This window comes from Pinus tabuliformis, chromosome J (assembly GCF_031772625.1).
Source record: "Pinus tabuliformis cultivar Carrire ecotype Pingquan chromosome J, CPIR1, whole genome shotgun sequence".
Lineage (NCBI taxonomy): Eukaryota > Viridiplantae > Streptophyta > Pinopsida > Pinales > Pinaceae > Pinus > Pinus tabuliformis.
The window spans coordinates 626,532,731-626,604,819 of NC_142295.1; positions in this window are offsets into that span (position 1 = coordinate 626,532,731).

A 72,089-nucleotide genomic window follows, 5' to 3' on the forward strand; every position below is an offset into this window, starting at 1 on the left:
TGAATATTTTTAAAACCTGTTTCTAACCTAGGTATCCCTTGATGTATACTGTCTAACCCAATTTGAATCACTCAATTTTGATTTGAAACGAAAAAGTTAGAAACAAAACATTGACAGGGTGTCTAGTGGGCAACTCAGGAACAGAGTTGGGACAGTCAGTTTCTGGAGGCATAAATGTTTGAATTTTTAAAACCTATTACTATGGTAGATTCCCCTATGAATCTAGTTTACAATACAATTCGAATCACTCATTTTTGATATCGTATGGGGAAGTTATGATAAAAATACTGACTGTCTATCGTAAATCAGCACCCTTAAAACTATGTCTTTCCGGCTGTTCCTTACAGTATTTGACCTATCAATTCTTCTTTTCTTCAAAACCTGTTTCTATTGGAGATAAAAAAATGAATCTACTTTCATTTCCAATTTGAATCATTTGAATCCGACATCAAACGAAAAAATTATGCTTGAAATATCAACCGTTGGTCTAAGTGGGGTAATCGAAAATGACTCTGTAATGCAGGTTGTTCTAACTAAAATTGACATATCATATCATTGAATTTTTAAAACCTGTTTCTATTGGAGATATAACTTTGAATTATCTCTCATTTAGCTCTGGAATCAATCAATTTGGACAAAAAACAAAGAAGTTGTGATTAAAACACTGCTGGTTAGTATGGTCGACCACTGCTCTCCCGCAGGTGACAAATAAATTTTACTTTGTTATTTTCTCCATGGATTTGTTCTACAGAGTAACTACTTGTTAGTTTTTTTGCATAATTCTTGGATTAGGGGAGCCGTGCACCTCTCTTTCTCCATGATTTAATGTTTTATTGCAGGTAGACACTCGTTTTTTGCAGGTCCTAGGAGCAAAAGAATGTCAATTTATGGATGGGTGATTCTTGAAAGAAATTTTAAATGAAACAAAGGAATTTCATCCAACTCATTACCCAACGGATTCATAATAGAAGAAATGAAGAATTGATTTCCATTTGAAAATTCATGTCATGTCTTTGCTGCTAAAACATTTTTCAAATAAATCATTTTTTATTTTACATAACATCATAGCTGTTGTAACTTAATTTATTTATTTACATACTGTTTTTTGTTGTTTCTTTTCTAATTTTTCTTATATTTTGTGTTTCAGGTGTTGCTTCACTCAAAGTATAACTCATCCTCAGCATCAATACAGTGAACAGCGAATTCCTTCTTTGCATGCTTGCATTTTATGCTTGTGCATTTTGTTGTTCCTTTTCTGAAGGGACAGCATTTGTGTGCACTTTTGTTGTTTCTGTTGTTCCTTTTCCAAAGGGACAACATTTTCATTTTGCTGTTCCTTTTCCAAAAGAATAGCACCTTTTGGGTCCACCTTTCATTTTGTTGTTCCTTTTCCATGGTTCATTTTGCCGTTCCTTTTCCACGGTTCATTTTTGCTGTTCATTTTCCAAAGGAACGGCACTTTCATTTTTGTTGTTCATTTTCCAAAGGAACAACACTTTTCATTTTTGTTGTTCATTTTCCAAAGGAACGGCACTTGCGTTTTTGCTGTTCCTTTTCCAAATGAACGGCACTTTTCATTTTTGTTGTTCCTTTTCCAAATGAACGGCACTTGTGTTTTTGTTGTTCCTTTTCCAAAGGAACGGCACTTTTCATTTTTGCTGTTCCTTTTCCAAAGGAACGGCACTTGCGTTTTTGATGTTCCTTTTCCAAAGGAACGGCACTTTTCATTTTTGTTGTTCCTTTTCCAAAGGAACAGTACTTGTGTTTTTGCTGTTCGTTTTCCAAAGGAACGGCACTTTTCATTTTTGTTGTTCCTTTTTCAAAAGAACGACACTTACGTTTTTGCTGTTCCTTTTCCAAAGGAATGGCACTTTCATTTTTGTTGTTCCTTTTCCAAAGGAACGACACTTGCTTTTTTGCTGTTCCTTTTCCAAAGGAACAACACTTTTCATTTTTGTTGTTCCTTTTCCAAATGAACGGCACTTGCGTTTTTGTTGTTCCTTTTCCAAAGGAACGGCACTTTTCATTTTTGTTGTTCCTTTTCCAAAGGAACGGCACTTGCGTTTTTGCTGTTCCTTTTCTAAAGGAACAACACTTTTAGTTTTTGTTGTTCCTTCTTCCAAAGGAACGACATTTCCATTTTCACACTTTTTGGTGTGTATTTTTGTTTTTTTTTGTGTGCATTTCCTTTGTTGTTCCCTACAAGGAATAACACTTTTTTTGAGTGTTTTTGCTGTTCATTCAAAAGAGCAACACTTTGGGAATATTTTTGAGAGCAACCATTTCCTTCCTCTTGTAGGATTACTCCTAATTCATCTCAACCACATTTTACTGATTCCCTTTCATGGCATGAAGTACACTACTTTTATAAGGACAAGAATTATGGATTCTATTGAAGCAAGTTAATATCATTCACGTTATGATCTTTAACAGGACAACTCCTTGATGATAGCTTATTTTCAAAAGGGACACAATTATTTATATACTACTTTACTGCATTGTTTCTGTTGAACATGATATTGATTGATCATCTTAATACCATGTTGGTTCCACCCTTCCTGGTTATAATCTTCTATGTCCGTAATAAATGAGATTATGGGTATATTTTTCTATTGACATGTTCAACTTCTTCCACCATCTCTACTCTTAAGGAGTACTGAGCCTCCCTCATTTTATCATAAAAATATGTAATAACAACAAAATTTTGTTCGCAGATGGAGGATAGGGGGTCTCATTACGAGCCAGCCTACCATGTTCATAAGGTTGTAACAAAGTGACATTCCTATTATGGCCACCACACCAGGGTTATAATCCATTGGATAGCCAAATTATCCTTGGAACAGGAGGTCTCATCACGAGTCGGCCTGATCACTTTTGCTACATCCCAGTGAATGGAAGTGTGATTATCTGGTTACCACGCCAGCACACTGATCTCTTCTGTAGAACAGCACTGTAACTCTCCATTTATAAATTGAGGATCCTGGCTCATATGGGTTAAAAAAGCAACCCTGCCGAGGCTATGGACGCCTGCTGGCAGCAGCGGCTCTGCTTATGGTATTGAAGTTATATCTTATTGTCAATCATTATTATGATACCCTTTTCTTATTTTTTCTTTTTATCAGAGAAGTTATTTCCTTAACTTTTTCCCTGTTTTAAACCTTTATGCATGAGAAATTGTTTTATGATCAATCACATCATTTTCAGCTAGAATACCGTCAGCAAAGCATCTTTTTAGCATATTGTTGTCCTTTTTCGTTTTGCATAAACTATCATCAATCCAAAAGCGTCCTATCTCTTATTCATAACTATCTTTACACACTTTGCTCTCAATATAACCATAACTTTCACCGTCCTATGATTGATAAGTGTACTCTGCTTCATTTACTGATATATTGTTCATTCCATTGCCTTGCCGTCAGCACCACCCCTTTCATATGCTTTATGGTTATGGAACCCATTTTCCAATTGGAGGGGGGAATGTATGCATTATGGGATTGCATGCGATATGATTACTGCACTTTGCCATACTTTGTTGATTTGACAACATATTAGTATTGCATGTATACATAAGTTTTTCTAATTGAAATTTTGCATGCATCTTATCTGTTGCTATTCAACACTATGGATTCAAGAACATTGTATGCAAAATAGTGCTTTGTTTACAGGAGGACAACAATTATGGGCAGAATTCTATTCGTAGCATGACCACACTATTGCACTTAACATAAGAGGCTCGCGAACGTGAACAATTCTTCAGACATGATGTGCTTACCTAGATTCCACCTTTTGCATTACTCTCCGCACCAACTCAGCTTCAACAACTGCCAATCCATATATGTCATTTCACATTTTTCTTTTTGGAGGTAAAACTCAAGGTAAAATAGCATAATTTTCTAATTTATTACGAATTTAGGAGAATTTAATAAAAATCCATTTTGAGCATTATTTCTCATCCTTCATTCCACATCTTTACCACTTCCCCTTTTTCAGCAGCATATCATTTTCGAGTGTGGGGGAGTGTTCCTTCATTTCTTTCTTATGACCACGTCATTCATATTCTTTATCATCCATTGCTATTCTTATTCATTCTCAACACCTCCCTTATTCCATGTTGTTTTACACCAAGCATAGAATTCAACAGCTAGTAGCAACCACCTCTATTTGTTTTCTAGCATCGCATGAGGACATGCTAATTTTTCAAAGAGGGGGGGGAATTGCTACGCATGATGGATGTTTTCTATTTTCTTTCTCATTTAAGGCATACAATTTCAGTGTAGAAATTGATTTCCATAATATTTTTAAAACTATGAACTCAATTCTTGTGATCTCTAGGAAACACAGACATACTATTAAAATACACATACCTAGATAATTTCAAGATAAATTGGTTCATAGAATTTCGGAAATCATGCACTCTCACCTACAGCCATTTTGTTTATATCTCATGATCCATGCATCAAAACGATCTGATTTTTGGATCATAGAGACATTCATATATTATAAATTTACTTGCAACATTTCAACAAAATCTGGTTTGTAGTTTTTGAGAAAATGGTTAATGAAGTTCGCTGTTATCTATATCATATTTTGCTGCAACTTCATACATATAGTTGAATTTCAATGTAAAAATTGTTATGCCTTCATCAAGATTGCTAAAATTGAATATTCATTAATTAAGGAAGCATTCATTTGTTCTCAAATTTTTATTGCTTGGTTAACACATGGGTTTTGTCTTGGGGTTGCATGAAGACATGCAATATATTCAGGTTTTCGTTGCATGAGGACATGCAACATATTGAGTGTGGGGGTATGTTGGGCCGTTAATATGCCATTATTATTATCACTTGTGAATGCTTATTCCACCCATTTCTACCATTCTTCATCACGTCATTTATTATAATTTATTATTTAAATCCATTTTATAATGATTTATGCTCTTATGGATGAATATTATTTATTCTCCTTTATTTCTAATAAATTGATGATTATGCGTGATTTTATCAATGATAGTTTTAATAAATCAGTTGTAACATTATTCACCACTTTTAGCCTCCAAGATAATTTCCAGATTGAAGACTTGATCATTAAAAGTGCCAACTCAGAAATTCGCTGGAATAAGAAGTGACGGTTTTGCGGTTGAGATTCTGAGCAAATGAAGTAGAATCTGGAAAATCTGGAACATGGGTTTTGTCCAGAACGGACCCAATTAACTTTATAAAAGAACAGTTTGCCCAAATTCGGCTTGTACTGAGAGAAACGTAGGGTTCTTTGAGCATGATTTTCTCAGATTTGTTGTTGCGGCCGTCCTCCAAATCTCAGCTGCAAAGCCAAATTCGTCTTGCTCTTGTTGAAAGCTGGATGGAAATATATCTTCTTGTTTATCAATTGGTTGGAAACAATCTAATTTTGTAATAGAAATCATGTTGTACTTATCTTGATTGTAACTGCTCTCTGATCTCTCTTTATTTAAATCACAACAGAGATCAGAGAGGGTGGTGATTTCAGAGGGATTCGAATGATGGAATTGAGGATGAATTAGAGATTCAGAATTGAGGATGGAAGAGAGAATGGATAATGGCTGAGAGATTGAGAGATTTCTTGTTGTAATCCACTGTAACTCTGCTTTGATATTTTAATATAAATCTAGTTGCCATTTCATCTTTGATCCTGAAGTAACCCAGCAGCATCCACTGGCGGCTAAGGGCCCAGCCTCCGGTGGAGTACGCTGCTGCTGTATTATATCTTTATGCTTCATGTGTGGTTTGATTTCTTTCTTTTACTCTGTTCAGTTTTCTGATGCACTTTATTGTTTTACATATCAGCGCTATTAGATATACTTGATTGGATACTATCGTTATCTGCAACAGGAATGTTATGTTATCATTTTAACTTTGTATCGCATTGTTGTTCCTTTTGATAATTGATATAACATTGTTGTTCCTTACAGATTGTCATTCGATTACAGATTAACCACGTTGTATGTTCCTAAATCGGTACAATTGTATGATGTATTCTTAAATTGTGACTGTTGTTTATTCGGGATTGTTGTTCCGTTACAATTGTTGTTACTTTATAACTGTGATTCATGCATATTGTATCGAAGCTCGGATTACTGTCCCTTTTAATGATAAGTGTGTTGCGTGCTTGATTTGGATTGTTGTACATTCATATTTAGTTGTTGTTCCATTTCTGAATTGTTGTTTCATTTCAATTGTTGGTCTATTTCAAGATTGTTGATTTGTTGTTTCATTTACTTGCCATTTCTTAAGGACAGACTCAGGCTGTAGTGAGTGTCAGCTTCTGCTATTTGGCTCCCAGACCTCTGATCTGCTCCCATCAGTTATGAAAGGGATAGGTTATTGCCACCAAACCCTTGGCTGATGTGTTGTTCTATTTCATTGTTATTTCCTTTACTTGCCATTTCATTTACATTCATCAAGGACGATCTCAGGCTGTAGTGAGCCCCAGCATCTGCTACCTAGCTCCCAGACCTCGGATTTGTTCTCATCAGTTATGAAAAGGATGGGTTATTGCTACCGAACCTTCGACTGATGCAATGCTTGGTGTGATTTAGCCTTTTGAAGTAGTTAAGTTGTAGACATGCACCCATTTACTTTGTTGTTCATTTCTATTGATTAATTGCACTAGTTTGCTTTTAAAGAGTTTTCCTAGTTTACTTTCAATAGCAGCTTTAGTTCAAGTTCGGTTTCCTTTTGATTGCTTTAAAGCAAGACTGTCAACTGTAGAGAACATTGGTTATTGCTTCCTCGTTCCCAGATTGATTGTCTTGTTCCGGTTTGATTTCAATTGCATCAATCTCTAGAGGAATGAGTTATTGCTACTGTATCCTCAATTGATGTTTGCTGAGTGAATAGTTGGATTTCAGAGCATTAGAGTTTATGTTATTGTTAGATTTCTTTTTCAAGCATTCATTTACTTTTGTAGCTTTTAAGCACTATACTACAAAAATTTACTCTTGAGTAAATAGCCGCCTCAGACTGAGTACACTCTTGAAATAAAAAGTCGTCCCTGGGTTGATAATTAATGTGAAGTTAATTAGGAGTTTAAAAGACACCTTTTTATCGCTCCACAATTGGTACTTGAAATGTTATTTATAGCAATGCTATTTTTAGCATTTATTGTTGCTATTTCCAACACTCCCTCTCAACAAGAAAGGCATTCAACTCAAACCCGATCCTAAACCTTTGGAATGTTCTGAATGCAACACTTCTCCCAAGTTTTGTTGCTCCAGAAACTCTAGAAACAAAAAAAAATCTCCCAACTAACCTCCCTGTTGGGTTGGAAACACCCTATGATGTTGAAGCTCCCTCTGCTGCTGACAAATGCTCCCTCTGTGAGCTCTGAGCTGCTGCAACACTCCATGCATCTCGCATCGTTGCACACCTACTAGCTTTGCACTATCTTGGGATTCCTGCATTGTAGCTCTCTCTGCCTCTCCATCTGCATCTGTCTCTACCCACTCAGCCAATCCTACTACTCCTCCTCGGGGCTCCTGTAGAAAGGTCTAATCAAAGAGGTTGGGTACCTCAATGATCCTGCCCCTATTCCAGCCTTCTTGGGATTGTCACTCCACATCGCCCCACCTCCTACCTGGAGGTCTGTATGCATGTGCTCCCTCTGCCCACTTGGCTCGAAATTTCCCCCTACTGGAGGTCTCTGCATGAGTGGATGCCTCCACTCGATCTCCTCTCAGCTTCTCCAGTTGTGGCTGCTCCACAACCTCCTAAAGTTGCTTCACCAATTGTGGCTCCTCCACAATTGTCTGAGACTTCTTCTGGCACTGCATGTTGAGAGGTAATGTACTCTCCCTCTCAACCACCAAGTCTCCAACAGTTGCCTTGCTCCTCAAGGCTTTGCATGCATAGTTAACCTCAATAGCATACAGGTTCTTGACTCATGAATCGATCTGCTTCACCTATCTCGTGGTGACGTGTATAAGGAAAGCCTTTCCCTTACTGAAGACTACATCATAGCCTTTGTCTTCCAACATTGCGATCGATACCAAGTTTTTCTTCAGTCCTGGCACATACTTCACATCAGTCAAGGTAATGCGAGCTCGATGCTCCCTATGAAAAACAACTGTGCCTACTCCTGAGACACTATACTTTTCTTCATTACCCATTGCTATGAGTATCTGGATATCTTTCTCCTCCAAGGTACTGAACAAAATCTTATCGCCGGTCATGTGGAATGAAGCTCCACTGTCAAGAAACCAACCACATCCCACCATGGATAAAACCATGCATGCGAAGAGGGTGAAATCCAACTCGAACTGTGAGGCCAATGCCTCACCTTCAAATCCTTCCTTGGATCCCATCTTGGATTTATTCAATGGACAATTTGTTGCAAAATGGCCCACCTCATGACAATGAAAGCATCACACTTTCAATTTGTCAAACTTCTTCCCACCATGGGAAGAACTCAATTTGGGATGAGAAAAATTCTCCTTCCCTTTCTTTGCCTTACTCGCTAAGGCACAATTTTATTCATCCTCCTTGGATGAAGAACCATCTCTGGTGCTTCTTCTTATCTCCTCCTGCATCAGATCCAACCAAAGTTGTTCCCAATCCGGTAGTTTCTCTCTTCCATTTACCGAGTCTTGGTAGCTATGCCAGCTCTTAGGAAGACCGAGGGGAGCAAGACTCACCATGTCATCATCGGCTGTCGTGATCCATACACTTCAAAGCTCACCCCTACAAGTGGTGAGCTTGTTTGGATATGTAGAGATCGTTTCGCCCTTTTCACACTTGATTTTCCAAAGCTTGTCTTTCAGCACCAACTTCCTCTGATCGATGTTGTTCTGATATAGATCTTTCAATGTTTTCCACAATGAAAACGGTGTCTCCTTCCCATGGAGGCTCGAGACAATGTGGTCTCGAACTCCCTCCAGGAGGATTCTCCTCGCTCTAGCCACACATTTCTTCCATTCCGCCAATTCTGTAGCATTAGCCACTGCTGGCTTTAGGAATTCTTGATCAATGAAGTCCTTCAAACCGTTGTCCTCTAATACTACTTCCATGCGATCCTTCCAGGCTATATAATTCGAGCTGCCATCAAGGGCATACTCGAGTCTTAAACCATTGAACACCATTGGTGAAATTTGAGATGTGATAAGAATTTTAATTCTATAATCATGAACTTCAAACTTCGAACTTCTCCCTTCTTTGCATACTGTTCTTCACTTTGATCACCTTTGCTCTGATACCATGTAGAAATTTCACCGTAGGTCAACAAATTATGCAATATACTAAAGAAAAATACAATATCTACTTCTACAACAAACTTGCGGAAGCTTAATCGATTATGAGCAAGATCAAATAGAACACATATAACTGAGAATGAGAAATCAATAACACATGAACACAGAAGAATACTCTAGGGAAAGCCTCAACTAAAAACCTTGATCTTTGTATTATCATACAAGTGGAAATATGTCTAGATTACACAAAGCACTAGCTCATAAGTTATCCTTCTCCCAGTACAATCCCTGTGCTACTCATAGACAGTCAAAGGCTTCTCACAAACCTTCTCCTCTGCCCTCCAAGCCTCCTATTTCCTTGTGCAGTTTCTCCTGGGGTCCAATGTTGTCACCTATGTGTAATTACTTCACACACTGCTCACTAAACTCAGAAGTAACTGCGCAATCCTGAAGGAGATAATTCCTTCTGCATGAATGAGTTTCCTATATAGGAAAAATCCTCCAACTGATAGTACATTGTCCCATCCTCTGATCTCAACTGGGTCTCTGATTGAACTGACATGCATGAGTTATTTATGAGAGAATATTCAGTTATCTAAAGTGCAGCAGTTACATGCATGCATGCATTAACAAACCGAACTCACAATTAGTTCAACAAACTATTTGTACTAATCTAACTGGACTTAACTCAGTTAACTGAGCTAACAAATTACAACTCAAAGTACAACTCATCCTGATCTCCTTTAATCAAGGGATAACTTCCTCAATCAATGGAGAAACTATTGCATGTCTTCATATAGACTTCATGTTTGATTTCCTACAACTAATTAACTCAAGATGAATTAATTAATTATTTTACAAACAGCTGCTAAGATCAATTCGAATTTTACTTCTCAATTTTAGTTCAGGGACTAACTCAAATTGGAATCTATCCCGAAATACTATTTATAGCAATGTTATTTTTATCACTTCCATTTTTCCTTCCTTGTTGCTATGTCCAACACTGGTACCTGAAATGCTATTTATAGCAATGCTATTTTTAGCATTTCTATTTTTAGCATTTCTTGTTGTTATTTCCAACAGAGAGATCCCTCTCTGAAGCTGGAAGGGCTAGATCCTAGCTTTGTAAGTGGTTTTGTGGTTACCTCTGGGTTTCTCTCCACAACCTAGGGAAATTATGGAGTGATAACATTTTGGCGACCATAGTAGGGGAAAACCTTAAATAAACTATATCTATCCCTTGTAAATATTCCTTTCAAAGTTCCAAAGCTATTTCCTATGGGTGACAGTGAAGTAAGTGTTATTAAAGTTGTTTTTTCACCGAGATTTTGTACATATAACTATCTGTAAATAATCTATTGAAGATATGGCTCCTAAGAAGATCTACACCATATCCCACCTAGATCCTAACCCACCTGAAATTGTAAATAATCGTGAGAAGTTGATTAGGAAGAAGAGTTACACTAAGAGCCAAGCAAGCAATAATCCTTTGCCCAAAATTAATTCTCTCGCTAAAAGTTTCATAACTTTTGACTATATTGAATTTGACTTACCTTTTGAGAACAGTCTTTTCCGAACCAAGTCAGAGAGCTTTGTCCCTTGGACAGTTTTTGATGAAAATATTTTGAAACCTTATATCTCAACACATCAACCTGTCATTTCAGATTCTGATGAAGATGTTATAAAACAATTTAACAAACTTGAAGACTTTAAGATTTGGTGACTGAATTGAATCAGGCTACTCATAAATCATTTATTGATCAATCAACTGCTTTTTCTTATTTTGCCTCATCACCAACCCCTCTAGTGATTTCTCTTATTACCACTATCCCCATTTCATCTACCATCCTGACTACTTATATACCAACCCAACAGTTCATAATCCCACCTTATTTACCACCCTTAACATCCACCACAACTGTTGTTTCATCCTCTTCTCATATTTCAATCATGGCAGCACGTTGTGTCCCTCTTGTTTTACTAGCGCAGCTGAATGCCATGCCACATAATTATGGCTAGTGTATACCCCAATTTGATAATACTCGGGCTATGACAGCACAACAACACATAGACAAGATGAATGACTTCTCAAATTTGGAAGAAGTAGATAATGATGATGTAAAAATGAGGCTCTTTGCACAAAGTTTGGCACAGGAAGTTAGAAATGGTTCAAGGGATTGCCAGCACGAAGTATTGCAGATTTAGAACAATTTCATCAAAGTTTCCTCACAAGATGGGAAGTAAAAAAAACCTTTCCGGATACTAGCATAAAATGGACCTAAAGTTGAAGGGAAGGCTCAGGATGGTAATGTGCCACCCTTCTATGTCAATCTAAACATTCATGACTATATTTTACACAATGTTATGCTTGATTATGGTGTTTCTTGTAACCTCATACCTAGGATCATCATGGAAAAGCTAGGATTAGATATAACAAGACCCTATAAAGACCTCTACTCTTTTGATTCTATTAAAGTAAGATGATTAGGTCACATAAAGGATTTATGTGTTATTCTGGCCCAAATCCCAACGAAGAGTGTGGTTATGGATATTGTAGTGGCCAACATACCTCCCAAATATGGAATGTTATTATCAAGATCATGGGGAGCAAAGTTACAGGGTACCTTGCAGATGGACATGACATATGCTATTATTCTTGTCTTTGGTCAACATGGGAGATTGTATCAAGAAGCATTGGTGAAATATATGTTAAGTAGCCAAGAGTAACCAAATAAATACCCCTTTTATTTTTTCCATTCAGATATGGATTCGTCCATTCTATACAATGATATATGTGTAGAAGAAGAAGTGTCACATATAGAAAGGGAATCAAGTAAAGTAGAAGATATGAACGGAGATGCTAGAAGGGAAGATGAAGAAGATGAATCCTTGTGGAATATGGATTTTGATGGGATAGTTAGTAAGGAAGGAGCAGGGGTAGGTGTTTGGGTTTTGAACTCAAAAACAAGTATAGCAAAGGGATATTATTACAAGCTTAATTTTCAATGCACCAATAATATAGTTGAGTATGAAGCATTGATTTTAGGATTGCGGCTTTTGAAGAGGTCAGGAGCTAAAAGGATTTGTGTACATGGTGATTCAGAACTCATCATTAGTCAGGTCAAAGAAGAGTACTCAGCTAAACACCGTGGGTTAAGGGCCTACAAAAATGTTGTCGTAGATTTTCTGCATTGTTTTCGAGAATACCAATTATCTCTTATTCCTGGGGGTCAAAATGTATTTGCTGATGCACTGGCTAGATTAGCCAGCACTTGTAAGATTATGTTCCATCCCAACAGGAAATATGAGATTGAAGTCAAACGTAGACCTGATGTCCCTAATAATGTTAGATATTGGCAGGTTTTTGGTAGTGATAAATAGATAGAAATTTTTTTGCAGTGAAAAGAAGAACTTGAGAATGTACATATTGATACAGATAACAATGTAGATGATGATATAAATGAAATAGTGTTGAACCAGATCAGTGAGGAACCAGAAGAAATTTAGGTCCTACATCTGAAAGATAATGTGTTACCAAGGGGTTTATTGCCACTAGAATAACTTTTTTATTTTAATGATGTGGCTAAAAAGACCAAGATAGAACCTATAGGAGCCAAAGTTGAAGACTGTAATATAGGTACAGAGGAGAATCCAAAGATTGTAAAGTTTTCCAAGTCTTTACCTCCTAAATAAAAATAGAAGTACATTGATCTACTAAAATAATATTCTGATGTGTTTTCATGGGGATATGAAGATCTAAAGGCATATGATACCAGCGTTATACAACATACCATTCCTATCAAGGAGGACCAAAAACATTTCAAACACAAATTAAGGAGGGTAAATCCGGTTACGTTACCCTTAATAGAAAAAGAGGTTAGAAAAAATTTTGATGGTAAATTCATTGTGCCTTTGAGGTTTTCAAAATGGTTGTCTAATCTGGTGCCAACAAGGAAAAAGACATGGGAAATTAGATTATGTGTGGATTTCAAAAACCTAAACAAAGTTTCTCTCAAGGATAACTACACTTTACCCAAAATGGATCATATTTTATAGAAGGTAGCTGGTTCCAGCAGAATTTCTTTACTTGAAAGTTTTTCGGGATTGTTAGCCTCCTGTTGCGACAGGTGTTCATATTTCATGATTGACAGTGGAAGTGCCAAATATGTTCATCTTTTCATGCTGCAAAGGTTCCATATTTTGTAAAAAGGCATTAGGGAAAAGTTTAAAAATGTGAATAGGGTATGCCCTAAAAGAAGTATCAAAGGGAAAAAAGAGTAAATTGGTCAGAAAGAATGATAAAAATGAACCCCAAGGAAAGACCGGGAAAGTGGCTAGCCAAAATGCCACTGCTAGCTTGATGGATGGCCCAACAGTTCAATCTGGACCATGCCATGTTTAAATTGCTTGTTTTAGACTAGAGAAGGAATACCTGTCCAAACAGTTCAAGCTGGGCAGAAGAGTAGATAGGCAGATAAATGAAGGAGCCCAACTGCTTAATCTGGGTCCTTGGAAGAGATAAGGGTTGATTTAGGTAGGAGGGCAGCCAAAAGAAAAGAGGATAATCAGGGTTTGCAAGTCTAAGTGCACCCATTCAAAAGGAAGAAAAAATGCTAGGTGTATTAGGCTGGGTAGGTAGTTTGAGGTTGCAGAAGCAAGGTTTGGATCACATTTTGTATTATCAATCAGAACTAGTCTCATCAATGACAGAAATGTCAAAGCAGTGGTTCAATGGAAGAACTATGCAAGCATGTCTAACTTCCTTTCACCTCCCCCTCAAAGTTTCTTACTAACACCCCCTTGAGGACTTTGGGATCTTCCCAACAAGTCCTGTTATCACTTCATTTTTGTAAAAATATCAAGTCAAGTTTTGGCTTTCTCAATGAAAAGAAGCCACATTTCTTGTGTAAAATCATTTCTCCATATCCCTTTCAAATCTCATGTCTAAGTTTCAGATCATAAACTTGGCATCATTCCCCTTACATTTCCATTTCACAAACTCATATTAACTTCTAATCCTATTATATAGCTCCCTAACTAAATTTTCCCATCCCTATTGTTACAAAAAACTATATAAAATTCCAAAAAATATTAAAATCCCACCCTATAGCATTATAGCTATGTATATACAGTTTAGGGAAATAATAGTCCATCTGGGACTACTATTAACCCTTTCGCGTTCTAACCCGAGGTTGTTTTAACCTCTGGTTAGAATAATAACCATGGTCTTCCCCTTTTGTATATAAACCTAACCCATTTTATCGCTCATTATTAATGTTTGGCGTTTAAACGTTTAATTTAACATTAAACGCTGCCGGCGCACATAACCCACCAACCCGCATTTTCCAAAGTTTTTGAGCCCCCCGCGGCATAATATTATTTCGTAAATCGGGCGGGTCCCGCACCTAACTACACAACACCCTGATCGTCCCGCCAGCCGTCTGATGCCCAACACTTCAAATCCAACGGTGGGCGGTTATTTTCAGCCCCCGATCCGCCGGAGGTTAACGTCTGGGGGATGGGCAGTTTCCCTGTCGTACCCCCGCCACATGTCGGCCTCCCGGCGTGTTCGAAGGCCCCTTCCCCAATACCGCCTGTGCCGAAAGGTGGTGCGGGGAAAACCGGATACCACCTTCCGCCCTCCTACGTCAGCCCCTCGTAGCTCCTGACGTCATGCCTTTGTATCCCCACCGGTGCCCTGTGTCATTGCCACCTCACCTGCTCATGTCATCACCCCGCCAGAGTGTCCTATGCCACGTCTTCATCCGAGTCAGCGTCCATGTCACCCGTCCGTACCCGGGACCCGCCGATGACGTCATCCCGAAAAAGCGCCAAGAGCGCTAATATGCCAAATTTTTCATAAAAACATGCCTTTTCGACCGTTTTGTTTCATTTTCATTGGTTGTGTGCGGGAGCTGTTTGTGCCGTTTTTTCTCCCGTTGGTGTCAAAATTCGAAATTCGACCAAATTGCGCTGTTGCTGCCTGCAAATATGCCACCATTGTTCACCATTGCACCAGCTCGACCACCCTCGGCACCATTTTTACCAGGTATTTGCCAATTTCACCAGTTTCACCCTGTTCTTACCATTTTTCTCCATTTTTCATGCTGAAACCGGCAAATTGCTGAATTGAAATCACTCATACGCCTAAAAAACCTACCCAGATTCGCTCACTACTCCCCACTGTTAAAAGAAAACCCTGCCAATCCCCGGCAATTCGCGAAATCACCGTAGGAAGCTGTTTTAAAGCTCGGGTTTCCATCAAAATTCTGCAATAAGCTCAGCATTATCCTTTCTGCCACATTCCACTCATAAACCTCTGCAATTTCACTGTAATACTCCCCGTTCCCTTGTAAAAATTTGCCCTCATAGTCTTCTATCCAAGGAATTTGCCAAAGAAACTAAAGCCTTATCCGAACTCTGCAAAATTTTCCTTTTCATCGTAATTACAGATATTGAAGGCCATTCCCTCACTTGAACTCATTTTGCAACTCCTTTTCAAATCCTCAAAGTCAGTTGTCAGCAATATGTTACTGTTGTAAAACTTCATTCCAAATATAACATCAAAAAGTTTTATAATGGCCACTCCAACAGCTCTCGGTGTCACTCCTATGAATCCACCAAACAGAGAACTTGAAGCCATGCCTCTGGCTGATAAGGATTACCTCATTCAAGATCTAGTTGGGGACAAAAATCACTTGAAGACCTTCTGCCAACTAAGCAACAGCTTTATAAACAACTATGACACGTATGGCATATGGGAGTCCAATTGCCTTATCATTTCCTTCCCTCTGTTAATATCTTTCCTAAGATCATCCATTTGTGTGCTGAGAACTATGAACCAAATCAGAGAGTTGTCAAGTCTCCATCTGGGAGCATACTCTTTCATATTACTCCTGACTCCATCAACCAGATGCTCAACTTCAAACAGACTCAGCTATTGATTCGTTTCTCCATGAACTATTTTCTGGATGAAGGCTCCAAGCTTTCCAGCTCTGAAATTGCAAGAATTACCAAGACATTCATGAGGACAGACTGCCAGCCTACAGGCCCGCCTCCTTTCTTATATGACAATTTCAATGAGGTGGGAAAGCTGCTTATAGATATGATTTCCTCTGTGCTGGGTTTTAAAACAAGTGAGCACATTGATGAAACAGTGTTGATTTTTCTATCTGCATACAGCCTAGGACAGCCCCCTGTTGTCAAGTATAATTATGCCAAGTTCATAGCCAACAAAATACATGACCAGCTAGTGAAGCTGGATAGGGAGGGAGTCTTTAAATATTCATCATATATCTATCATTTGTTCATGTACTACCAGTCTGAATGCTTCCAATGCCCCATTAAAAAGTTGGATTCTAAGGGGGAAAGAAGGTCTGTCATCTTTTGGTCATCAGTTTTCCATGAGGTTCAAAATTCTCCATTTTCCTACTGTGAGTTCATTGACCAGTTTGTATACCCAGTCTCTTGTCTCCTAAAAAGGTCCCCTCCTCCTAGATTGTCATATGACATACAGAAGACCTTGCAGCTGTCTAAGAGTTACAAAATAGGTGATTGGTATCTCTACCAAAATCACACTGTCATTAGAATCTATGGCTGTGAGCTCTGTCCTTACAGGCTCCCAAGATATGTACCAATGAGACTGTTTGCATTGGAGTACTATAGGCAGCTCATCAATGCTGATCTTACTCATTTTCATAGTGCCAAGAAGAAAGCTCATCTGAAATTCAAAGACCATCTAGGCCCCTTCATTATGAACAAGAAAGAAGGTTGGCAAGATGTTGATCAAATACTGAGGGACAAATACAAGTTAAAGAGGAGCTTCTGGTGGGTCCCTTATGACCCGGAGGGTTTTATCAGTGCCAGAAGAGTTAAATACAGGCTGATGGCCTATGACCATTGTAAATTCCCACAAATTGAACAATATGCCAACCAAGATGAGTGGCTGCAAGACACATTAGTTGAGGAATTGACCCAAGAAGAAATTATGGAAAGAAATGTCAAAGATTTAGAAAAAACTCTTGACTTGGATTCTGCTGACCAGGTAACTTTCAAACTGCCGCACCAAGTCGGAGAAGGCACATCCACTGCTGCAGCTTCACAAGCTGCCCAAGGAGCATCTACATCAGCAACAGGTACAGCTAAAGGAAAAGAGCCAATGGATACAGAACAAGGAATTGTCACAGAACAGCCTGCCACTTCAATGGAACAATCTCAAGGACAGGCTCCTCCACAGCAAACAGAGGCACCACAGGTGCCTGCTTTACAGACTCCTGCCCATGAGGAAAGAGGCAGAAAACGAGATCGAGAAGACTCCACACCTGCTAGTGGGTCTACACAGCAGCCTGAAGCCAAGAGGCAAAAGGTTGACTCTCCAATTGAGGAGGAAGTCAGTGAGGAAATCCTTGGAAGTCCAAGGAGAGACAGAGAAGGGAGCCAACAAACAGCTACAAGCTCCTTCCAACAAGAGCAAGACAGACAACATGGCATGGAGGTATCTTCCTCTACACAGCAAAGTAAGAAGCCAGCTAGCATCAAAGCCACCTTTAAAGAAATTAAGGCTCAAAATGAGCTATTAAGAGTACAATTGTATGACCAATTTCTTAAGGCAACACCTGCCAAGCAGGAAAGATTGATGGCGGCATATGACATTAAAGAAGAAAGGATGATTCTCGCCCACTTCAAGCCCAAGGTTCAACAGCCACAGTCAGCTGCAAACTATGTCAAAACAAGATTAGAGATCCTGGCCAAGGACATTCACCCCATGGATCAAATAGAGTTACATAAGCAAACAGGGGAAATGGTCTATGCCACACTGGCAGATAAGGCCACGCTGGCTCATGAGTTGAAGGAATCTTTAAAGAATACAAATGCTCAGCTTGATTTGGAAAGAATGTCCTCCACAGCCAAAGACAACAGAATTAAAACATTGGAGGACATTATTGTGGACCTAGGGCATGATCCTAAGAATCCCAAAGCCATCAAGGCCCTAATGAAGAAAAAGGAGGACGATATTGCTGCTCTGAAAAAGAAAATGAGGCTCACCTCGACTATGCACCCACAAACAGGAGAACTGGTGAAAGAGAAAGAAGTTGAGGATATAATGGACCTGCTAATGCAAATGAGCCAGAGAATAATTGAGATGGAGGGAGAGTTGGAGAAATCACTACAAGGCAAGCAAGGAGAGTCAACCTCCCAGTCACCTCAAACGGTTCCAACTATTGTTATTGTTCCTCCTACACAAGCAGCAGTGACCCCTCCTATTATTCCAGCAACTACAACAGCTACAGATGCTACAACAGCAACAACAACACCCCCTGAGTCTAGCATGAGCATGGATGAATTGACCAAAGTTGTCAAGGAACTAGAGCTTTAGGCAACAGAGATAAAAGAGGCCAAGGAAAAGTTGGCCAATCTAGAAGGAAAATATGATAAGTCCAAAATGACAGTGGCAGAAAAAACAAGGGAAATTAAGGCCTTAAGTGACAAAATAAAGGTCTTGGAGGAAGAGCTAACTTTGGATAAGACACTAGCTGAAATAAAGAAGATCATGTGGGCCAAGATTAATCAATCAATCACTGACCAGTGGCGGTCAATTCAGGCCATACATGAACAAATGGATTTAATTGGCCTAGCTCAGTTTGAAAATCAGAGAGCCAGAGCAGCATTGGGAACCATGCCTGAACAGGCCAACAGAATGATTAATTTTTTGAACCATCAAACTAAGGAAGAGCTAGCAGCAATGCAAATTATGAATAGGACGGAGGCCATACTCACAGCAAAGAAGGTGCTGACTCTGAGAGGTTTTGTGCAGACACTGGACAGAAAGTGTCAAGAGATGCAAAGGGACATAGATGATTTTAAGTGGAAACTTGCAGCATTACAAAGCAAAGGTTTGCCCAGCTTGCTGACCAGTACTGGAAGGCTGTTAACACATGAGCAATATGCCACCAGAGTGAACAACTATGTCACAAATCAACTTACTGCATCCTCAGGCTCTACAACAGAGGCGGGGCCACCTTTTGGGCAGAATCTCTATGATAAGTTGGAAAACTTATTTTTTATTGAACATGAAATTAATCATTTGTTTGAGATGCCACCCAACTATTATAGGTATACAGAGGCCGATGAAACACTCATCAAAATACAAAAGCATCAGTTACCTCCCGAGGATTGGTGGCAGGCAATGCTGGCCATTTTGCCCAGGTAATTTCAGTTTTTGCCCCTTTTTATTATTTCAAATCTCGGTCAGCTATGAGTCAACAAAAGGAGGCACGAAAGCACCGGACAGAGCGGTTAAGGAACACACAGAGCAGGTTGGAGCAGTGACAAAGCAAAGAGCTGGGACGGCAAGCCTAAAAGACCGCGGATTTTAAAAGCGCAACCGAGCCGACTCAATTGGACTCAAAAGTCAATTTTCTCTGACAGAATGAACAACTGTTATATTCATGTTTACTATAGCATTTACTCTTTCAGCTACTATCCCTTAAGAGTTGGCGAAGAAGCTATGAGCTATTAACTCATCATCTAGATATTTTTGTATCTTGTTTTTGTATATATACCTCCCCACAGAACGTATTTGGGGTTGGTTGGTTGATTCGCTCCACTAGAGACTCGCTCTGTATACTTGATGTTTTCCTTAATCAAAGACTGCTGAAAAGCTTGGAGGATGGACTGTTTACTGTTTGTTTAATGGTTGAAGAGTGAATTTTGGAATTCTCGTGCTGCAACATGACTCAATAAGTGTTTTCTACCTCTGTTTTCCATTGATATATGCTCATATCATACATATGTCACCATCTAAAATAGCAGGAAAAATGAATAGCTTAGACTTTGTTTAACTGCACTCTATGCTCAATTTCTGTTGTTTCTTTATGTTTTCCTCTGAATTGGTAATGAATATGAATTCCCTTTGGCTCATATTTCCCCTGATTCACTCATGTTTGACAGTTATCTAGGGATTCTTTACTGCTCCTAGATAGAGCTCATTCACCTTCCCTCTGTTAAGCTGAAAGAGAGATTCTTAATTGCCTCTCATTCCTTAGCCTTCAATCCATCTCCATTTAGCTTGAAAGTTGTTTCATATGTAGCTATCTTGCTCCATTTTCCTCTTGTGACCAAGAAAACGCACCAGCAGTCCTACTCCTTGACTCCATGCCCAATGGTTTGAAACTCTCATATTATACCTACCTCTCTACTTAGAAGCATCATCCTTCCCACCAAGACTTAAACAAAACCCCTTAAACTCAATAACTAGCCTAAAATCATCATCAACAAAGCTAAATCAGAAAGAGAGAGCCCTCTCTGATTGTAGGCGGGCTAGCACCTGCAGTCCAAAGATTGGTTTGTGGTTACTGTTAGAATCGGTCTTGAGCCCTCCATCAGCGATCAAAACTCTTTGCATTTGCATAGGTAGGTGTCTCATCAGTGTCAATTTTTGCATCCCGTTAGGCATGCCATAACCCTGATGGAGGAGCTGGTGTATTTGTACCCCTCTTGGCATTGCTGGATCAGGTCATTTCAGTCATTAAGCTCTTTCAAGATTGTCTTGTCTTGTCTTGAGGTCAAATTCCTAGGTCTAGGGTTTTGGTCAAGTATGTTTACAAGGTCATGTTTCTGAAGGTCAATAAGTGCTCAGCAAGCCAGAGGGATGATTGTAAAGATGTTTCTTCGAAATTTTTTATCTGGTACAGTTAATTTTCACCTTGGATTTAAAAACTCTGTTTTTAAAGCCAAGGTCATTTTTCAAATTTTTGTAAAAAGTGATGAAATTTCAAAGGACTTCAGCGGACAGCATGTAACCCTGGTCCCCTTGCCAAGATCCCTCAGATGATCTCCCTGCAAAAAGAATCAAGCCAAAGCACTAAATGAGTCAATTTCAGGACAAAGGAAACCAAAAAGTCAGTTTTATAAAGTGTCAAAGAGAAACATTAGAAAGTGGGTTTGAGCATGAAATTTATTCAAATGAAACTTATAAAGACCCAATCTCCCTCCTTTTACTCTCATTGTGCATCCAAGACACTTGCAAGAGAGTTTGGGCGAGTGATTGAGTGAAAGGAGTGAAAGTTGAGCAAATTCGGGCATTTGACAGGCGCGCGACCCGTCAGAGGCGCGCGACCCGTCAGAGGCGCGCGACCCGTCAGAGGCGCGCGACCCGTCAGAGGGGTTCCCGCAGTTCAGTTTTTTAACGGGCGCGACCCGTTGGGTGAGGCGCGCGACCCGTCAGCGACCTCCCTTCCAAACTTCTTGCAAATTTGTTCAAGCACCCGCCAAATCATCAAATTGCTTGAGGTAGGTTCTCCAAACTTGGAAATGATTGCTGGTTATGTTTGAAGGACATCATGAATGTGTTTTTAATGATCAAATTGTGCAAGAGAAAACGCTCCATATGGCTGTATATTAAATTTGTAAAAATTTGCTAGGGTTTATTGTTGTTTCAATGGTTTTTTCCCTTGTAATCATTTTTCCTCATTCCCATTTCATTTTCCCTGTATGTCCATGTAAATTTCCCTTTTAAATTTGTAAAGAAAATAAACCCTACCCCTTTTCCCTAAAAAATAAAAATCAAGCCCTAACCCTACCCCTCATAATACCCATGTAAACACATGAATTTGATGATGCATATGCAATGATATTTGCAGTGTTTTTCCCTAAATTCCCTGTTGTATACATGTATTCCCATTTTCCTTGTAAAAAATTTCCCTCCCCTAACATTTTCCTCATGCTCCTTGTCCCCTTGAAACAGCATATAAATCAGCTTTTTACAGGCAGAAACAGCAGCACAGTTTGTCCACTTTGCTCCTTAAACAATGTCAGAAACCGAAACCTATGAGCAAAGTGATGACCAGTCATCAGCTTCAGAGATTGAGGTACAGAGGAGGCCTCATAAGGGTGGAAAAGGTGGTCATCATAGGCGAGAGGAGCCCACCTCTTTAGCAGAGTTACAGGCTTGTCCTATGGCAGTCACATGTTTCCAGTATATGTCTTGCTATGAGTTTTGTGAGAGGATCTCTCGGATTCAGCACCACCGAGAGTTGGCTCGCCTTTTTGTTTTGCACTTGCATGATGGACATGTCAACCTTGCCGAGGTGGACTTCACTTTGACACCCGAGGTGATCTCACATGCCACAGGGATACCTAATGTTGGGGAGGTGTGGAATAAGCGCAAGGTGTTGGATAGTGTTCACTTTGAGCCTTTTGTCCGGCCACCATTCATGAGACATTTGGCAGGTGTGTTTCCATTCAGGTTTCTCAGGAGCGAGTATGCTCCCATGATGACGCTCATCATGCACTATTTTACCTGTGAGGGCAGATTTTCATAGGTATATTCATATCATATTCGCCTCTTGATGCACTTCACCCGAGTGAGGATGATGAACATCCCTGTTTTCTTCTATCAGAACATTCAGAGGATGGTGCCCATGTTGCAGAGGAAGAGCCCGGCACAGCAGTATAGGAGCCTGTACCATTATGGTTTGATTCAGCTTGTAGTATTGCATTAGTTGGCTCAGCAGGGCATCTCATGGGAGGAGTTCATCTCTCGTGAGTTTTTCACAGCACCACCCTCGCCACATCCTGAGGTTGTTCACGAGGAGGGAGGACCATCACAGCAGCATGACATCCCTGTCACTAGACATGTCAGCTCCTCACCTTTGGTTACCTATCAGAAAGGCCCGAGGGCCTTATTTGCAGCAGCTCGGCGAGTACTTTCTCCACAGCATGTGGAAGGGGTCTCGCCTTCTTCATCGGCTCAGCGAGTGTTATCTCCACATCAGGTGGAAGGGGCCTCGCTTTCTTCACCAGCACAGGTACCAGGGAGGGGCAAACAGCCCATGATTGATGAGGGGCCATCAGGAGTTCCAGATATTGAGCTTGTTGATCTTGAGGCCAGTTCTCCTAGCCGAGAGGCAAAGGAGATCATTCAGCATCTCAGAGCTGAAAATGATGCCTTGCAGAGGAGATTAGAGGGGGCACAATGGACCATCACATACCTCGAGCAGTGCAACAAACAGTTGGAAGATGAGCAAGCTCTTGATGAGTTGTGGAGGATTCGTAGTGACCGAATCTTGAACCGAAGAAGACCCGGTGATCCATTGCCCGCTGACCGAGAGTCCATGCTCATCCGGGTAAATGCACACTTGGAGACGTTGTTGGCTAAGGCCAACCAAGAGAAGAAATTGCTGAGGAACATGAAGAACCATTACTGGGCAAGAATGCATGTGTGCAAGGCAAAGATGAAGATGTTTCAAAGGTGGTTGACCGAGGCACTAAAACGGAGAAAGAGGCCCAATCCCCTCCGTATCTTGGCTGAGGCCTCACTCAAGGATCAAGGCACTAAATAGCCTAGCCACAGCACAAATCCCAAGAAATTTTGAGAATTTTGGGTGAATTTTGGCATTTTCAGGCAATTTGCAGGTTTTTCCCATTAACGGGTCTCACCCCCCGCGCGACCCTTCATCATGGCAACTCCATTTGACAAAAACTCAGCATTTCCAGATTTTTCATGCAAAGTTACACATGCTCATGGATGGACTGGAGATTTGGTGAAGTTTTGGGCCTCCAGAAAGTCAAAAAACTAGCAAAAATTGACTTTCTGCCACTTTTTTGAATTGCAAAAAGCAGTCTTGGGAGATTTCATTTTTGACAAGGCAAATGAACTCCAAATTCAAAAATTCCAGTTGGGTTGGAAAGTAGACTCACCGACCTTTCCAACAAGCCTACTCTTGCCCAATTTTGACACCTGCAAGTGCCCCAAATGTGGTCCCAAAGGCGCGCGACCCGTCAGGCAGGGGCGCGTGACCCGTCAGGCAGATTTTTCCAAAATGCACTGTACAGCTCAGAAAAGAGCAGTTTGACTCAGTTTGACTTTTTGGGGTGAATTATGATTCTCTTTGATGTAATTATTGTACTTTTATGATACTTTTACTCTTATGTACCTCTTCTAGAAGATTCATTCATGAAAAGGGTGAAAATTAAATGAATGAATTGGTTTCCAAGTTTATAGAGGCAAGTTGTTTTGACTGCCTAGTTTGTAGTGCTTAGTTTAGAAGTGGTTGAAACAGCTCCTAGGATAGTGAGCTCGACCCATGGAGGCAGGGAAAGAGGTTAGATCATCTATATTATGTACTTTCTTGCTCATTTTCATGGTTGGACTCTTGAGGGAGAAGCTATCATTGTATTATTCACTGTATCTCTGCAATTTTTGGCTAAGGAAGACCAGGGTTTTGCAGTCCTCTTTGGGATTCTTGTGGACTCATGTGTTGATGGTGTGTTTCTCAATGTACTTGTAAGCTTTTTATGTGACTCATTTCCTTTCTTTTACTTCTGCACATTAAACAAATGAAGTGTTAAAGTAAGAATTCATGCCTGCCATGCTCTGCTTTTAAGTTTGTTTAATTTCAATGTTTTCTACTGTCTAAAGAGAATTCAAAGTTATTGTTTGCTCTCTTTAGCTCTTCACCTTTCATTCCTGACCATCCACCTCAATCAAAGGCATCAATACTGTCTCCTACCTCGCCCCAAAGAACCCCCTGCAGAAACTGTGTCCAATCCCCGCACCCAAAATTGCCCTCTCCTCAATTTGCCACCAAAAACACAAAAAACCCCAAATCAACCCTTTTGATCAGTTTACTAGCCTAATATCAGTGTTACCTTATTGGTCATCTCATCTATTGAAGATTTTACCGAGATAGACCAGAGAGAGCCTTCTCCTGCCCCGTAGGGCTAGCTACGAGGCTAAATGGTTTGATGTTGCCTTGAGGTTTACCTTTCTCAGCCTGAGGTGAAATTTCAAGCGTTAACAGTTACCTTGGCCGTATCCCTTAGGAGCCAAGGGACAACCTGAGTGTTAACAAGGATATAACCAAATTCTAGTACATCCAAATGACTAGCATAAAACAGATTTCACAACACCATGGGGAACCTTTATGTATGTGAATATGCCCTTTGGCCTCATGAATGCAGGAGTCACTTTCTTTCCAAAGAGAAATGAATATTTATTTTGCAAATGAGAAGGATAGATTTATTGTAATTTATCTAGATGACATCATTGTGTTCTCTAAAAAAGATGAAGATCACTTATTTCATTTGAAGATAGTTTTTGAGAAATGCAGGAAATATGGTACTTCCTTGAACCCCAAGAAGTCTCTATTTGGTTTAGAAGAAGGTAAATTACTTGGTCACATAATTTTAAAAGATGGTATCCGAATCGATCCAAGTAGAATTGAAGCCATTATGAAGATTGATCCACCTAGGAACAAAAAAGAAGTGCAGTCTTTTATAGATAGGATAAAAATTTTAAGAAGGTTTATCCCAAATTTAGCTGAGATTTTAAGAGCCATTACAAACATGTTGAAGAAAGACAATGAGATGAAATGGAATGTTGAAGCCAATAGACCATTTAGTGATGTGAAGATCGCCTAGACTTGTGCTCTTGTCCTGATTAGTCCATTTTCACTAAAGATTTCATTATTTTTTCCTTTGCTTTAGAACATACTATTGCAATAGTCTTGTTACAGGAAAACAAGGAGTGACATGAACAACCTATAGCATTTTTCAGCAAAGCATTAAGAGATGCCTCCTTGAAGTATAATATCATGGAAAAGCAAGCTTTTGCTTTAGTAAAGGCCTTGAAATATTTCAGAGTATATGTGTTACATTCTCACATAATTGCTTTTGTTCCAAGTGCAGTGGTCAAGGATATCCTCACTCAGGCTAATCCAGATGGAAAAAGAGGTAAATGGATAGCAGTAATTTTGGAGTACGACATTGAAATAAAACCCACAAAACTTATCAAGGGTCAAGGATTAGCCAAATTGATGGTTGAGTAAAACTTTCATGCATTAGACATAAATTTTGTAGCTGCTCTTGATGAACAAGAAGATTTTCCGACTCCACAGGTATCAAAAAAATTTCTTACTTCCCCCACGTATGCAGACATTATGTATGTGTTGTAGAATTTTCAAGCTCCTCCTGGTTTAACGAAAACCAATGCTAAATTTCTCAAACTAAAAGTTGTAAAGCTCTGCATTTAAATCAAGCTTTGTATTGGAAGGATGTTGGAGGTATTTTGTTAAATTGTTTATTGAAAGATGAAGATGATAAAATCATGGAAGAATTTCACCAAGGTGACTGTGGAGGAAACCTTTACTAGAAATCCATAGCAAACAAAATCTTGAGAGCTGGTTTATACTGGCCTACCTTGTTTGTTGACATTCATAAAAAAGTTTCAACTTGTCACCAATGTCATATTTTTTAGGGTAAGAGAAAACCCTTACCTCTACCACTCAAACCTATCTCAATGGAAGTTCCTTTTCAACAGTGGGGTTTAGATTTTATAGGAGAAATTCATCCAAGTTCCTCAGCTCAACATAAATGGATCCTAACAAGAACATACTACTTCACCAAATGGATTGAAGCAGTCCCAATGAGACAAGCTACAAATTCTGTAATCATACAATTTATTGTAGGTCATATTCAATCTAGGTTTGGTTGTCCCCACAAAATTAATACAGATAATGTTGTTTCTTTTAAATAAAAAATAATGATTGATTTTTGTAACAAGTATCATATAGTATTAGGAAATTCTACTACCTATTATCCTCAGGGAAATGGGTTATATGAATCTTCTAATAAGTCATTGGTCAACATCATAAATAAACTATTGCAAGAAAACAAGAAATCCTGGCACAATAAATTGATAAATCCCTATGGGTTGATAGGATAAGCACAAAAAAGTCAATTGTAATGTCATTTTTCCAATTGGTTTATGGAACAGATGCATTTTTTCCTATTTCACTAGGAATTCCAGTACTAAAATTATTGTAGGAAGAGGAAGAAGAACCAAATGATGCCCAGAGGAGGATCAATCAATTGATACATTTGCAACAGACTGGAGAAGAAGTTTACAACAATACACATGTCATTCAAGATAAAATCAAAATAATTCATGACAGGAGGATTAAAGCAGATGATTTTTAGCTGAATGACATTATTTTTATGTGGGATGCCAAAAATGAAGAGAAAGGGAAACATGGGAAGTTTGACAGTTTATGGAAATACCCTTACAGGATTGCAGTTTTCCAAGGAACTCATGCATTTTTATGGAAGATCTCACTGGAGAAACACTGCCAGGAGGACCTGTTAATGGTAGGTTGTTCAAGCACTAAACCATTTAAAGTTAGCAAGTGACAAACACATCACTGTATATATAATTTAATTGTTCCAAATACTACAAGTGTGGGTGGATTTCATCAAGAATTGAAGCTTGAAGGGAAGACCCAAAGTTTCAGATGGATTGGTGCTATATTTATGATTTTTCAGTTTACAGAGCTTAGTCTCAGCTTGGTGATGAAAATATTTGGCCAATAGAGAAGGCTACTGATCTGTAGTGTTCTTGACACCTCACAGGGAGGATGCCATCCCCATTAGGACCAACGTTAGGGTCCTATAAATATAGGAATCCTATGTTTTGAATAAGTTTTCATCCCAGTAGGATATTGTAAAAAAATATTTTTCATTTCATGTTTGCTTAGTTCAAAAAAAAAAGGTGAAAAGAACAAAAAAAGAAAAACATAAAAATAGAAAAGAAAAAGAAAATAAAAAAGGGTTTAAAAGAAAAAATGTGTGAAATAGAAGAACTAAAAATATTTTAAAAAATAATAAAATAAAATAATAAGTAAAAACCCCTACAACAAGCGAGTCAAAATGTCACTTTCAAATTTACTATAAAGTTTGATTTACATGTATTTTTCTTAAAACTTTAGTTATATTTTGTGTTACCATATGATATGATAAAACTGTTTGTCATTATGTAAATAATATTTGCACATGAAATAATGACGAAGATCGCTCTAGCGGGAGGAGGTTTTCAGACCACCCCGGACTCTTTACGGTTAACAGAGGGGGGTGGCGGTCCCGAAAAGCAGATTGCGCATAAACCACCCTAGGCATCGTGTTAGTTCCATGGACTTTTTGGGGAGTCCCCTCCCAAAACCACTCACCGCTCACACCCTCCCCCCGAAAACTACCCTCTCTTTAACACTTCCGCACGTCACTTCCACCCATCCCCTCACGCCCCTTTTCCTCCCTCAACCCTCCATGTCACCGCTACGTCATCACCCTTCTATGTCATTCGACCATTCAATGTTCAAATTTACCCATCAATTGAATGTTATACATTTATTTCTTCCCTCTAAATTGACCTGTTTCCAAATTAATGGCTCCCCATGCCTAAACGGTAACTGTTTCATTACAATCCCCTGTCATTTCCACTATAAAGCCACCCCAGGAGCCAGATTATCTTCCCTTTCATGCTTTTACATTCTGTGTAGGTGATTATTGAGCAAATTTACAGTGATCAGGCGCTGTTTGTCAACAATTTCTCTGTAGAATTCATTCAATTTACCACTATGGTGACCTATTTTTCTTGATCATCCTCTATTCAAAATGTCCACGCAAAAGGGAAAAGTAAATATGGTTGAGGAAAACCCCATGATTCCTCCTATCCCAGATCTTGACAAAACTCCCCTAATCGACACCCAATTCAATATTGTTGAGACTAATTGTGAGTTTGACCTATACGAACTTCGCAATTGGGCAAAGTAGAAATACCTTGAAAACAAAAATGATTTGAGCATCTGGGAATCATTTCTCCCTCAATTCATCTTCCTTCAAACCCATTTCTTTCCTGAATTTTCCACCTAGTGTCACCTCTGATACATCCCCAACAAGAAAGCAGTGACTGCCCAGAATGATGAAATTGTTTTCTCTATTTCTCCTGAAAGAATTTGTCAAGCCTTGCAAATAAATCCCCAAGCATCCCTGCAACCTTTTTCCACTGACTCATTATTGAATTTATACAAAAATCTTAGATTTCCCCATAGAGCTCACATATTTGAGTGTTTTCTCCATGAAAATGTTGAATTACCCAAAACGAACCCCCCATACCATGTTTCCATTTTACCAGAGATGTCAAAACATGTAATTTCCATTGTCACTTGGCTACTTGGTTATTAGATATATCGGTGGGTCGATGAAGTAGTTTTAGGATTCTCATTAGTTTTCTCAGTGGGACAAAAGCCTTCAGTTTTGTTTAATTACAGTCAATTCTTATCCGATGCCATCCATGATTAGTTTATGAAATTCAAAGATGGAGGAGAGTTTAAATATCAGTCAATGTTAGTGTATCTTATGTTATATTATCAAGTAGATAGATTCAAATTTCAATTGCAAAATATGGACGAACAGGGTAACCCTTTGTTAGTTATCCATTAGACTTCACTAGTAAGGAATTCAGAAGAATACACTAAAACAGATTTTGTGGACCATTTTCTTCACACTATTTTGTGTCTGTTATGTAGTGACATTATACCAAGGAAATCTCCAGAGATCGAGAAGGTCTTACACCTTTCAAAATAGTGAAAGGTTGGAGACTGGTATTTATACCAAAACTACATAGAGATCAGGATTTATGGATGTGAACTCCCTCCATATCGACTACCAGTTTTTGTGCCAGTGAAAATATTTACTTTAGAGTATGCCAGATAGATGTTGAATATGGATGAGCTACATTTTGTGTCCAACAAGAAGAAATCACAGTTCAAACTAAAAGCACAAGTGGGCCTTTACATTGTGAACACCAGAGTTGTAGCAAAGGAGGTGGAGGAAATTTTGAAACAGATGAAATTCAAGCTCAGTTTTACATGGTCCTATGAACCCATGGGAGTAATTTCTAAACTGAAAGTTGAACAAAAAAGTACTCCATATCCTCATACACTAAGGCCAGAGATAGAACAGTATGCTAACCAGGAGGAATGGGCAAAAAACACATTGTAGGAGGCAGAATAGTAGTTGGTTAGTCAGTCATCATTACAAACTCCCATCCCTAAAGATAAAGAAAGCAAGAGGCCAAGGGAACGCATGTCTCCTACTGACTCAGAGACACAAGCTACAGATTTTCTTGTTTTTAAGAGAAGGAAGAAGGATCAAAAGACCACAACCAAAACTAATAGTAGAGTTAATCCTCAGGTGATCAACATTCAGGAAGAAACTTCAAAAGAAAGGGTTGCAGAGGAGCAAACAACTTTGGTTTTGACAGGAACTCCTACCAACTCTCTCCCTTATATAGAAGGGACAACTTAGTCTCCTATCTCTTCTACTTCTCAGGCTCCACCACAGCCAAGTATTTTCACAAGGTACAGGGAGATTAAATTAAAGAATGAAGCTCTCAAAGCTTCAACATACTCAGAATTCTAGAAACAAACTACCACCACTCAGCATAGGCTATTGTCTACTTTTTGACTCAGAGAAGGGGCAATTTCAAATGGCCTTTTTGGAGCCCAAGGTTGTAGCCCCCAGAGGTGTTGAAGATTATAAGGCCTCAATATTCTCAGTTGACACTAAATAGGTTCATGCAATCGATCAGATTGATTTGCATAAGCAGGAAGGTGAAATGATTTATTCAACTTTAACTAGCTTTGCCATGACAGCTTCAAAATTGCAGACTTCACTAAGCAACGTGCACTCACAGCTCAAAATCGAGAGGATGTCCTCTATGGCCAAAAACACCAGAATTAAAACATTAGAAGAATTAGTTATTAAACTAGGATATGATCCTAGTGATGTCAAGGCAACAGAGGAAGTGATCAGAAGCAAGAATGCAGACATTCAAGCTCTTAGAAAACAGCTCAAACTCCCAACTACATAACAGCCCCAGACCAAAGAAGTCACTAGTTTGGAGATGGAAAAAGAAAAGTTGTTTACTTTAGCAGTGGAGTAGAATGTTCAAATACAAAAAATGGAACAAGACATGGAAGCACTACTAAATGAAAAAGAGCAATGGGAGGCATTTGGAACATCAACAGCAGGGACTATAACTCATATTATGAAACAGATATCAGTTTTAGATTCCTCAGAAAGGCTAACTCAAGCTTTGGGGGTATTTTCATTAACAAACAAAGAAGTAGAGAAACTGTGAGCAGCCCTAACCAAGATGGAGGAAATTAAGATAAAGGCAGACAATGCATATTTGGAAGAATTACAAAATAATTTCCAACTTATTCAGCAAATTCAGAAGTATGAAGGTCAATCCATCATTATTCAAATGTTGGGAGAGGGAAAAAGTAACATCTGGCACAACATCAACGCCAATATTATAGACTTATGGGCTTCCATTCAAATCATCTTTGAACAGGAGGAATTGGTACAACATGTCAAAGCAGCAGTAGGGCATACAAAAGCTAATATTGAGAATAGGCTAGAAGAAGCACAAAAAATCATCAGGATGTTGAACTCTTAAACTAGAGAAGAGCTTGAAGAGCTCAATATCCAGGACAAAACAGAAACAATGATGGAAGTGAAATTATTTTTGACTAAAAATAATCTGATGGTGCAATTGGAGAACAAATATAAAAAATTGGAGCTACAGGTAAAGAGATTCAACAGAAAGCTTTCTATATTGCAGGAAAAGGGACTTCCAGAGCTCAGAAATTCTAATGGAAAATTGATTCCATTATAGAATTTATCAAGAACACTTATGTTACATTGTTGCAGATGTGTCAAAGTTTGCAAAGGAAAAGGGATCCATCAAGGGGGAAGCCTTCCTACAAAGCCTGCAGTTTGATTTGAATATACAACATGAAATTCGTCATTTATTTTTAAATAAGCCAACTTTTCAAACTTACACTGATGTGGATGAAAGATTTAGGAACATGGTAACTTTTTCAATCCCAGATGAAGAAAGATTGGACCAATTACTGGAGTTGTCCGAGCAATCATAAACCAAAGACCTACATTTTTGGCATAAAAGCATAAGTGAGGAGCTGAAAAAAGGGCACAGTCAGCAACAAATTTCATTAAAATTTTAACAGCCAGCAGAATTTTTCCAAGGCTTCTATTTTTTTAGTTCTATTTTAGAAAAAATGTAATTTTGTTAGAATAACATTTTGTAATGAATTCCTTTTTGAAATCCAAAGTTGGTTCAATAGGAAGTCTGTAAATATATTGTAATAAGACCTAACAAGGGTTGGAACTTGTAGGAAGAAAGAAGCTATATTTTGATGTAAGTTGTGCATTGTAATGAAATGATCAATTTACAATAATACATAGAGTTTTGCTCATGGATTCTCGTGTCAAGCAATTGGTGACATACTTTCTCATGTGAAATTGTTATTTTCTCAGTTTTTAATATGTTTTCTATCTTTATTGTTTCAAGAAGATAAAGGGTCGAATTTGCTTAAGTGTACTATGCTCTGGATTGTAAACAATATCAATGTTTTCATTCTGATGTTAAGTATAGAATTCATCCTAGTAAGCTCTATATTTAATTAAACTTAAATCATATTCATCCTATACACTCCACAAATACTTTAAAATATCCAAAAGTTTTCCTATCCTACCCTATTATGGCTTCTCTGCCATTTTTGTGTTTGAGCACCCAAAGACTCATGACTCCACACCCAATGGACTTTCCCTGCAATTTTCAACCAAATCTTTGAAAAACCAACCTCAAAACTCAATAACTATCCTAATATCTTAAGACATGAAACTAAATTAGAAAGAGAGATCCCTCTCTGAAGCTAGAAGGGCTAGATCCCAGCTTTGCAAGTGGTTTTGTGGTTATCTCTGGGTTTCTCTCCACAACGTAGGGAAATTACGGAGTGATAACATTATGGCGACCATACTGGGGAAAAACCTTAAATAAACTATATCTATCCCTGGTAAATATTTCCTTCAAAGCTTCAAAGCTATTTCATGTGTGTGACAGTGATTTAAATGCTATTAAGGTTGTTTTTCCACCCAGATTTTGTACATATAACTATTTTTAAATAATATATTGAAGATCTGGCTCCTAGGAAGATCTACACCAGATCCCACCCAGATCCTAACCCACCTGAAATTGTAAATAATCCTGAGAATATGATTAGGAGAAAGAGTTTTACTGAGAGCCAAGCAAGCAATAATCCTTTGCCCAGAGTTAATTCTCTCCTTGAAAGTTTCATAACTATTGAGGATATTGAATTTGACTTACCTTTTGAGCATAGTCTTTTCTGAACCAAGTCAGAGAGCTTTGTCCCTGAGATAGTTTTTGATGAAAATATTTTGAAACCTTATATCTCAACACATCAACCTATCATTTCTGATTCTAATGAAGAAGTTATAGAACATTTTAACAAACTTGAAGATTTGATGACTAAATTGAATCATGCTTCTCAGAAATCATTTACTAATCAATCAACTGTTTTTTCTTCTTCTGCCTCATCACCAACCCCTCCAATGATTTCTCTTATTACCATTGTCCCCATTTCATCTACCATGTTGACTACTTCTATACAAACTCAACAAATCATAATCCCACCTTCTTTACCACCCTTAACATCCACCACAATTGTCGTTTCGTCCTCTTCTCATATTCTTTTCATGGCAGCATGTTATGTCCATCTGGTTTTACCAACGCATCTGAATGCCATGCCACATAATTATGGCCAATGTATACCCCAATTTGATAGTAGTGGGCCTATCATAGCACAACAACACATAGACAAGATGAATGACTTCTCATATTTGGAAGAAGTAGATGATGATGACGTAAAAATGGGGCTCTTTGCACAAAGTTTGGCACGGGAAGTTAGAAAATGGTTCAGGGGATTTCCAGCATGAAGCATTGCAGATTTACAACAATTTCATCAAAGTTTCTTGGCAAGATGGGAAGTAAAAAAGAACCCTCTCTAGATCCTAGTGGAATATGAGCGTATAAGAAGAGCTCCTGAAAAATAGTTCAGGATTACTGCAATAGATTCAACAATATTTACAATTCTATCCCAACAACAATACAACCTCCACCAGGATTAACTTTAATCCGATTTCCATATGGATTTGATGCAGATATGGCTTATCAATTAAGAGAAAGAAATCATGTTACCCTAGAAGAAATGCAAAGAAATGTTGTTAGTGTAGAAGCAAATTTGTTAGCTAAAAGAGCAAAGTTAAAGGTTGAAAGAAGAGTGACTAGCAAAGAAGAACCTTCTTCTACTTCATCAAATGCAAAGTTACACACCTTAGTTAAAACCATGGAAAGGATGACGGAAAGGATAAGTTTGACTGATAGGGCTCCACCAAGAGAAACTCAATGGAGTTCTCAAATTAGAAATCCTAATTTTAGGAAAAATCTGCCCCAAATTAAACACAGAGAGCAAAGATCCCCCACTCATCAGCAACAAATTAGACCTTCATTCCAAGAGAATTATGCAGACGAAGATACGGATATAGCAGAGGATCTCAAAGAGAATCATATTAATCTGTTTGGGGAGGGAGAAATAGACAATATTTTCTTATCTGAGGAGGAACAAGATCTATTCTTATTATCACAACCAGAAGTCATCCCTGCAGAATCAAATGATTATAAAAAGGGATACCAAAATTCTATCATGGAGGTACACAAGCAATATAATTTGAGAAGCAAGAAGACTACAGCAAACCCTCCCAAGAAGATTTAGAGTGATGCACCTTCCACTAGCGAGACAAAGGATGACTCTCAAAAGGAGATTTCTCAAAAACAAGATAAAGTATCAAAGAAGGAGATAAACCTCAAACATCTTTCAGTATTGAAAATGAATTAGGCAAGGTCAAAATTTCTATTCTGTTGACAGAATTGATTAACAAGAATGCATACAGAAATCAAGTCATGAAGGCATTAAAAATAGGGGAGGTAATAGACACAGTTAACTTAATTGATGACCAACCTAAATTATTATTTGGACCTAAAGTTGAAGGGAAGGCTCAGGATGGTAATATGCCACCCTTCTATGTTAGTCTAAACATTCATGACTAGATTTTACACAATTCTATGCTTGATTCTGGTGCTTCTCATAACCTCATGCCTAGAATCATCATGGAAAAAATAGGATTAGATATAACATGACCCTATAAAGACCTTTACTCTTTTGATTCTAACAAAGTAAGATTCTTAGATCTCATAAAGGATTTATGTGTACTCTGGCCCAAATCCAAGTGAAGAGTGTGGTTATGGATATTGTAGTGGCCGACATACCTCCCAAATATGGAATGTTATTATCAAGATAAGAGGAGCAAAGTTATAGGGTACCTTGCAGTTGGACTTGATATATGCTACTATTCTTGTCTTTGGTCAACAGAGGAGGTTGTACTGGGAAGCATTGATGAAATATATGGTAAGTAGCCAAGACAAATTGAATAACTACCCCCTTTATTTTGTGCATTCAGATATGGATTCCTTCATTCTATACAATGATATATGTGTAGAAGAAGAGGTGTAAGATATAGAAAGGGAATCAAATAAAGTAGAAGACATGAAATTAGATGTTGGAAAGGAAGATGAAGAAGATGAAGCCCTATGGAATATGGATTTTGATGGGCCAGTTAGTAAGGAAGGAGCAGGGGCAGGTGTTTGGGTTTTGAACTAAAAACAAGTATAGCATAGGGATATTCTTACAATCTTAATTTTCGATGCACCAATAATATAGTTGCGTATGGAGCACTGATTTTAGGACTGCAGGTTCTGAATAGGTCAGGAGCTATAAGGATTTATGTACATGGTGGTTCAAAACTCATCATTAATCAGATCAAAGGTGAGTACTCAGCCAAACATCCTAGGTTAAGGGCCTACATAAATGTTGTCTTAGATTTTCTGCAGTGTTTTCTAAAATACCAGTTATCTCGTATTCCTAGGGGTCAAAATGTATTTGTTGATGCATTGGCTACATCAGCCAACACTTGCAAGATTCCTTTACATCCCAACAGGAAATATGATATTGAAGTTAGGCATAGAATTCTTGTCCCTGATAATGTTAGATATTAGCAGGTTTTTGGTAGTGATAAATACTAGGTAGAATTTTTTTTGCAGTTAAAAGAAGAATTTGAGAATGTACATATTGATACAAATAACAATGTAGATGATGATATAAATGAACTAGTGTTAAACCAGATCAGTGAGGAACCAGAAGAAATTGAGGTCCTCCAGTGGAAAGATAATGTGTTACCAAGGGGTTTAGTGCCACTAGAAGAACTTTTTTATTTTAATGATGTGGCTAAAAAGACCAAGATAGAACCTGTAGGAGCTAAAGTTGAAGACTGTAATATAGGTACAAAGGAGAATCCAAAGATTGTAAATTTGTCCAAGTCTTTACCTCCTAAATAAAAATAGAAGTACATTGATCTACTAAAATAATATTCTGATGTGTTTGCATGGGGATATGAAGATCTAAAGGCATATGATACCAGCGTTATACAACATATCATTCCCATCAAGGAGGACCAAAAACATTTCAAACACAAATTAAGGAGGGTAAATCTGGTTACATTACCCTTAATAGAAAAAGAGGTTAGAAAAAATTTTGATGGTAAATTCATTGTGCCCTTGAGGTTTTCAAAATGGCTATCTAATCTAGTTCCAACAAGGAAAAAGACATAGGAAATTAGACTATGTATGGATTTCAGAAACCTAAACAAAGTTTCTCTAAATGATAACTACCCTTTACCCAAAATGGATTATATTTTATAGAAGGTAGGTGGTTCCAGCAGAATTTCTTTACTTGATGATTTTTTAGGATATAACCAAATTCTAGTACATTCAGATGACCAACATAAAACAACTTTCACAACACCATGGGGAACCTTTATGTATGTGAAGATTCCCTTTAGCCTAATGAATGCAGGAGCTACTTTCTAGAGAGAAATGGATATTGCTTTCACAAATGAGAAGGACAAATTTATCGTAACACAGATGAAGATCACTTATTTCATTTGCATATAGTTTTTGAGAAATGCAGGAAATATGGTATTTCTTTAAACCCTAAGAAGTCTATGTTTGGTTTAGAATAAGGTAAATTACTTTCTCACATAATTTCAAAACATGGTTTCGAATCGATCCAAGTAGAATTGAAGCCATTATGAAGATTGATCCACCTAGGAACAAAAAACAAGTGCAGTCTTAAAGAGATTTTAAGAGAGATTACAAACATGTTGAAGAAAGACAATAAGATGAAATGGAATGTTGAAGCCAAAAGACCATTTAGTGATGTGAAGACCGCCTTGACTTGTGCTTATGTATTGATTAGTCTAAATTTCATTATTTTTTCATTTTCTTCAGAACATATTATTGTAGCAGTCTCGTTACAGAAAAACAAGGAGTGACATGAACAACCTATAGCATTTTTCAATAGATCATTAAGATATGCCTCCTTGAAGTATAATATCATGGAAAAGCAAGTTTTTGCTTTAGTAAAGGCCTTGAAAGATTTCATAGTATATGTGTTACATTCTCACATAATTGCTTTTGTTCCAAGTGCAGTGGTCAAGGATATCCTCACTCGAGTTGATCCAGATGAAAAAAGAGGTAAATGCATATTAGTAATTTTGGAGTATGACATTGAAATAAAACCTACAAAACTTATCAAGGGTCAAGGATTAGCCAAATTGATGGTTGAGTAAAACTTTCATGCATTAGACATGAATTTTGTAGCTGCTCTTGATGAACAAGAATATCTGGCGACTACACGGGTATCAAAAAATTTTCTTACTTCTCCCTGATATACGGACATTGTGTATGTGTTACAGAATTTACAGCCTCCTCCTGGTTTAACAAAAGCCAAGGCTAGATTTCTCAAACTAAAAGCTGTAAAGTTTTGGATTTTAAATCAAGCTTTGTATTGGAAGGATGTTGGAGGTATTTTGTTAAATTGTTTATTGAAGGATGAAACTGATAAAATCATGGAAGAATTTCATCAAAGTGATTGTGGAGGAAATATTTACTGGAAAGCCACAGCGAAAAAAATCTTGAGAGCTCTTTTTTATTGACCTACCTTGTTTGTTGATATTCATTAAAAAGGTTTTAGCTTGTCACCAATGTCATATTTTTAAGGGTAAGAGAAAACTCTTACCTCTACCACTCAAACATATCTCAATGGAGGTGCCTTTTCAACAGTGGGGTTTAGATTTTATAGGATAAATTCATCTAAGTTCCTCAACTCAACATAAATGGATCCTAACAACAACAGACTACTTCACCAAATGGATTGAAGCAGTCCCAACCAAACAAGCTACAGATTCTGTAATCATACAATTCATTGAAGGTCATATTCTCTCCAGGTTTGGTTGTCCCCACAAAATTATTACAGATAATTTGTTGCTTTTAAATAAAAAAAGAATGATTGATTTTTGTAACAAGTATCATATAGTATTAGGACATTCTACTGCCTATTATCCTCAGGGAAATGGGTTAGTTGAATCTTCTAATAAGTCATTGGTCAACATCATAAAGAAACTACTGCCAAAAAAAAAAAAAAAAACCTGGCCCAAGACATTGATAAATTCCCTATAAGCTGATAGGATAAGCACAAAAAATTCAATTGGAATGTCATGTTTCCAATTGGTTTATGGAATCGATGTAGTTTTTCTTGTTTCCCTGGGATATCTAGTACTAAAATTGTTGCAAGAAGAGGAAGTAGAACTAAATGAAGCTGAGAGGAGGATCAATCAATTGATACATTTGCAGTTGATTAGAGAATAGGTTTACAACAACACATAGGTCATTCAAGGTAAAATCAAAAGAATTCATGAAAGGAGGGTTAAAGTAGATGATTATCAACTGAATGACATTATTTTAAACTGGGATTCCGGAAATGAAGATAAAGGGAAACACAAGAAGTTTGATGGTTTATGGAAAGGCCCTTAAAGGATTTCATTTGTTCAAGGAACTCATGCATTTTTTTTGGAAGATCTCACTGGAGAAACACTGTCAAGAGGACATGTTAATGGCAGGTTGCTCAAGCCCTATTTCACTTAAAGTTAGCAAGTGACAAACACATCACTATATATATCATTTTACTATTCCAAATACTGCAAGTGCGGGTGGTTGTCATCAGGAATTGAAGCCCATAGTGAAGGCTCTAAGTTTCAGATGGATTGCTACTATATTTACAATTTTTTAGTTTACAAAGGTTAGTCTCAGTTTGGTGATGAAAAGAAAATATTTGCCCATTAGAGAAGGCTACTGATCTATGATGTTCTCGACACCTCACATGGAGGATGTCAACCCCATTGGGGCCAATGTTAGGGTCCTATAAATATAGGAGTCTTGTGTTTCGAATAAGTTCTCATCCCACTAGGATATTGCAAAAAATTATTTTTCATTTCAAGTTTGCTGGTTCAAAAGGAATATTAAAAATAAATAAAAGTGAAAATAAAAGAAAAAGAAAAACAAAAAAATAGAAAAGAAAAATAAAAGAAAGAGGTGTATAAAAGAAAAAAAAATGTGTGAAATAGAAGAATTAAAAAGATTTGATACGGTTTCTTTCTTAGGGGGTTTTAGATTATGGGAGCGAAAGCGCGAGAAGCTGCAGGCGGAATGGAGCTCGCACTGACAAAGCAGCAGCCAGCGATGAAGAAACCCTTCCCTGGGGCTTCCTTTGTCAAATCCAGAGGCCCCTGGCTCGAATCGCCTCGAAAGGAGTTCAATGGCGGCAACATGGTAAAGATGAGGGAGTAGGCATCCAAGATCAGACATGAAAGACGACTGCAAAACAGCCTCGATGTCTGCTACAAGGTGATCACTATTGCGGACTCTATGCAAGCGAAGGGAAAAAGATACGCAGGACGAGATCGAAGATTTAATGTTGTTTGGGAAATAGATCTCGGGATTGCAGCGCTAGGGTTTGAATCAGGGATAAATTCTAACCTTTTGTAGCGGTGTTTTCTTTCCACAGGTCAGAAGGGGCGCGGATCCTCAAGATATGGCCGATCCACAGCTTTGCTCATAAGATCAAGGCAGTGATCGGTTGCCTCAGGCTTTCGACGACCAGGAGCAAGTGCCCAACCATCGGGGAGGCAGGAAACTTCTCAATTCCCGCACCTTGGTGGAAGGAAATCTGGCACCGCGACCAGATCTTGCTCCACAAACCTGATGCAGATTTGATCGAGTCGGATCTGGAAAGCAGGGCAGACCTGGAATTAATTGAACAGAATATGTTAAGGGTCGACGGGACCGTCATAGCTGACCTGGAGAGGCCAGACAAGGTTTTGTCAGATGCACGGGAGCGGCATGGGCTGAAGGAGCCCGCGAAGAGAATCGAGCGTGTATCCAGGGAGCAGAGGACGTTCAGTGCAAAGATCACTCTTGATCTGTGTAAGGCAAGGCGGGCAGGAGCAATCGAAGCCTTTTTAGTGGAAAGAACTGATTTCTGGTCACGTGAGCTCTCAAAGATGACTGAGCTTGTTATTTGGAAGCAGAAGACTCCGAATGAAAAGATCCTTCCCGATCTCTGTAAGGTCAGCGAGACAGATATAATCGATTTAACAAAGACTGAACCAAGGCCTCAGATCGCCAGTATTGGCTCCGATGGGATAAGATTTAATCGATTTCAAATATTTGTTAAAGCCCCCACTGGAAAAACAACAGTGCTCTGGGCTCTGGCTACAGACAGTGTTACAGATCTGAAGCAAAACATTGCCATCCATATTGGATACCCGGTTAACCAACAACATTTAATATATGGGGGCAGATCGCTATAGGATTCCAGATCTATTAAAGATTACAACATCAAGCCCAGATCTACAATCATACTTAATATGAGACTTCGAGGAGGGGCAGCAACTAGTAAACAAGCAGAAGGAGCAACCAGTAAACAAGCAGAAGGAGGCAGTGGGTCCAAATCAAATCTCAACCCAGATTCGCATCAGCAGCATAGAAGTGAAGGAATATCTTACAAGCATGTTCTACAAGGGGGAAAATCTTCTACAGCAGCTCCAAAGCAAGCCGGATCAGAACCTAGCCCATACATAGTGGAGCAACTGCAGCATACACCAGAACTAACGATAGATATATCAAAAGCAGAGGAGGTATGTAATAGCTATGAAAAACAAGCCATTATTTGTCGTTTTAACGGATTTTGGCCCAAACCTTTTGACCTGTTCCATTGGATTTTCACACACTGGGCTCTAGACTGTGAGATCCATCTTTGCTCCAAAGGGTTTTTTATAGTAAAGTTCCAAACAACAGAGGTCAGAGATCTTGTGATTCAGGAGGGACCTTGGTTCTGGGGATCTTCAGGCCTCTTTATCACTCCTTGGTTCCCGGAGTTCGATGCAAACACTTTCATTGTTTCCAAGATGCCTGTATGGGTACGCCTTCATAATCTTCCTCTACATTTCTGGGACCAAAAGATCCTAGAATGCATAGGCAACACCATTGGCAGATACATTAAAATGGATACACAAAGACTGGAGGAAAGAATTTTTACCTTCGCACGTATCTGTGTGGAAGTCGACCTCAGCAAAGGTCTACCGGACTGCATTAAACTGAAGCACAAAGATCGCAGCTGGACGCAGTCATTAGACTATGAAAATACAGCGTTCAAATGTAGAATATGTCGGCAAACTGGACATCTTCAAAATGCATGCCCAGAATACAAAAAGGACAGTCGTAGGAAGAAGAAATCTGGCAAACAGCAGAAGGGATGGAAGTTTGATCCACCAGAATCAGAAGAGGAGGAAGATTTTGAGGAGGAAGAACCCCTCCCAAATGAGAATAACCGAACAGAATCACAGAAGACACCCCCTCAAGAGCCTATAGAAATGCAATCGGAAAAGAAGCCAAATTCAATGGAAATCAGTGGAACCAAAAGGCAACATTCACCAGATACCTCTGACTCAGACAAGGAAAACCCCCAATCAGGTGATGGGAATCCACTTCAACTCGTCCCCATGGTGCCGTCCCAAGGAGAGTGGCGCAAGGTTGAGAAGAAAAAGGGGCGGAAAACTTGAAAGCCCCCCCCATATCATCTCAGTTGCCCCTGTAGTGGAACACCCTCTCTGGGGTTTTTGTTTTTAGTCTCTTGTTCACCATCTCGACAGGCACAAGCCGGGAAATCGTAGATGCTATGTTTATCTACAATTCCTCATATATGAGGAGGCCTGTGCATCTTTTCAGTTGGTTGTTTTTCTCTTTCATGTTTTGGGGCAGGAATGAGTTTACTCATCCTGTGAGCTCTATGATTTGCAAATCATACAGCAAATGAATGCTTCGGCATATACTATGTAACTTTTTATCTTGGTAATAAAAAGTTCGATTTTTTCTTTTGGAAAAAAAGAAGAATTAAAAAGATTTAAAAATAAATAATAATAAGTAAAACCCCCTACAGCGAGCCAATCAAAATGTCGCTTTCAAATTTACTATAAAGTTTGATTTACATGTATTTTTCGTAAAACTTTGGTTATATCTTTTGTTACCATATGCTGTGACAAGATTGTTTGTTGTTTTGTAAATAATATTCACACATTAATTAACGACAGAGATTTCTCCCGCCAAGATCAACGGCCAGAGGAGGTTCCCCCCCCCCCCCCCCCCCACACTCTCGACGGTTAATGAAGGGGGGTTGCCCCGAAAAGCAGATTGTACCCAAACGACCCAAGGCAACATGTCAGTTCCATGGCCTTTTCAAGGGATCCCCTCCCATAACCACTCACCTCTCACACCCCCCCCCCCCCCCCAAAAAAAAAAAAAACTACCCTCTCTTTCACACTTCCGCCTGTCACCTCCGCATGTCACTTCCACCCATCCCCTCACGCCACTTGTCCTCCCTCCACCCTCCATGTCACCACCACCTCATCCCCTCTCCACGTCATCACCCTTCCGTGTCATTCGACCATTCAATGTTCAAATTTACCTACCAATTGAATGTTATACATTTATTTCTTCCTGCTAAATTGACCTGTTTCCAAATTAATGGCTCCCCATGCCTGAACAATAACTATTCCGTTACAATCCCCCGCCATTTCCACTATAAATACACCCTAGGATCTAGCTTATCTTCCCTTTCATGATTTTACATTCTGTGTGGGTAGTTATTGAGCAAATTTATAGTGATCCGGCGTTGTTTGTCAACAATTTCTCTACAGAATTCATTCAATTTACCACTCTCGTGACCTATTTTTCTTGTTCTTCTTTGATTTTACGTGCTTGTGTTAGATTTTTGTTTTTATTATACTAATTTTGAATTAAATCTATACAAGTATTGTGATACACTTGTACACACATCATTTTTGCTAAGATATGTAAAAGCACTTGTACACACATCATTTTTGCTAAGATATGTAAAATATTAACAAAATGGGTGGAGCAAAACACCTCATTGACTATTGGAAACACATCATTACGAGAATGACACAATCACCATCATCATTGTTGTCCATTTATCTATCATCTAGGTGCATGGAACAATGAAAATGGAGTAGAGAGCAACAAAAAAAAATTGAATAGAGATTTTTTCTCAAAAGTATTATTGGTTTGTGTTAGTATAATTATACAAAAAAAAAATACAATCCAATTTTATTTTTTAATAAATATTAGTCTTAAATTTTTGTTTTCATTATATTAATTTAAATTGACTAAATCTTAAATTTTTGTTTTCATTCTATTAATTTAAATTTTTGTTTAATTTGCATAAGTATTGTAATACAATTATACACACATCATTTAGCTAAGATATGTAAAAGATTAATAAGATGAGTGAAGGAAAACACCTGATTGGAAACACGTTCGTCATCATCATTATTTTCCACTACTTTAATCATCTAAATACACTAAAATTTCACATAGTAAACATAATTACAAAAATTAAAATATGTGTTTAAACAAAATTGTTAAACATCTAATAAAACTAATCATCATTATTTTCCACCACTCAGAATCATCTAAATACACTAAAATTTCACATAGTAAACATAATTACAAAAATTAAAATATGTGTTTAAACAAAATTATTAAACATCTAATAAAACCAATACATTGATAAAACCTAAACATAGATTTAATATTATTATCCTTTTAAAATAATATTATTCTAAATTAGTCCATGGGCTTGGATAGATGGTGATTTAGTGCGTTGTTAAGGCAATCCTAGATGTTAAGTCATCAGTTCAATTCCCCACCCTATTCGGGTGTTATTCTTGGACATGACTATGGTATATCTTCACAAATGTCAAACTTACGAACAAAAAAAAAAAAAAAACATTTTTCTAAATTTGAACATCTTTACATTGTATTTATTTATTATAAATATATTGTTCGCTTTTACTTTACATAGGGCTTTTCAAAAATCTTAAAATTATATTTATTTATTTATTTTGCTTTTGAATTACATTACTATGAAACTTTCCAAAAAAATTATAAAAAATATATATAGTACATGAGAAAATGTTATATAAACTTTTGTTTATAAAATATAGACATAAATATTAAGTTTTTAAAATTAATTATTTTGAGTTTATTAATAAAAAAACATATCATTAAAATAAATAATATAGGGGAGGTAGGAGTCGGAGGGGTTATTCTTCACCACGATGAAAAGATTGAGTCTCAATATGCTTAGGGATAGGCTATTTCGTCCAATAATCTAGTAGAATACCTAGCGCTTTGGAAGGGCAAGGAACTAGCCCTAGCCAAAAATATCCTTAAACTATCAGTGTTCGGAGATTCATTAATCATTATCTGTCAATTGTCAAAAACTAAGGAAACCAAGCCCAAACCATCCTCTCATTCTCCAAAAGATTATTTTGTTGTCAAAGTAATTTGAACAACTTGAATTATTTCATATGTATAGGAACTTAAACATAGTGGCAGCCATAATGGAAAAAAAGGGATACAATGAAGCAAGGAAAATTAGAACTAGAACAAATTTTGATTCAACATTCACCCTTACCTTAATTTTAAGCAAAAATCATAGTATTTATAATATAATCTCCAAATGCCTCAGCAATATACATCCAACATCTCAATCTCTGTATTGAAATAAGGTGTACATTAATTCACCAACCATGGTAACTTAAAGCATTAAAATGATGTCTCAATCAGAATAATAGGTGACATTGTCAGGCAGCGAGCATGAGCAACAAGTGGCATAGGAAGTTAACTCGTCAAGGATGTGTGCTAATGAGAAGATCCTTGGCTTTGGAGATACATTCATTTTGCAACGGGTTGGAGTTAACAATGGAATGCCTCTATGTTTCTCAATTGTCTCTTCATTGGCGACGACAAGATCTCGGATGCCCCATATCACACTGGTACGGGGAAATGGTATTTAATGGGGTTATTTAAAGAATGGCTTGGTTCGTCAACTTCGCAGTGTGCACCAAATCCAATCAGTTGATGGAGAGATTGCTGGAAACTATTGGGGAGAGATCATTCACCAACAATTGATCTCTCCAATCAGTTGGTGGAGAGATCATTCACCAACAGAATGACGTGATGGAGCAACAACGTCAATGGTTCCAATTGTTACTGGAGATAAAACATTTGATGCAAAGGAGCATTTTGTAGCAATTCAAGGCTGAAGGTCACTCAGATATAACGTCACTAAATCTAAGGTTGACTGAACTGGAAGAATTAAACAGCGGGGGCAATCTACATAATGTGGAGGTGGTTGGGACTAGCATTGAGCCAGGGAGGAAGAGAGTTCAACGAATGCAGACAACTAGGAACTCAGGTTAAAATTGGAGTGTAGTGGGCTTGTTATCACTGCTTGAAATTGATAAACTCTCTGGAAATTTTATCTTAATATGATGTTACGCAAATATATTTTTCTATAGGATTTTCTGTCTAATCTCTATTAGGCATATTTTTAGAATAGGGGGCAAAGACAGCCACAATAACGTAATCTCCCTTTTGTGGAGAAGTGAAAGTTTTGAAATTCTAGGTGATGAGGAATGTTGTAAGGTTTTTCGAGTAAAATTCACCATTTTTCTAATATAGTTTCTTTAAATCAATATTATTATTATTTTCAATATAATTAATTTGAATTTAAATATGATGATGGAGTTAATTGAATTATGTTATTATTAGATTGCGAAAATAAATATAATATTAGTATAAAGTTAAAATATAATTATTTACTAATAAAAATTGTTTTTAAATAAGATAAAAGTGATTGTTGTAGAGAGAGATATAATGTCATTAGAAATAGTATTATTATAACGCTCCCTCCCACCCCTTTTGACTTCCCAAGCCTAGTGGTAGGTGTTACTTTTAATTAATCCAACTTCCATGGTCTCATTATGAAGATGGGGTTACAAAATTCCTTCTCACCCAAAGTGTGTGGAACTCACTTTGGATAACCTCATCAGTTAGTCAATTGAAAGCTGACAATAAAAGAAGACATCAAATATTTTTCAATTAACTATTAATAGCTCCATGATTTCACGCTCTCTCTTCTCAAAATACAAATCACATTGCCCTGATGATGGACTCACTAAGCTAGTCCGAAACGTTGGTTTCAAAAATTGTTCACAGGTTTTTCCACAAACATAAAAATTCTACCAACCTGTATGGACTCTCTCTTTAACACCATCATGTTCAGCTCGCTGAGAGATTTCAGGCGATATAAAATTTTCCTCATACCTCTAAATTGAAATTTATTCCCATGTGAAGTTTAGGCCCATTCACTCTTGCCACATTAGCAAGGATCTGCCACGTGGCACTACCACTTCACCTAAGGTCCACCTTTGCACCCGCCACGTCATAGCGCCACAATTCCACTGTGCCCTGCACCACACCCTTAAGGGTTTTCTGGTTCAAACATTTATTGTGTGGTGTAAATACTTTCATCAAGTAACGAGGACAGTCTCTGTCTCCCAGCTTCCGTCTCATATGTGGCTTCCATCAACCTACACCTGCCTAAGAAATGCACTACAAAATACCACTGTGGTCCCAAGCTCTGAGGTGACATGGCCCCCAACCACATGTGCTACTATGTCAGTGCCATGTGGCATTCCCCTAGCCAGGTGCGCCACAAGGCTGCCACCACATGACTTCTAGGTGCCACATCAACCTATCCTCCACATCATTTGCTCCCACTGCATCTTACTAACATCAATGTGACATCATCTTGCCACATGGAATCCTCTAGTGGTGCCATTTGTCATTCAAAAACCAACCACTTGGCTATCCAAAATGCCATATCTGCCTACCACATGTCACAATACAGTTAGCCATGCCAACAACCTCGCCATTTCATAGGTACACTCATCCGAGTCTCACATGGCATCTGCTACCTTAGCTTAAGTCATGGGTCCCCCCAAGTTCCAAACTGTTGTGCAAAACAATACTTTCCTATTCAAAGATGGAGAGGGTTTTCCTATCGCGCCCTCTATCAAGAGCACCAACATGCCCACACTAGGAAGGGACCATTGTCTCACCTCCACAATGCGACAATAATTCTTAGTAGTAGGTGACAGACACTTTTTCGTCCCATGCTCTCCATTCATCTGCAACTTATGTTGATAAGCATAAAAAAAATTGTCCCACAGAGGCACATCTATGTTCCTCGGGATGTGTAAATATTCATCAAGGGACGTCAAGGCTTTCCCATCCTTACCAAATCAAGAACTCATGTACATGTTCTTATTTGACCCCAAGCACAATCTTGTTGTTCAGCGACAACCAAGCTTAGAAGCCTTAAGGACTTCAATGATTTGTGAAGCCACTCTCAGTGACAAGCAATTCTCAACAACATTATTATGACAGGGATGAATCCCTCATTCCCACACCAATATTCCTGGCATTAATCATGGCCATAGCAGGGGAAATAAAATTACAACGTGCATACCAATAGACATAGAGTTTGATTAAATTATAACAAAGACTTAACTGAGAATTTAGATACACAACATTACATTAATCACATAATGGATGGAACACACTATTAGATCCACTGATATAACATGTCATGCACAACATCAACCACAAACTTCCACTAGTCCTTAATAACAAATATCCAATATTCATTGTATTGATAACATAGAAAACAATAGAAATCACACATATTGAGGGTTAGCTAGGCTCAACAAATAACCATAGATGTCACATAATCAACCCTACACTCAAGGAATTTTCAGTAGTCGTAAGTATCTGCAAATTCTTCTCATGCCATGAGATTAATCACATCTTTGTTCCTCGGGATGTGTAAATATTCATCAAGGAACGTCAAGGCTTTCCCATCCTTACCAAATCAAGAACTCGTGTACATGTTCTTATTTGACCCCTAGCACAATCTTGTTGTTCAGCAACAACCAAGCTTAGAAGCCTTAAGGACTTCAACGATTTGTGAAGCCACTCTCAGTGACATGCAATTCTCAACAACGTTATTATGATAGGGATGAATCCCTCATTCCCACGCCAATATTCTAGGAATTAATCATGGCCATAGCAGGGGAAATAAAATTACAACATGCATACCAACAGGTGTAGAGTTTGATTAAACTACAACAAAGACTTAACTGAGAATTTAGATACACAACATTACATTAATCACATAATGGATGGAACGCACTATTAGATCCACTGATATAACATGTCATGCACAACATCAACCACAAAATTCCACTAGTCCATAATAATAGATATCCAATATTCATGATATTCATAACATAGAAAATTCCAAACAATAGAAATCACACACAATGACAGTTAGCTAAACTCAACAAATAACCATATATGTCACATAATAAACCCTACACTCAAGGAATTTTCAGTAGTCATAAGGATCTGCAAATCCTTCTCACACCATGAGATTAATCAAATATGCATCTCATTCAAGGCAAATAGGAATAACATCATTCCTCCATAAGCAATAATGATGTCTTCATTGTTAAATCCCATAACAATTTCATTCAACGTTCATAATGCAAGAGAAGTACAAGTAGATACCCTTATTGTATAGCTTAATGAATGGACACTGAGGGAGGGACCTCAACTCTACACCCAACCGTAAACTAGCTACACTATAATATTTTTTGTATTTTACCACCCCCAGGCCAGATTTAGCGTCTAAGGAGGTAAATGCTCAGGAGTATTCTCACCAATAACTAGTCAACAAATGGTAAGAATAAGAGTCCACTTTTCAGGTGGTTTATCAACTGCCCCCAACAATAACACCATCGTGACTCTCTATCCAGTAGGAGATCAACCATAGGATTTCATCCAAGGCTTACTGAGTTATAACATAGTTCCAAGAGAATGAACACACTATCTGGGTGGTTTATCAGCTCGACTCTTTAAGATAATATTGCAGGAGTCATGATCCCACTATATAGGTAGTTTATTAGTTGATTGAGCTAACACGTAAGTCTTTTATCAGCCCCAAGCCTAGTACATAATGGTTTATCAGTCTTCTCTGCTAGTATCGGGGTGTCTCAGCTTATCAAGTGGTTTATCAGCCTCGGCTAACGCTCGAGTGGTTTATCAACCCTAGGGCTAACATTTAGTATTTCAACTCCACTGAACTCTCCTTGGCCAACCGAATCACATGAACACACATTGGCCTTAGCAAACACAGGGAATCGTATCCTAAACATAGAATACAAAATAAAGAAAGGTTAACTCTCCCAGCATATCCACAATGACTATTAGTTTCAAGCTCGGTGTTTTATTTCCTTGTGTGCTTGTTGTTATTTATTTTTCTCAACAAGTGCTCTCTTTTTCGACACCAGTATGTACTTTGTCTGCTCGTTTATGTCTCCCCTCACACCTTATCTCCTTGTGGGCATTTTTCTTCGTACACTCTTCCATGTGTGTTGACCATGCCCATGCTTTCCATGAGAACTAAGATTGCATGGCTCATCCTTCACTCAAGAATCCCATTCCCTAAATTCAATGTTTGCACCAACAGTGCCATAAATCCATCAGGGAGATAGGTGGTGAAATAAATACAATGGCTTGGGTTTACAAGCAACTCCTCCTCCTCAAACAATTGAATCTACGTCCACTTCCCCCAACTAGTTAATGTTTTACATTTCCACATTATTTACATGAATTACAACTCATAGCAATATTTACAAGAGGGATAGCTAAAAGGGTTGTCACAGATCCCATCCCTTAGAGGAACACTATCCTCAATGTTATATACCTGAACACACAATTTACAAGAGATTTATATAACCAAATCTTTGTACATTTACATTTATATTTACATTTCCTTACTCAAAAAATAAAAATGGGTATGACATGCTCATTAGTTCTGTCATTTCCCTAAGTGGCTTCATCTAGTCCAAAGTGACTCCATTACACTTTGACCTACTCAACTAATCTATTTCGAAGCATAATCTGCCTTTGATCTAGAATGCACAGTGGCTCTGGCTGGAATTATGCCTTAAATTCCACCTGCATCACATACCAATTAACAACATGATTAGTTCCATGTACATACTTTTTAAGTAAAGAAATGTGGAAAACATCATGTGCCTTCATTGTGGGTGGCAAGGTCAATCTGTAGGCCATTGGCCCCACTCTTTCGATGATCTAAAATGGTTCACAAAATATATGTGCTATCTTTGCACAAGACCTAATTTTTAGTGATCTTTTACAAGTTGGTCTAATGTGGAGGTAAACATGTTCCCCCACTTGGAACTCCTTGTGCATTCTTTACTAATTTGCATAGCTCTTTTTCCCGTCCTAAGCTATTTTCAATTTTTGCTTGATAACAATTACTTCCTATTCCATTTCCTTTAACATATAAGATCCAATATGCACCCTATTCATCATATCCTTCCAATTGATTGATGTATTGTAATTTTTTCCATAAAGAGCCTCAAATGAACTCATCTTCAATGATTCCTAGTACCCATTATTGTAAGAAAACTCTACCAACGGTAGAAACTCTTCCCACCTCTTTATTTGATGCATGACATACATTCGTAGCATGTCTTCTGGCACATTATTAACTCTTTCATTATGCCCATCTATTTGTGGATGGTACACTATGTTGAAGGTTAATTTTGTCCCAAAACTAGAAAATAATGTTGGAATTAGGGTAGTTCAGAAGGTATTTCTGAGAGAAGGAAACCCACCAAAAGTTGTTTTGATTGAACATTCCTAGTGTGTTTATGTGTTAGTCTATCCATATACCAAACCTAGGGTGTAAGGAAAATTCAACATGGTACCAGAGCTGCTTTGAAGAGCACATGGATTAGAGTGTGCACAGGAAAGTAGAGTGAACTAGTGGGGGTTTTGTAGGCTTTGAAAGAGGCTAGCTTCAGAGGGGGACTGCAAAGAAACACCAGTTTCCAAATGGAAGTTTGAATATTTAGGTTCAAGAAAGAGAGTAAATCTTTCATCCCATGCAAGGACAGTCATGAACCATGCGAGAACACTCATGGTGGTGCAAGGAAAATTCATGTTGCATGTGAGGACAGTCATGCACCGTGCAAGACAAATCTTGTCCAAGCACATATAACACATGGCACATGCGAGTATAAATATGGCTATACAAGGGAAATTGATTCCTCATGTGAGGAAAATCATGGGTATGCAAGGAAAGCCATAGCGCTAGAGATTTCAAAGTGTGAAGGAAATACCTTTCTCACTAAGAGGGAGTGTTAGAATTTGGGTAGCTTGGAAAGTATTTTTGAGAGAAGGAAACCCATCAAAAGTGAGTTGGTTGGGCAAGTTACCGAAGTAGTTGGGGTTTTGACCCAAAGTTGTGGGTTTGGACCCAAGTCAATTAATTGCTTATTATAATTTATGGTTAAAGGGTTAAGTGATAAAAACCCTAAAGGACAATGGGTTCCCAAAATAACCTAAAGGAAAACTATAAATATGAGGTCAAAGGAAAGGCCTAGACACACAAGTGGAGAAGGTCTTTCACTTGTGGAGAGAGGAAGGCTAGACGACCTAGCCACTAATATGCCTTAGAGAAGTCATAGTAGTAAGGAGTCCAAGTTTCTCCATGATCTAGTTAGCTAAAGGAGTCATTGCCAAAAACGAGAAGGAGGTTGAGTAGAAGGATCTAGTCACAGTGATGGAAGTTTAGATCTGCAAGAAGAAAGTCAGATTTGAGTGCTAAAAGGTTAGATCTGCAAGAAGAAAGTCAGAAATGAGTGTTGGAAGGTTAGATCTACAACAAGAAAGTCAATTCTAAGTGTCGGATGGTCATATCTACAAGAAGAAAGCTAAATTTGAGTGTTGAATGGTCAGATCTGCAAGAATAAAGTTAGATTTGAGTGCTGGAGGGTCAAATTTGCAAGAATAAAGTCAGATATGAGTGTTGGAGTGTCAGATCTGCAAGAAGAAAGTCAAATCTATGATGTGAAGTAAATCTAACAGATAGAGAAGTTGTAGCATGGTTGTAGAAGGGCGAGTTTACAAGGACAACAACAATCCAAGGACCTTGAGCTGGAAGCACTAGCTCAAGTATGCATTTGAATTTTTTAGGAAGATTGTAGATTTGATGGAATAGATGTCAAGCCCTAAGTTTTGTATACTATGTATACTAGTTTGTATCAAAGACGTAAAGGGTCGTGATCCCTAATATGGGAGCCATAATCATTCTTTATTAATGGACGAATAAAGGTCAAGATTTGGGCCATATAAATTTTGTGTACTTATTTGATTTCACTGTTGTTTATTTTGGTTGTGCAAAGTGATTTTAGTTGAGTACCTTCAGTGTGTTTATGATCAAGTCTAGACATCGACTAGATATGGAGTATAAGGAAAATTCAACAAACAACGCTTTCTAAAACTTTGAGGTGAACTTAGCATTCCTATTTGAGATGATATTCTTGGGTACACCATGTAATAACTATTTATTTTATAAAAAATTGAGCAATATCACTTGACTTATCAATGGATTTAATAGCTACAAAATAAGCTATCTTGCTCAATTTATCTACCACCACCATTATGGCATAATCCTACCTATATGTCCTTAGTATTCTAGTGGTAAAGTCCATTGAAATGACTCTCCACTTCCACTTAGGAATGGGGATTGGTTGTAGCAATCATGTTGGATGTATATATTCCAATTTTAATTGCTAGCACTCTAGGCACTTGGCGATGTACTTTGCCACATCCTTCCTCATGCTTGGCCAATAGTACATATTTTTCATAGTTTTTTTTATCATTTTCTATTAACCTAGATGAAAAAAATATGGTATTTTATGTTACTCATCGGAAATGAGCTTCTTCAAGTCACCTATAGAAGTTATATACCACCTTCCTTTGAAATTTAACAGTCCATCCTCCATGAGGGAGTAGTTCTTACTCAACACCCCTTCTGGTTCTTGCTACAAGCGTTCTTTCACTTGTTGGAAGTGCTCACCTTGATGCATTGCATTGAAAAATCTAACTGTTGTTGCATTCTGATGAGTAGACCTCTCCATGATGACTTTGACCTTCTCTGGATCCACTACTACTCATTTGGAGACAAGGTGTTCCAAATATTGAACCCGTGACTAGAAGAATTCACCCTTGTTGAGTTTGGCATACAACTTGTGCTCTCTTAGCAATTGCAACATTGTTGTAAAATTATTTTCATGCTCCTTGGTTTTTTAACAAACCAATATGTCATTAACAAAAACTAACACAAACTTGTCCAAATACGGACTTAAAACATTGTTCATTAAGCACATAAATGGTGTTGGGTTGTTTGTGATCCCAAATAGCACAACCACAAATTCATAGTGCCCATACCTGATTCTAAATGTAATTTTATGAATATCTTCATCTTTGATTCATACATGATGGTACTGAGGCCTCAAATCAATCTTAGAGAACACTACAACTTCTCTTAGCTGGTCAAATAAATCATCAATCCTTGGAAGAGGATATTTGTTCTTGATTATAACCTTATTGATCTGCCTATTGTCAATGCACAACCTCAATTTTTCATCCTTCTTCTTCACAAATAATATAGGTGCTCCCTAGGGAAATACATTAGGTCTGATATATCCTTTTTCCTGTATTTCTTTAATTACAATTTTAGCTCTACCAACTTTGGTGTACTTACTTGATATGGAGCCTTTGATACTAGTGCATATCCTAAAAGGAATTCAATTTAAAAATTGATTTCCCTCCTTGGTGGTAGTCCCGGGATCTCTTTGGGGAACACGTCACTGAATTTTTCTATTATTGGGTATTCTTCAATTCCGCTTCTCTCTGCCTCCGATTCACTAGTCACTTGGATAGCATACAGTTCACACCCCTTCCTGTTTCACCTCTTAAATTGTAGTGCAATGATTTTCCAAATTGTCATGGGTTTCCTCTTTCCTTGCAACATTGTATTTTCCCCTTCCTCATTGAGACACTCTATTGACTTGCTATAGCAGTTGACCTTGGTTCTGTGAGATGCTAACCAGTCCAACTCGATCAACAAGTCATACGAGCCCAATGACAATAGTTTCATATCTGTAGTTGTGGGCATATTGTTTAGCATGACTGGGCATGACTTTACCACATGTTTAACTCGTTTCTTAGTCCCCGTGGCCAATTAAACCAACAACAAGTTTTCATGGGCCATGCACTGCAACACACACTTCTCTACAACTTGTGGACTTACATAACTGGAATTGGATCCAAGTTCAATCAAAATTGAAACAGATTGGTTATTTACTATACCTTCCATTTTGATCATTGAGACTTGGTGATCAAATACCTATCATCCAACCCTACATAGATGCATGGTATGCTTTGAGCCACATCATTTATTGTCTCCAATTATTGCACATTGTATATTCTTGGATGTTTCCTTTATAGTTGAGGGAAATCCCTCCACAAGTGGTCTTCCCCACATTTCTAACACTCAATGGGTTTTCTCTTGGACCCCTCCATTTTCTCTCTTGCAGGCTTAGAGGGTTGACCTTGATTAGCAACAGTGGATTTCTGATGAGACCCACCCATTACAAGAGCGGTGCACCTCACATTCCTAACTAGTTGACACCCTACAATTTTCTACCCTTTTCTTTTAAAATCAAGCTTGCCTTTTGCCTGTTAATCAACACCAAACTCATACTTATGCTTGGCTTTCTCATAGAAATACTTCATTTTTGAATGTGTGGCTCATCAAACTCTATTATGTCCCTAAATTCTTGTGGAAACCCACTGAGATACCTTCGAATATTTGCCTCAACAACTCCAAGAATTTGGTTGTATATTCATCAACTATCAGTTACCTTGGCTTGTGCTCATAAATTTCTTTAGTCTTATTGTCATTGTACCTTTCAAATAGGTACTTTTTTCTTCGGAAATATCTCCCAAATCTCCTCTAAGACAACTCATCCTCTTTAACATTCTTGACATTCTTCAAGTCTTCCCACCAAATATCATCCTTTCCTTTCAGGCTAAAAGTGGCTGCTCTCACCTTCATATTTTCAGAGTAATCTTGCACCATGAAATAGTTCTTCATTCATAGTATCCATGCCTCTTCTTCCTTTACCTTCCTCACCTCTCCATTGAATATAGCAGGATTTTCCTTCTTAAATTATTTTGTCATTAACTCTTTTCCTTTCCTTTTCTACTGGTAGTGTATCTTAGTTGTAGCACCAAACACTCTCTAACAACTGCCCATCCTGCTCTCCAGAGTACTTAGTGGAGTTTCACCTCTCACTCTATCCTCAGTTGCCTTCCTATGTCTTTTCTTGGATTTGTTTCCTTATGCACCATCAATCTTCAATTCATGATTTCCATGTCCGAATGGACTTTGCATGTCTTTATCTCTTCCTCGGTGGTTGGCACCTAGATCATGTTGCCTTCGCCTTTGCAAATATGACAAGCTTCATAGTATAATTGTGTTTACTTCTACTTGTTGCTCTTGAGCCATGACAATCCTTTCATTTTCAACCTTATAACTTCTCATGACAGCTCTTATACTTCTAAGAGTGTTCATCCACTTGGGGGAGTCTTCCTTTATCCTCTTTTTTCCCACTAACTCCTCTTCCTCACCATGTTTGAATTTATTAGTGTTGCACTTCTCCATTTTTTTGTTCATTCCTTTTTGCTCTTCACTATTTTCCTTTGTCTTCTTATGTGTTTTCATACACACATAACTATTAGCCAACTATATATAAACAACATATTTACCCATATCCATGGAAAACTTGCAACTAGTATATGGATTGAGGCTATTTGAAACACCAGATTTCAAGATAGTATGCAATTATTAAACAAATGTTATAAGAAGCACACATTTGCACAGAACAAAAATCTCTAGAAAACACTACATGTTGTAACAAAATTTTAAATATTATCCTTCTAGGCCCATTCAGTCTGAGTGCTAAACCTGAGCGCTTTGATACTACTCTATAATGCTACCTCCCACCCCCTTGGACTTCCCAAGCCTAGTGGGAGGTGTTACTTTGAATTAACCCTACCTCCATAGTATCATTATGAAGATGGGGTTGCAAAATTCCTTCTCACCCAAAGTGTGTGGAACTCTCTTTGGATAACACCAACGCATTTTTCTCATTAAGATATTCTAGTGATATAAATTTTCCTCAATCTGACATTTGGATTGAAAGTTATGCCCATGTGAAGTTTGGGCCCATTGACTCTTGCCACATCAATAATGATTTGCCACGTGGTACCCATGTGGCACTTCCACTTCACCCGAGACCCACTATGGCACCCGCCATGTCATAGTGCCACAACGCCACTACGCCCCAGGCCATACCATTAAGGATTTTCTACTCTAAACATCTACACCACAACATAATTATTTTCATCGTGTAACGGGGATGGTCTTCGTCCTGTGGCTTCTATCTTGTCTGCCACTTCTGTCAATCCACACCCGCCTAAGAAATTCACTACAAAATACCTCCACTATCCCAAGCTCCACAGTGACGTAGCCCCCAACCACATGTGTTACTACATCTGTGTCATGGGGTGTTCCCCTAGCTAGGTGGCACCAAAAAGCCACCACCACATAATTTCTAGGTGCCACAACAACCTAACCTCCACATCGTCTTCTCCCACTGCGTCTTGCTGACATTAGGGTGACATCATCCTACCACATGGAATCCTCTAGTGGCTTCATGTTTCATTCAAAAACCGGCCACTTAGATATCAAAAAGGCCATATTTGATTGCCATGTGTCATGTTGACAATATGCCACATCAAAAACATTGCCATGTCAGAGGTAGATGTCATTTGAGTCACACTTGGAATCTGCCACCTTAGCTTAAGTCATGGGTCCCATCAAGTCTTGGAATTCCATGCAAAACAATACTTTCCCATTCAAAGACAGAGAGGGTTTTCCTATTGTACCTTCCACCAACAACACCAGCGTGCCCACACTAGGAAGGGACCATTGTGTCACCTTCGTGGCATGATGGTAATACTCAATGGTAGGTGATGAACATTTTTGTGTCCTGTTCTCTTCGTTCGTCCACAATTTATGTTGATAAGCATCAAAAATTGCATCTTGTAGAAGCATGTATCCATTCCTCGAGACGTGTAAATCTTCGTCAAGGAATGTCAAGGCTTCCATGTCCTTGCCAAATCAAGAACTCATGTACATGTTCACCAAGGCTTATTCAACCCTAGGCATAAGCATGTAGTTCAACAACAACTAGGGTTAGAAGTCTTAAGGACTTCAACAACTTGAGAAGCCACTCTCGATGACAGGAAATGCTCCACATCATTATTATGACAGGGATGAATCCCTCATTCCCATGCCATTATTCTACGCATTAATCATTGTCATAACAATGGAAATAAAATTGTCGACGTGCCTACCAACAAACATAAATCTCGGTTAAACTATAAGTGAGACTTAAATTCAAATTTAGACACTGATCATTCCATTAATCACATAATGGATCCAACAGGCACTATCATATCCACTGATATAGCAAACCACACATAGCATCAACCATAAACTTTCAACAATCCATAATAAAGGATATTTAATATTCATGATATTCATAACATAATAGATAATAGAAATCACACAGAGTGATAAACTCAACAAATTACCATACATGTCATAAGATTAATCACATTTGCAAATCCCTCTCACACCATTAGATCAATCGCTTATGCATCTCATTCAAGGAAACCAAGAATAACATCATTCCTCCATAAACAATAATGATACATTCATTTTTATAACCCATAACAACAACATTCAACATTCATAACACAATAGAAGTAGAAGTAGATAAACTTATATGTATAGCATAATGACTGACAACTGAGGGAGGGACTTCAAGTCTCTACCCAATTGTAGGGAAGCTAAACTATAATATTTATTGCAACTAACCACCCTTGAGTTGGATTTGGAGTATGAGGAGGTAATTTCTCAAGAGTATTCTCACCACTAACTAGTTAACATATGGTTAGAAGAAGAATCCACTTTCTTTGTGGTTTATCAACTGCACCCAATAGTAACACCATAGTGACTCTTTGTCTAGTAGAAAATCAATCAGGGGGGTTCATCCAAAGCTCAGTGAGTTATAACTAAGTTCTAGGATAATGAACATGTTATCTAGGTCGTTTATTAACTATCTTCTCTAAGAGAACATTGCAGGAGTCATGAACCCACTATCTAGGTGGTCTATCAATTGATTAAGCTTACACATAAGTGTTTTATCAGATCCAAGTATAGCACTTAGTGGTTTATCAGTCTTCTCAGCCAGTACTTGGGTGTACCATCCTATCAAGTGGTTTATCAACCCTAACTAACACCTTAGTAGTTTATCAGTCCCAAGGCTAATACTGAGTGTTTCAACTCCATTAAACTCTCCTTAGGCAAACAAATCATAGGCACACATACTGGCCTTAGCAAACACAGGGAATATTATCCTAAACATAGAACACATGCTAGAGAAAGGTTATCTCTTCTAGTAAATCCACAACCACTACTAGTTTCAAGCTCTATGTTTTCTTGCCTTATGCATTCATTGTTCTTTCTTTTTCTCAACGATCTCTCTCTTGCTCAACACCACTACACAGTTGGTATGATTTTTCATGTCTCCCCTCACACCTTGTCTCCCCATCGGGCCTTTTGCTTCTCATACTCTTCCATGTGTGTTGACCACGCCTGTGCTTTCCACGAGAACTGAGACTGCATGGTTCATCCTTCACTCAGGAAGCCCATTGCCTAAATTCAATGCTTACACGAGCAGTACCATAAATCCATCTGGGAGATAGGCGGGGAAATAAATACAGTGGCTTGGGTTCAAAAGTAACTCCTCCTCCCTATGAATCTATGTCCACTTCCTTCAGCAAGTCAATGTTCGACATTTCCACATTATTTACACGAAATACAATTCATAGCAATATTTACAAGAGGGATAGCACAAAGGGTTGTTATAATTGTTGCTATAAAGAACTGAGTTGTATTGAAATGAAGGCAATAATGAATACAAAGGATCTTATCAATACCATAAAGATGATTAAAACACCAAAACATCTACGTTGAAAATAATTTTCATATACATTAAGTAATGAGATAAATACAAAAATTTAATAATATATTAAAATAATGAAAAATAAATAAAAATAACAATTAATGTCATTTTATGTTTTAGCTCTCTTTGGGGTATATTTTCCAAGTCAATTTTGTCTGGAATTTGATAGGGATTTGTTGGAATTACAAGTTTGAGCGAGGAAATGTGCATAATCCAAGTACTTATGGGATTTTCCAAGGCATTGAATCCATTAATGTATTCAAAAACATACTTTAAATAACAAAAATGTAACGATTTTGCCATAAATCGCGGGATTTCAGTGAAGAAAACTAAAATATAGAAGAGTTAGATTACTCCAAAATTAAATAATTTGTGAAAATATATATAAATAATAAACAATTATTCATGAAAAACATGTAATCTCATAAAATATTCCTTTTTGTTTACTTTTTTTATACAAATTTTGTAAATTACATTATGTGAAAAACTTCAATAATCTTATCGTTTTTTTAATCTATTTATTATTTATTTTAAATATAATTATGTATGGAAATCTTTGGAGACTTCATTTATATTATGGATGACAACTAGGATAAACTAAATATAAACTATAGTACACCTTGTTCTATATATAAACTATAGTACACCTAGTTCTATAAGGACATTAAATATTAACATATCACAAATAATCGACTTAGGGACCTGACCTCAAAATCTTTTATTTAATCCATATCACTCAATCACTTTGAGTTAAGCCACTAAAGTGAAGTTTTTAGGTATTTTACAAAAACACCTATTAAAAAAAATTATAGCTCTTGCGTGTTCTTTGTCGCCTCTTTTTACATGTGAAATTGAGCCATTTTTCAGCGCTATAATAAAAAATATTTATTATAGCGCTATCATAAATTAGTTCAATTCATGCAAAATTGTTAAGATGCATGTAACTTGGCCCTCTAAATTTCAAAAATATTAGCTCTGATAAAATGATCTTGAGCCTCCTTTAAAACACAAATAAACATAACCTTTCAAGTTTTCATGAAATTTAAAATATGGTGGTGTAAATGACTTTGATCTAGGAATGAACATTAGCATTCAATTTACCTAGAATGCAACATTCCCACAAATATAGAAGCATGAGACAAATTTAGAAGGGAGCTATTCCCAAAGAAAAAGGTATCATTCTCTAGAACTTGGACATCTCACTTTATGCAATCCCTTTTATGCATATGTGATGCATGCACTTGTTCAAGAATTCATATTGTATAAAGTCCAAGATAATATCTCTTCATTGTCCTTGGTCTCACTAATGATTCTCTACAAGCCAAGTTGAGGAGTCTTGATATATATCATGGATAATCCCTACCATATCACCAAGCTAGATACTTTTAAAGAGCAACTCCCTCAAAGAAAATAGGAATAAAATTGCTAAAGTGCACACACGCATATTCACTAGCTATTTTTTATCTTTGTGATGAGCAATGCCAATGTGCTTAATCTTAAATTTACCACCACTCATAAAGTAGCAAGCAACTATTTTGAGGATATTTTAAGGAGCAACCTACCTCACTATTTTCAATGTACACAAAAACCTAGATTCCATTGTAGGTCACTTGTTACAACCAACCATGGGTGTGCCAAAGCAATTTGGATCCAAACAAAATTATACAAATAAATTAGGTTTTCTCTATGGCTTCACCTTTTGTAAATAATTTGGTGGTCATAACTAAGTAAAACAAGAGGGTATACTCCCAATGGGGGATTACAATGGGCACATTGTATGGTATATTAAATAGATGGGACATTGGGGGATGGTGGAGTTCGAGACCACCTCCCACATTGTGATATGAGAGATGTTATATTCTTATATGTGGAACATCAGAGTGGAAGTGGTGAATATAGGATGGTGGTTCAAGGCAGTCAAGGATTTTACTCTATCTCGTTATTTTGAAAGAGTATTGCTCGTATGACAAATCCTTATGATGAAGCAAGGGAGATGTGCAGACAAATGTAAAGTCACTGCGAATATTATGGTGAGAAAATTGCATAGATTTTGGTGGATTAGTATCCTACATATTTATTTTTGAAGGTGAGGGAGCATCAGGAACCCATTTGGTCCCTTATTTTGTGTTATCATTTGCAATCTAAGTTCGAAAACAACAAAGGAGAGAGACTCTTGGTTGTGAAAAGCTTGAGTTATGGTAAAAAAGTTGGTTAGCACTCTACTCAAGCATAGGGAATGTACAACTTGTTGAGTTGGTGGTCAATTTCTCAGCGAAAATTGATTACACTCTTTTAATCATGAGCTCTGGGGCTACGATTTTTCATGCAATGAACTAAAATATTTGTGTCTGTAAATGATTTACAATCCTTTCCATATTGAGACTAGTCATTATTTTTCCATCTTCACTAGCAATTTAATCTCTATTGTTTAGGTTACTTAGGTGCCTTTTTATTTGAATTTGCATCTTTCCTTGGGGGGTTTTACTTCTCCCTATAGTGTTTGGTTGATATCCTTTCCACAATAGTTGTTTCATGCTACCTTTTGATGTTGGTGGTCCTTCTAGTCATGGGTATGAAGTCTTAAGGAGAAGGTGTGCTATGGTTTCAATTATTTTCTCCCAAGCCTTTTCCTCCCCTGTACTTCTTGCATTCTTAGTGTTCCCTCCTTCCAACATCCCACTCTATTCTCCTTTTCTTTTTTCTTTTCCATCTTCTTTGTCTTCATATTGTTGCTTCTGTATTATCCATATAATCATTGGGGCTATCTTTCATTTTTAAGCTCATATCAAAGATATTATTTGATGCCTACTAATCTCATGTTGGTCAAAATGGTACACCTTTGTTGCCCTAGGGGATGTAGAGGAAGAATATATCACACCCTCCCTTCAAGCTCTTGTGTTCAACATTTGGTTGAATGATTTGCAGTTGGTTATGTTTATTTGACCCCTCCTAAAATTATGAGAGAAATTTAGGAAGCAAATAAAGGGGCTCAGATTTTAATAAGGTCATCACTAACACAAAGATGGAGGAGGAAGTTGAAGGCTAGGGCCCTGACATTGGCAACACTTAGAAAGTGGAAAATGATATATAATGATGATTAAAAACCATTATGGGAAAAGTCTTGGTGGAGCGATCTAAAACATAGTAGGAAATCCGTTGGTGCATTTATGAGATGCAAGGACATACCAGGAAGCTCATTGATATGTTTACGACATTGGCCAAGAAGATTCCAAATATGGATTTCAACTCCTCTAATTAGGAATAGGCTTTCCCGAAAACCACACAAGTTGACTCCCCCTCTCAATAATTGTTCTCTTTAGCCTTTCTCATTCTTTATGGTGATGGAAATAAGATTGCAAGTGTAAATATAACTAACAATAGGTTTGATGGTCATTAGTTAGATAGTCAAAAACTTTGTAATATTTTAAGTTTTTCTCTCAAGTTTAAACAATTTTTATGGAAGAAAGCATTATTGCTATGCCTAGTTATGTTTTCCAAGTGGCAAGCTAGTAATCATAGCTAATTTTGTAAACCTTCTCTCGGTTAAGTAACACAAATGCTACTTGATTTTTAAAAATGAGAAGAAAAAAAATGTACACAGGCAAACAATTGAGAGGGTGCCACACTAAAATAAATTTACATAAAAGCATCCATATGATCATCAAATAAATAGAACAGATATTGATCAATAACATGGCAATGTTATTGTCACGACACTAAAGTCTCTACTTAGGAAAGTGTGCTAACACTCTCTAGTCATGTGTCATCAACTTTTTTCTTATTAGTTGCGAGAACACTTGGTTTTAATTCAACTATACTATACCTCATAATTTCAACATAACTGGAGTTTTTCATGGCCTAAAACTCCAAACATATGAAATACAACATACATATGAGTGAAGGACTCGAGTCACCACTTGTCCCTACTCTCTACACATATACCACTCCAGCCATACATTGATTTGTGCCATGAGGCTCTACACACTGCAATTGATCTATTTTGGATCTCTATATTATTTTTATCCATATTCATCCTTTCATAGTGAACGAAGTGAAGGAATCAGCTCACAAGACCATTTTTACCAATGGGACCTAGTTTGGAAAATTTGTTAATTTTTCTTAGGGCTACATTATTCTTTTCTTTAAATAATTGCATTTCTTCATTTACATATTAAATTCACCCCACAACATCATAACATTATTCAGTTTTACAACATTATTCAACAAAATATGCAATTATATAGAAAGAACAATATCATCATCAATGTAATGGAACATAAAGGAACAATAGAAGAAAATAATTAACACATAGAGACACTAGGATTAGTTGGAGACCACGGAAAAACTCCACAAGGGGGGAAACCCTTTCAAATTATTCTTCTTATTAGATTGTCGTTGAATGTTTCAATAAATAGAGATAACAATGATCCATATCTTCAACCATAAAACGATCTAGTCAAAATCAACTAAACAACATCCAAGAGATGAACTGAACAATGCTAATAATAAATACCCTGATTCAGAAGCTTGCGGTTAGCGGTCATCAACTTTCAGAAACTGCGGTCAACTACCAAAATCAAACCCTAAGTTTGAACTACACGGAGAGAGAGAGATGTGTGTGCGGTTGAAACCCTCCAACCACACTCATGAGCATGCATGCCTACAGTTGCAACTAAAAATACCCTGTAGCATCCTTATGGTTAAGCACCAAAAACTCTAATCACATGTGTGAGCTTCAAACCCTGGAATTTCAAGTGAACCAACTTCCACGAACCAACCTCAAACTTGTGCGAGCCAAAACAAAGAAAGAAGAATGATTGATGATCTCCAAATGAGGGTCATTTGACTTGTATTTATAGCCATCCAAGGGTGTCCAATTTCCTTTTGGGTTGACCTGTCCTTTCATGCACATGGGGTTTTCCATATTAAAATATATTTTTCCTTAACCAAATTAAATTCTTCCAAGGTCTAGTAGGGGTCTTCCTTGATGAGGAAGATTTTCCAAATGAGGGAATTTGTCCTTGAGCTGCCAAAATCAACACTCCCTCTCATCTAGGGAGAAATTATCGATTGCAACATATGTCCTATCAAAAATATCTCGTCATCATCAAATGTCGTCACTGCATTTCTCAATTCATCTATGTTCATGTGCTCATCTATGATCATTTGACCATTTCTGCTTATGCTACTCTGCTCATTATCTTTGTTCATATGTTGATAAATGTTGAATCTAAAAGAAGAAGAATTTGACATCAAAGAGGAATCCAAGCTGCCACCCTCTTATTGATTAGGGAGCCGCTGCTAATACCCAGAATCACTACCAGTGGGGAGCTTAATGCTACTACCGAGGAAGAATCAAAGAGCTTATCATTAGGGATGCCTACTCAACCAGGAACCACATAGGGGAGCACATATCAACCTGGAATCCAATTATAATGAGAAAATTCCTATGAGACACTCTCACCTCATGTCTATGACAGTGGGGAAAATCCTATGGTACACTCTCACCCAATTCATCTGATAGGGGAGCATACATCTTCCACCCTCTACTAATATTCCCAACAATGACCCTCAAGAGTCACGTGGTAGAACACCTTGCATCATAATATTGGGTGGGATACTTGACTTACCAAAGGTAAGGATCACACATCCCCAAGCCCTCTCAACTCAATAGCCAAAAGGGGAATGACAATCCCAATAAGCCCAACTTATGGGTATGATGCAAACCGGGGTATAATTTGCTATACCAAGATAGGGGAGCAACATCTTCCACCCTATGGGTAATAGATAGGGATAATACCCTATTATCCAAAGATCCCTCAACCCTAGAAGCCCTACATCTCAATTTCTCACCCTGGGAGCTCAAACAAGGGGGGAGAGTTGACTTAGTGTCCTCGATCAACCCTACTCTCTGTAGATCAAAAACATATTAACGTGCTCATATATGGTACCAGCTTAAACATCTCACTAAATAGCTCAATCACACTGCCTCATATATTACCAAGAGAAGTAGTCCTCTGATTTCTTGTTCATGCAGTTCATCAAATCAAATATTATGTTAGAATAAATACATGTCACAAAAGGATACCTTATTCATCCTCCCTCTCACAAAGGCAACAACCACAAGCCTAAGCTTGTCTCATATAGTAGCATTGTCTCAACACAAGGAGATATCTTAGTCCCAGCAATATATGATATTTTCTCCCAAGCAGATATCACATTTTATTATCGCAATGTTGGGTCCCTATAATACTAGTGATTACCCCATTACTATTGTAGTTATACCCCTTATTTATATTGTTGTGCCCCTATTACCCCCATATTATTATTTCTGTGCCCCATAGAATCCCTCTATTGTTATTTTTGTGGCTTTATATTATTATTGTTAGGTCGGCTGGATTATATTGTGACTCCTTAGACTCCTATATATAGAAAGGAGGTTTTGTCATTTGTATCATCCAAGAATTGTTCATTTATGTAATGTAAAGGAGGTTGCCCCCTCGAAGAGGCTGAATTCTAAGGCGTGGATCTCCCTTTTCTATCTTTTTGTGAGCTGGTTTCATAACATTTGGTATTAGAGCTTTGGATTCTAGGGTTTCGCTGCTCCAAACAGGTCATCGTGGCATTTTCGCTATAACTTTTTTTCTGTGACGTTTCAGAAATCGAAAAAAAAACCCATTTTAGAAGAATTGGCGCTGAACCTTGGGTCCAAATTTCAGAGCTTTTCGCGTGATATTTTCGGAGATATGATCTGAGGAAGTTGGTCTTTTTGCAGACTCCTGAATTACATTCAAAACATGTGACCTGGGAAAAATCGTCAAACTTTCTCTCTGAGGATCGGATTGAAATTTCGTAAAAAGGTATAGAAAGAGAACAGACTGTAGTTTCTTTTGGGTGTTTTTTAGATCCAAAGTTCGAAAAAGTGACTCGCGGCACGTCGTACAAGTTAGCTCTACTGAACTAGTCTATAATCAAGTCACTGTGGGAGATTTCGCATAACTCTTCATTCGAGAATCCAATTTGGGTCAGAATTGTGGCATTGGAAAGAGGACACAGAGAGCTACTACAGATCACAAGTTCAGAACTAGATGACTGGAAAGTACAGAGATACATCAGAGGCAATATCGAGCTCCTACAAAGTGAAAAAAGGTGTGTAGATTTTTTAAATTTTTGCTTAAGCTTGGTTTGAAAATTTATTTTGAAGGAATTCAAAGGGCATAGTAGAGCATTATTATCGGTAACTGATGCCCCGAGGAAAGAAAATGCAAACACCTAGTAAGGAACCTGAAAGCTCTAGCATGACTCATGAAGAAGAGGAAGAAATGCTACATGATATATCAAAATTACAAGAACAAGTGCAACAAATGTCACGCTCACAAAAGTTAACAGATGCTAAGATAAATGGCATGGAAGCTAAGATGGACAATTTGAAGATAGATTTGAACACAAATTTGAAGACAGGCATGGCAGATTTGAAGACAGATTTGACTAATTTTCTACAAGAAATACTTACTAATGGTGAAAAGGTAGTAAAGGAAACTCATGATGAGAACAAAAGAAATGTTAATCATGATTCCATAGATGCTAATGTTGGATCAAAGAATCACCACATTCCAAAAATCGATATGAGGAATTTTGATGGCAAGGATCCCGCCACATGGATATTACAGATGGAGCAATTCTTCGATCTCAATAATGTGCAAAACACACAAAAGGTACGTATGGCAACTTTATATTTGGAACCAAATTAGTTTGTATGGTATCAATGGCTTTGTTCTTGTAAACAATTTATCACTTGGGCAATTTTTACGGAAGAATTGATAGCACATTATGAGGATACAAAAAACAACACTTTTTTTAGCCAATTGATAAGTCTCAAACAAAAGGGTTCAATAATGGAGCACATTGAGGAGTTCCAAAAATTGAACATAAGGGTAAAAGATATTCCAGAGGAGCATAGGATTGATGTGTTCATAGGGTCTTTAAAGGATAATATCCAACATGATGTGCGCCTTTGGGAACCTGATTCATTAGAGAAGGCATTCAGGTTAGCAAGAAAAATGGAAAGCAAAATTATGGCAACTAGGAAGCATACCATTCACAACTATAAAGACGGAAGTGTTGTTGCCCATAGTCTTCCACAACCTACAAGGTTGACGCCACAACAATTGGAAGAAAAAAGAGCAAAAGGGCTTTGTTACAATTGTGATAGCAAATACACAAAAGGTCATAAGTGTGCTGAGAATAAATTATTCTACATAGATTGTGAAGAGGAAGAAGAAAAGGAGCAAGAAAGGTCAAAAGAAGAGAATATATTCCAGGAACAAAGCCTAGATGAAGAACAAATAAATCCGACCATATCTTGTAATGCATTGGCGGGAATTACCACTCCTCAAACCATCAAGATAGAAGGACAAATCAAGAAGAAAAAGGTAATAGTGTTGATTGATTCAGGAAGCACCCACAATTTTATTCATTGTAGGGTAGCAAAAGAATTGAATTGCTTCCTATATCCAGCACCAGAGTGTCAAGTGATGATTGCAAATGGAGGAACAATAAATTGTTCTGGAAAGTGCCATAATATCAAGCTATCCATGGGAGAATATGTATTGACTAGCCCAATGCTTTCCATTCCAATGGGAGGTGCTGATGTTGTACTAGGAGTCCAATGGCTACAATCCTTGGGTACAATAGCTTTTAATTTTCAAGAACTTTTCATGAAATTTTTTGTGGAAGGAAAGGAAGTTGAATTAAGGGGTATTGCAGGGAAACCGGGAAAGATAATCAGCTCTAATGGCATGACAAATCTTATAAAAAAGGAGCAAAGAGGTGTAATTGCACAATTATGTTCGCTAGATGTTTCCACATTGGAATCATCTATTTCTCCAAATCTCCAAAAAGTCCTGGACAATCATTCCAAGGTATTTGAGACTCCCAAAGGTCTCCCACCTATGCGTGATCATGATCATGCTATTCATATGATTCCAGGAAGTGTTCCTCCAAACATCAGGCCGTACAGATATCCATATGTCCAAAAAAGTGAAATTGAACGTATGGTTGCAGAAATGCTAGAGGCTGGTATAATTCAACCGAGTCAAAGTTCTTTCTCAGCTCCAGTAGTATTGGTGCACAAGAAGGATGGATCATGGCGCATGTGTCCAGATTATAGGGAGCTCAACAAGCTCACTATTAAAGATAAGTTCCCCAGTCCTGTCATTGATGAATTACTGGATGAATTGCATGGATCAATTTACTTCACCAAGCTGGATCTTCGTTAGGGATATCATCAAATCAGAATGAAGATTGAAGACATTCCGAAAACGGCATTTAGAACTCATGAGGCTCATTATGAATTTTTGGTCATGCCTTTTGGCCTTACCAATGCACCTTCAACATTTCAAGGTTTGATGAATTCAATTTTCAAACCATTCCTTAGAAAATTTGTGTTGGTATTTTTTGATGATATACTAATCTACAGCAAGTCTTGGAAGGATCATGTTGAACATGTTGACAAGGTGCTACAACTATTGGAGGAGAAACAATTATATGCAAAAAGATCCAAATGTTTCTTTGGAGTCCAGGAGGTGGAATATTTGGGTCATATTGTATCTCATGAAGGAGTTAAGGTAGACCCTAGCAAAATTAAAGCCATTAAGGAATGGACTCCTATTTCCTGCTCATCAAAATGTCATGTAAGATCCCAAGCTAAAGCAACCCCAAAATGTGCTCTTTCTGTCAATAATGTTCTCCATCCCAAACATCATTAGTGTATCTATGTAGTCATACATCCATGAAAGTATATCTCATACCAAGATTGATCATCCCATGCGAATATCTCAAAAAGTGCTTGTCGACAACCCAATGTGTATGAAGCGATTTAATCATGAATTGAATCAGGTCATTCTCTGCAAAACATATATCTAGATGGATGTTACAAGGAACATCAATGCTTCAATCAATTGTCAGTTTCCAAGTCAGGTCCAAGAATATCTCTGTATAAATTCTCTAAATTTAATTCCATCAAGGTGTCCAAGAATTTGTATGCCAAATAACTTCACAACGTCTTTTCCTTTTCCAAACTTCTAATCTCAAAAAGTAGTGCATCATGCCAAGGTATTCCATCTCAATCTCAGAGGCCAACTCCCTCTTACTTTGATCATCAAAGGCTTGTTACCTGCCAAGAATAGATCATCAACATATAAAACCAGATCAAAGACATACCTTGGACCACTTTGAAGTAGAGGTTCGGATTGACACATCTTTTAGACTTCACCAGGTAACTGTCAATGCAAACATGCTAGGCTCAGAAAGCTTTCTTAAAACCATACAATGCTTTATGCAATCATAATACTCACCAAACCAATATGCTCAACCTCAAACAAATTAACATTGTGCAATCAAATCAACTAAGACTATTTATCAAGCCTTAAATGCCAGATGAAAACTAATATCAAAGCCATAAAAGTTCCTGCCAATATCACAAACTCTTTGGACCAGGTGCTAAGAAGAGCTCACACCCAAATACCAGTTTATAACCTTATCTATTGTCATGTCAATAACTTGTTATTAAGCAGTATCAAACTTCATCGGGCCATCCACATAATCATAATAAGAATTATTTTTGTCATTATACATCAAGGATAAGTCATATAAGTTTAATCCATTCATTGTAAGATCACTGCATACTAAATCACAACTGTTTATAATTAAATCAATGTGCCAAATCCTAATGATGCCAATACATAATCAATACCGAATACTAATATTAGTCACTAGAAGCCACTATGCCCACATAGAATTGTCATTTCACATCAAGGAAAATCACCATTATCAAGTACCAAATATGTTAAAAACCCTAACTTGTTATCATTATGAATTCAATCAATCCATAAGCCAAAACATATTTATGAATTTTCAAGCATCATGACAAAATTCCAATACTACTCATCTATATTAAGTCAAGTCAATAAGCCAAATCTTGTCAAACCCTTGCAATTGTTACCAAATACTGTCATATACTAGCTCAAGTGATCAAGTTAAGGAAAACAACATATTGATATGCATATTTCAGTCCCCTACAAACACAAGATTATCCAAGACATTCACATTCTCTATAATGAGTCAAACATTATGTATCTCCTAAAAACTTCCCTGCTCATAGAACTCTCCACCATCTTCTCCATGTCTATATTCTTATCATACACCTGGTGTGCTCCTAGTCTTATGCATAATTTTTTGAATCCTACGGGTTCAACCACACCCATATGCCTTCTTCTATGTGGTTTGGAGGCTTATAACCACACCATTAAGCCTTTCTCCCAGCGGTTGGGGCTTGGACTAGGAGAAACCTTCTCTGCTCAGATCAAAACTTGCCAAAACTTCTTTAACAACATCATATGGTTATTCATGACCAAAATTGTTCCTTCAACAGTAAAGTGTATTCTTTTCAAATAATAATAGGTGTTGAGATCTCATGGAGAGTTTATCCCTCTAAATGGGAAGCCACTTTAGTAACATCATTAAAAACATCAACATGTCTATCATAATACTTGTAGTAATCAGATAACTATGCAACTTGTATCTCTTTATTTGTCATTGGCAGCTATAGCACTTGCATACTGTAATTTTGGGGTGCTTACTTTGAATTCAAGTACCACCAGCTCTTTTCTACTTGCATTAGCTTTCATTTCCTACACCTTAGACGATCCTTAAAAGGACTTGCTTACCACATCTCATCTAGAGGTTAGAAGTATTCAAATACTTAGATATGCAAGAAGTATAAGCAACAATAAAAACAATAAGTCAAAACAAGAATAGTGTCACAAGGAAATAACATAAATCTGAAAGGTACTTATCTTTAACGAGAAGTGATAATCTCCCTCTTGTATTAGTGTTCAAGATTCATTACCATTCATTATCCATATAACAATGTTTCCTTCAATATATATGTCAACTTAATCAATAACCAAGGCCTAATTGAGACTTAGCCCTGCTAGGGTTGCATCAAACCTGTCACAAGTGCTAGAACATCGTCACATTGATCATGATAGGGTTTCTAGATTGCATATCTTAAAACTTAATAACTAAATTTCCTAGAGTTTCCTTCAAACCCTAGCATTCCTTTAGGTCTCCTCCATCTTCTCTTTCTTCCATCAATGGTGTCTTCATAGGGGTGATGTTAATGACTTTTCTTCAGTCGAGCTCTAATAACATGTAATTTTTCTTAGGGCTATATTGTTCTTTGCATTAGATAATTGCATTTCTTCATTTACATATTAAATTCCCTCCACAACATCATTCAGTTTACAACATTATTCAGCGACATATGCAATTGCATAGAAAGAACAATATCATCTCAATGCAATGGAACATAAAGAAACAATAGAAGAAAAACATTCACACATAGAGACACCAAGATTGGTTAGAGACCAGGGAAAACCCCACAAGGGGGGGAACCCTTTCAAATTATTCTTCTTATTAGATTGTCATTGAATGTTTCAGAAAAGAGACAGTATAATGATCTGTGTATTCAACCATAAAACTATCCAGTCAAATCACCTAAACAACATCCAAGATATGAACCCAACAATGCTAATAATCAAAACCCTGATTCAGAAGTCTGCGGTCAATTGTCATCAAATGTCTGTATCTGTGGTCAACTGTCAAA